The sequence below is a fragment of the Dermacentor silvarum genome, chromosome 6 (assembly GCF_013339745.2).
Source record: "Dermacentor silvarum isolate Dsil-2018 chromosome 6, BIME_Dsil_1.4, whole genome shotgun sequence".
Lineage (NCBI taxonomy): Eukaryota > Metazoa > Arthropoda > Arachnida > Ixodida > Ixodidae > Dermacentor > Dermacentor silvarum.
This window is the reverse complement of record NC_051159.1, coordinates 74,802,005-74,867,647: the sequence shown is the minus strand read 5'-3', so window position 1 is coordinate 74,867,647 and position 65,643 is coordinate 74,802,005. Positions and strand designations below refer to the sequence as shown.

At 45.4% G+C, this 65,643-nt stretch overlaps 3 protein-coding genes across 8 annotated transcripts in view; 1 reads left to right on the top strand and 2 right to left on the bottom strand.

The window, feature by feature from the left end:
- Positions 1–6,035: 6,035 nt before the first annotated feature.
- LOC119455599 (probable cytosolic iron-sulfur protein assembly protein CIAO1 homolog) lies at positions 6,036–27,228 on the bottom strand. Of its 3 annotated transcripts, none has more exons than XM_049668897.1 (5): positions 27,103–27,228; positions 19,309–19,575; positions 13,400–13,488; positions 7,738–8,006; positions 6,036–6,312 (listed from the first exon to the last, which is right to left on the bottom strand). In XM_049668897.1, exons 2-5 carry the CDS (start codon positions 19,550–19,552, stop codon positions 6,069–6,071), a joined length of 846 nt encoding a protein of 281 aa, XP_049524854.1. In that variant the 5' UTR covers positions 19,553–19,575; positions 27,103–27,228; the 3' UTR covers positions 6,036–6,068. The 3 variants fall into 3 exon arrangements, with proteins under 3 accessions (XP_049524854.1, XP_049524855.1, XP_037572941.1); XM_049668898.1 differs by lacking the exon at positions 27,103–27,228 and adding an exon at positions 26,947–27,033; XM_037717013.2 differs by lacking the exon at positions 27,103–27,228 and adding an exon at positions 26,150–26,385.
- On the top strand, positions 26,577–50,998 carry LOC119455598 (uncharacterized). Of its 4 annotated transcripts, none has more exons than XM_037717010.2 (8): positions 34,744–34,946; positions 35,291–35,483; positions 38,214–38,309; positions 42,447–42,564; positions 44,648–44,861; positions 46,831–47,098; positions 48,734–49,086; positions 49,988–50,998. In XM_037717010.2, the coding sequence occupies exons 1-8, from the start codon at positions 34,876–34,878 to the stop codon at positions 50,328–50,330; spliced, it is 1,656 nt and encodes a 551-aa protein (XP_037572938.1). In that variant the 5' UTR covers positions 34,744–34,875; the 3' UTR covers positions 50,331–50,998. The 4 variants fall into 4 exon arrangements, with proteins under 4 accessions (XP_037572939.1, XP_037572938.1, XP_037572937.1 ...); XM_037717009.2 differs by having other exon boundaries at positions 34,745–34,946; positions 38,214–38,327; XM_037717011.2 differs by lacking the exons at positions 34,744–34,946; positions 35,291–35,483; positions 38,214–38,309 and adding exons at positions 26,577–26,740; positions 28,889–29,147.
- An 11,935-nt stretch (positions 50,999–62,933) lies between these two features.
- The window catches only part of LOC119455597 (uncharacterized), a 4,901-nt gene continuing 2,191 nt past the window's right edge, over positions 62,934–65,643 (bottom strand). The window contains exons 3-4 of the mRNA XM_037717008.2: positions 65,009–65,291; positions 62,934–64,459 (exon numbers count right to left, since the gene is read on the bottom strand). Of these exons, the coding sequence (XP_037572936.2) occupies positions 63,109–64,459; positions 65,009–65,291 (1,634 nt within the window). The 3' untranslated portion in view covers positions 62,934–63,108. The remainder of the gene's footprint in view (positions 64,460–65,008; positions 65,292–65,643) is intronic.

Genomic DNA, 65,643 nt, shown 5'->3' with positions numbered 1-65,643 from the left:
GAAAATATTAAACACTAAGATAACCGCGAAGTTGTTTTGATCTGACTTTCCTAATACGCTTGGCCCATTGAAAAATCCAGTTACATATATATATATATATATATATATATATATATATATATATATATATAAGTACGTACGCAGACGTTTTGAATATCCAGCCCCAGTCAGCACGCAGCTACTGGGGTAGAAAATCGAATCCGCGACCTCGTGCTCAGCCAGCAAAACGGCACACATGCATATAGTCCCTGGATCACCACGACAAGTGACGTTCACAAGTACTCGCAGTGCGAATATATAACGTGGCATTAACAAACTGACTACGTGGTTCATTCGCTCAGCATGCCCCGCACAAGCGAGAGCACCTGGTGCCTCTGGAAACACTTCTCCGGACGCCTCACTCACCTCGAAGGCGTCCTCGGCTCCGCAAGGCTGTTTCCTCGGCCCGGCGTCGCTGGACACGCGAACCACCAGCGTGGTACCGCTGGTCTCGGCCGCGGCCTGCACCAGGCCCTGGCTGGTCTCCAGCCGGCACACACGAATCACGCCGTCGTGCGTTGGCACGTCCAACAGACCCAGTAGGCCGGCTGCCGTTCCGCAAGCCGGTGAACACAGCGCGGCGACCAAGGCCGCAAGCAAGCACGGAGTAGCTGCTGCACGCATCGCTGCTCCCTCCCTCCCTGGCGCTTGCGGTTTGCCAACACGCAGGATCACTGTGGACGTCTAGTTGTCGCAGCAGCACTGGGCTTTCTACGCTCGCTTCGTTACGAGATGCACTGGTGGCTTGCGAACTGCGGCTTTGCGCAGAGTGATCGACTAGCGGCGGAAGGTGCCGCCGAACAACGCCCTCCTCTCTACACTGGCGTCCTCTCGACTGTCAGCTTGACGCACTTGTCCGTTCGACAGCGATAACAACGACCGCGCCGCGACCGACAACAAAGCGCGCATCCGCCGCCACGCGCCCGCTTGTGTTCCTATAGGACAGAAATGCCAAACTCGTGCGTATAAACTACGTCACGCTGTTGCGCGACGGTTTTGTGGCATGCGAGTGGCGAATCCGCACTCCTTGGCCTTATTTTTTATTTGTATTCGCTGAACTAAAGCTGCGGCATGCGAGATACGTGAAGGTGCAACTGAATAGGTTACGCCTGAATAGCACTTGACGTGTTGACATAATTGTGTTCGGCGCACAAGCACACATACCATTGTATTCGCACAACGTAGCGTGAGTATGTGTGTGCGTGTGTGCGTTAATTTATTTCTTTTTTGGACGACACAGAATTTTTATAAATCGCCTATGGCAGATAGTACAATTCTGATTCATGAACTGGATGACCCGAAGAAGCGAACATTACTTCCACGAGAAAACATGCAAGTAATCGACTAGTTTACAAAATTTCACTAATTAAGCGGTTTATTAATTAAATTAAGGAACATGTTGCAATTTACGGATTTGAGTTCTCGTGCAAGCAATGTCCGCCTCTTCGAGTAATCCAGTTCAAAGATTAGAACTGTGCTATCTGCCACAGGCGATACTTCAAAATTCTGTGTATTTTACAAAAAAAAAAAAAAAGAAAGAAAGAAAGAAAGTATACACCAGGTATGAACTCAAGCTATCGACACACTTGAGTTAGATTTGTCATTGAGAATAAATCACTGGTATGATGTATGATTTAAAACCCCATCATGACGGTTACTCTGCATTAAAGTGAGGCGTTGGACTAAACACAGGAATAGAACAATAATGATGATTATGCCGATGACACAGCGCAGGTACGCACAGTGAATACTCTTTATTTACAGCTTCTCGCCTAGACTGCTGCTCATTCAGCGGATTTCAGCGCTTCTCGTGCATGTCGTCTTGTCTTGCCTGAGAGCTCAGGATAATAGTTTCGAAAAGTGGGCGATTTCTCGAATCTTCAGAGCACGCGGACAGTGAAATGTCAGTGCCGCGATCGAATAGCCAATATCGAGTACGCGCACACACATGTGCCATGTGCTGGGTGCATTCAGGCTAGGTGCATTTGCGGCAAAGTTTTGCTTTTCCTTTGTGACACTGCAATTTAACATACTCATATTTATACTGCCTAGTAGAAAAGTGAGTACCGTTGCATACGCTGATTAACGAACCGTAGCATTCCTTGATAGGTTACTGCTGTCACACGATGAGCTATACCTGACCGCGAAGGAGGCGAGCGCTTTAACGATTAACCAACGGTCGCGATTAACCAGCGGTCGAGTAAAGTAATTGAGATTCCACGTGCGACAACCCTCATCTTCACATATTACAAAGCCTCTCAAGCCATCTATTTTTCTCCAGCTAGTTCATGCTAAAATCCCGTGCACAGGAGTGTCTGTCAGGCCTTCCGGTACGATCAGGGATCGTGCATTTGTGGACAACCAAGAAACACATGCACTTAATTTAGAGACAAAGAAGACAGAGACCTCCTTCACGCAGAAAGTGGGACACAAAACATACCATTGTATTCGCGGATCTCTCCTCTCATCGTGCTAGGCGAATTATTCGTAAAGCATTGGCGTTGCGACCTGTGCCCCGCGCAATTTAGGAATAAAACATATCATCTTCTTTCTAGATCGGAGTCGAATTTTTCTAAATCTATACGTAAATTGCTTACTTGAGGAGGCAGACGTTAGGCGCTCTATAAATCACTATGTAGCAATACAGTTAGTTAAAAAAGACACCTACTAATTTAGCCCTTTCAGACACTATACGCATACAGTTGCAGTACATTGCGAACTCGCACCGTTCCCTCCGAGCGCGTTAAAAGAGGTGCAAAGGGAATCTGAACGATGCGTTCAAGGGCACGCCCATTTGATTGGAATAATACCTAACGTTAAACAACTGCCCCCAAATTCGCGCTGAGATAGATTGGAATTCCACTTATCGTTCTCTATACGTTGGTAAAGATCGTCCTTCATCGGTAGATGCAAACCTTTATAGTTTCAGCGCGTCGCCTTACCACTGGAGTGCGCTTCTTTAAGCACGTTCTCGTTCGCTTTCGTTCCTAAGACATGCCGGTGTTACCGTGGGAATTGCGCACTAGCCACTAGCTTGCACAAACACGGGCGCCCCTGTGTCTCTCCTTGCTGGAGTGTTTCTGGAGGCTTTCAAAGCTAACCGCCCAAAAAATCTTGGCGTGTTCCGCTAACGCCATAAAGGCTACAGTTGCGATGGGACCGTTATGCAATCCTCCAGGTTATTGCGAATCGATTTCCCTAGCTTTGCGACTAAAACCTGAAAGGCGTACCACAGCCCGAACTGCATGTGGAAAACTCAGAACGTGTCGGTGAACTATTCCAGGACGAAACAATAGGTGTTCTCCGTTGACGCACTCGACGTTAGATAAGAGCTGTCGGTTATCGCAGACGCAAGAGCCGACCAACACTCACACGTCGGAGTTCTAAATGGAAAACAATGACGGCGATTGTGCAGCATTTCTGTTATCCGGATGATAGACGCGATTTGAGTCAAGAGGTGGTTGTAACGGCGAGACGAATGCACAAGGTGTTTCGCCGAGCAGAACCAAAGTTCGAAAGAGAAAGAAATCGTGCGTTCTGCAAGTGTAATTTACGGTTATGCCGTTAATTTATGGTTTAAGTATACTCTAGAAAGCGTCCTTTGGTAGACGAATTTACTACAGCAGTCACCAGCCATGCTTGTGACTCTTCGTTGTCGTTCCTTCTTCCGGAACCCACACAAAGCTGTCCTAGAATCCTTTTCGGTTACGGAACCCATCTCGCGTCTGCATACTGCTCATACTCTGTATGTGATACTCTTCATACTCTGTACCTTTCTCTTCTGTTTCCCTTGCTTCTGCACCCTTTAAGTGAGTGGCCATGGTGATCCCCTTCAGCATATAACAATGGCTATGAAGTTCTCTCTTGTGTGGGTGATATATCAATAATAATAATAATAATAATAATAATAATAATAATAATAATAATAATAATAATAATAATAATAATAATAATCCTTTGGGCGTGCTTAGCTTACTGAACGATGTGAAAAATTCCCGTGCGCAGGCTTCCTCACACATCTCACTCCCCCTAAACCAAGAAGGCCGCGTTCCCGCTAGTAGCAGCACTGTTTAGGCTGAAATAAGTGTTCTGAAAGCTTGATCAACGCAGACAACGAAGGGCGTCACGAATGATGTCACCAGCCTGCATGTTGAATCCTTAATTACAAGTCTAGCCCGAGGTCCACCGTCTCGGTTAGCTCAATCTAGCTAGGTATGCGGAGAACGTTAAGTTACGGATGTCGCATATCGTCCGGTTTCGGGAGTGTTGCCGAAACGAAGCTACACCGCCGTTTTTCTGCACTGGGCTCAATGGGAGCCTTTAACAGTAAGATAGATCGCATGACACGCAGCACCTTTCTTGGTGTCCCTCGAAACAATTCCACCGGACGAGGACCACTTATGCAAGGCTTCTGCTATTGCCGTTTCACTTTGACCAGGGCACGTCTTGCAATTGGTAAAAGGTTCCCTTTTCCAGCTTACTTAGCGTTTGGACATAGCTTAATCAGCTCGGAAAGCGCTTTTGCATGTTCTTTGAAGCTGTGGCCAAAGCTTCGTGTGGTCCACTCAGTCACCGTCTACGATATCTCCCGAAACAGAGGTTTTCTAAGCCGCACCGGCGTCATACACATCAATTGTAAACACGGAGGCAGCTGAGGCAAGCAATGGACGCATCACCACGTGATCAAACATGGCAGCGCCTACGGGATCACCGCGAAAAGGGTCAATATGATCCGCTTGGCGCATGCGCCTGGCAGGCGCGGCGCGGATTAGCATGCACGCATTGACGCTACAGTCCGGGCCCCGTGCCTGTCAGCTACTACATGATGACGGCCAGGACAACAGCGGTAATAGTACGTAACGGTAGCTCTACAGGGTGTTCATTTTTAAGTTTTTCAGAATATTTAAATATCGCCCGTGGCAGGTAGCATAATTCTTATCGTTGAGCTGGATTATTCGACGAGGCGGACATTATTAGCATGAGAAATCGAAACAGATATTCAATTAATTAACAAAAATTGACTAATGAACTTCTTAGTTAATTACTTTACGACACATTGCAATTTACGAATTTGTACCAGGTGAGTTTGCAATACGCATCCGCTTGAAATGAATATCCAGGATGACAACAGTTTCAACATATTTCCGTAAGTGCGGGACGAAATATGTAGGCGTTCTAGTTACTTTTCTGCTTCAATGTATAAAACAGCATTTTGGTAAAAAAGTAAGCGGAACAACAGTGCATTTTTACGGCGAGTTTGATGGCGCATATCTCCAAACTGGTGTCATTCTGGAAATTCATTCTAAGTGGATACGCCTGACAAGCTCACCAGCTACAATTCGTAAATTGCAATATCTGTCGTAAATTGATTAACTACGAAGTTAATTAGTCGATTTTTTGTTAATTAGTTGAATATGTTTCGATTTCTCGTGCTACTATATTGTCCGCCTCATCGAATAACCCCAGCTCAATATTAATAATCTTGCTACCTGCCACAGGCGATTTCTTAAAGTTCCATAAAACTTAAAAATGAACACCCTGTATATTGTCACATGCCATCTGTGAGCACGCGCTTGGCATGAAATAAGAAAAGGACACTTTTGCGCTGGTGTTAGTAAAGACGTTCGTTCCGGGCGGTCTTCGTGTATACTTCACACGCGACAATATGTCAAATCACTCTCGCGTCACCAACAGCGGCGGCACACATACAATGTTCTATAATGCGAAATTCCGTAGGCAGCCTTTCCCACACATTTAATTTGCGAATAGCCAAGCTGGCCGCGTTCTCGCTAGTAGCACTCAAACGCGACGGGCGTTTTGGAGACATGAACGCGGAACGGAATTGGACGGAAATTGTGTCATCAGTCCGCTTGTAGACGAAGTGACCTTGCGTGTTTAACATATCGCGCACATGCGCATTGTGGTGTGTATGTGTGCGGCAAATTCTTGCGGAGGTCACCAACGGAAGCTGGTACAAAATACACAACAGCCGCGCAGAAAACACAACAGATATTTATTAATGGAACATTCTACTGCACGACCGTCGTAGTCGGCGGCGGCTCGATTTGCCAAATGCGCACACGGCCCTCATCCCCTGCCGACGCGAGGAGACCCGGCGTGGACGGGTTCCAGGCGACACAGTTGACGTCCTGGTCATGCGTTTCGTGGCACGCTAGCCGCCAGGAAGGCTCTCCCGAGCCGGACTGCTCTTCAACGAACACGCGAACTCCGTTGTCGCCACAACCTGTGGCTAGTAAGCCGGTAAGAGGGCACCTGCGAAAGACAGAGCGGGGAGATAAGGCAAACGGCTCTGAAAGAGCGACGGTTGACTTGATTGACTGTTTTGTAGATTGATTAATCAGTAGCAATGTCCAGCGCCAATCCATCGCCCTTATTCATTGGACTGACAGCACAATATGCCGGCAGAGCTACACATTGCTGCTATCCGTGTAGCAGACGCCATGATACGTATTACTTATTATTTAATTTTAGCTAACGCGAAGTGGTTAACATCAACCTCAGTCCACTTGTGTGCAGCAGCACGTTTCTCTCATCGCGAGGTAAACAACCACGGCTGCCTTTTTTTTTTTAAATATAGCCAAGCATATCTCAATGTCATGTACGGTGAAGATTGAAGAGGAGATCTTGGTGCGAAATAAATTTGTTCTATAACAAATAACGCACAAAGAGCGATAGAACGAAAAATGTTAGGCCTAACGTTAAGAGACAGGAAGAGAGCGGTGTGGATCAGAAGAAACGGGAATAGAATATATTCTAGTTGACATTAAGCGGAAAAAATGGAGCTGGGCAGGCCATGTAATGCGTAGGATGGATAACCGGTGGACCATTAGTTACAGAATGGATACCAAGAGAAGGGAAGCGCAGTCGAGGACGACAGAAAACTAGGTGGGGTGATGAAGTTAGGACATTTGCAGGCGCAAGTTGCATGGAATCAGCTAGCGCAAGACAGGGGTAATTGGAGTGGACATAAATATAGGCTACTGCTGCTGCTGATGATGATAACAAATAACAATACGCAAACAATCATTTACAAAGCCGTTTCGCTAAGTGCGCAGGTTACTGTTAAGAACCATTTTATGACAATGTTGTCACTCATACATTGTTTTAACTTTTGCCGGTGGTCATTTTTTACCGTGTTTTTACTCAGAGCTATCAAGTTGTCCACGGCGTAAGACGCGCCTACTGTGTCGTAAATTTCTTGAATGTTGTCGCCGAGACTTGTTTAATCAGATTGCGCGCGCGAATACTGTTATAGAACATTCTAGAATGTACGCAAGCACCAGCGATAACCCTGAAATGTACGGTGATACATGTATACACGATGACGGACGTGACCCGCGAGAATACATACGACGACGGACTACTGTGCTCGGCGCTATCTTCGTGGTTTCAGTGTTGCTTGTTTTTCGGGTCACAAGTTCGCCCAATAACAAATTTGATTCTTAAATAACACTTTTGACAATGCTTAAGTTGCTTCTTCACCATCCCTTCAACGTGACAACATGCGTTGCTCACCGCCATGATTGGCTGCAGAGGCAGCGAAGCCGTATGTATGCTTATAAGGTGACCAGAGGTTATAGTGTAATTTGCTATAGGCGCACACTCGACCACTGAGACGTTGCAGCAGGGCACGTCACAAGGACCACTTAAATCCCCCCTCAAGCTTCGTCCGCTCACCAAGAGACGCTGTAGACAGGTCGTGGGTGCAGCGTGCCGATCGTGCCCTCGCACTTCCAGCGGGCCTCTCCCGACGGCGCCCCCTGGAGCCGGCTCCAGACACGGACGCTGCCGTCGGCGCTGGACGAGGCGAGGCGTCGGCCCCGGCCGTCGAAGCACACCGACCACACGGTGTTCTGGTGCTCGGTCAGTGTGTACGCGCACTCCCAGTCATCCAGCTGCTCGGCGTACACGCGCACGCTGTTGTCGTAGCTGGCGGACACCAGCTCCTGCGATCACGGTACAATAAAAAAAAAATTGGCTGTGGTTTAACTCTGGTTAAACCTAGTCGAGTAGCGATAGCTACAGACCACCGGCTGCGCTTAGGCTTCGCTTTTAATTAGACACCATCCATACTGCGGCCACAACTATGGCTGCGGCGACGCGAGCACAGCTGCGGAGCGCGGGGTGTGACGTCATACAGAGGGCGCAGCGAGCACCCAACGGCTAAAGTCCCTATATAAGAAAAGTACCGCCATCTACTCTTTCCTTCGCCGTCTCCTCTCCTAAAGCGCTTGTTTTTTTCTTTACTTTTTGCTTGCGAAAGCAAGTCGACGGTGGCGCACCTAGAAAGTCCACGTTGAAGCTTTCAGGCCGTGCGCGTGTAAAGCCCCTATATTTATAAAAGTAGCGCCATTCTTAGATCTTGCCGCCACCGCGCTCACCCGTGCGCTTCCTCCTCGCCCTCTCTTAGCCGCCTCCTGTCGCCCCAGCCTCCTCCGCTCCCCCATTGGCCAATCCGTGTCACGTGGAAGTTCGCGTCGCGCTTTTGTATATTTTTTTCTTTCCAGCGCGCTCCGACTGCCATTCTCGGGCCTGTGCGACGAAAGTGCTGTACGCACAAACGGATCAAACGTGTTAGGGACAAGAACTTCGTTGTGATGGCATGCTGCTGCGCCTTAAGTTGCCGCAACCGACGAGGCGAGGGCAAAAGGCTTTTTCTTGTTTACCATCCGGCGTGCGCAAACGCTTGCTGCACACTTGATATTTGCGCCGTCTCGCATCGTCGCGTTGCTACTTCCAAAACGGCATTATTAAGATCAGTTACTGACTGACGAAGCAAAATCGCGCCTCAAAAACGTCTCCGCAGGGCGCGATCGAAGTTTTCCTCGGATTTCCTCTGGTAGCAGCGCGTTAGCTGTCGTCTGCCACGGCAGGCCCGACGCAGGCGGCGCCACTGTCGATATCGCGCCTCGATCGCGCTGGTCGCGCCGAGCGCGATAGTGGAACGGAGGAGGAGGGAAGTGGATGGCGCTACTTTTATTGCGATAGCAATTATATGGACACTCAAAAGCAGATTTCTGCCGTCGGCGTCGCCGTGAGGTTCCGTATGACGTCAATGGAGATGAAATCGTCGCCGCGCGCCGAACGCTGTATGTGCGAGTGAAAGGGCACGAGGGGGCGCGCGCTTTGACGGGGAGTGAACGCACGGCGGAGAACAAACGCGCGTTCTGCGCCGTGCTCGCTTTTTTAAGGGCTGCAGAAGTAGGCGTCTCTTTCCTCCTTTACAATCACCATATATGTAGAGCAAACGCGCCTTCTTCCGACGCGCGAGAGGCCGTGGGGGAGGGGGGAGGGAAGGGAGGCGACTTTAGCCATAGAGAAAGAAAAAAGAACTTTTTTTTCTTTCTCTATGGTTTAGCTGCAGCACTAAGTGCCTATTTATATCAGAGGCTCCGGCAACAGTCACCAACGCCGCACGCATTTTGAGCGAACGCGGGCAAAACGCCGACGGCGTCGACAACAGTTCTGCGTGTTGCCGGTGCTGCTGCATGTCTAAGTTTATACAGCTGATTCTTCGCCCGCTGCAGCGGTCGCGCCAGCGTTTTGACAGTCGTTGTCTGCGGTCATTCAGTGTGATCTATTCATGTTTGCTTGTGCGCGATGACACCACGCTTGTCAATTCAGTTAGAAAGCGAATGTGTCCAAGTTTATGCGGCCAATAAAACTACTCTACTATCCCTACTCCGTATAGCTCTCTACAATTTTGCTATCGCAATTGTTCATATATAGGGGCTTCAGGCGCGTGCCGCCGCCGCCGCCGGCGACTGCGGCTGCGCAGAGGACTTTCAACATGGCTCTGAGGCGAAAAAACAAAACAAAATATAAAGAAGTGAAAGCGCGCGCTATCATCGTCCAATCAGAGATACAGGCGAGAGAGAAGCGGCGTTGATTAAAGGATGGTGGTACTTTTCTTATATAGGGACTTTACCAACGGCAGGAGCGGTGGCCGCGCGGCGACCGCAACGAGGCGAGTTGCCGGAGAATCGAGGCCCGTGGTGTGACGTCACACATAGGGCGCGGCGAGCGCCCAACGGCTAAAGCCCCTATATATAAAAAGTAGCGCCATCCACTTCCTTCCTCCTCCGTTCCCCTATCGCGCTCGGCGCGAGCAGCGCGATCGAGGCGCGATATCGACAGAGGCACCGCCTGCGTCGGGCCTGCCGTGGCAGACAGCTAACGCGCTACCAGAGGAAATCCGAGGAAAACTTCGATCGCGCCCTGCGGAGAGTTTTTGAGGCGCGATTTTGCTTCGTCAGTCAGTAATTGGTCTTAATAATGCCGTTTTGGAAGCAGCAACGCGACGATGCGAGACGGCGCAAATATCAAGTGTGCAGCAAGCGTTTGCGCACGCCGGATGGTAAACAAGAAAAAGCCTTTTGCCCTCGCCTTGTCGGTTGCGGCAACTTAAGGCGCAGCAGCATGCCATCACAACGAAGTTCTTGTCCCTAACATGTTTGATCCGTTTGTGCGTACAGCACTTTCGTCGCACATGCCCGAGAATGGCAGTCGCAGCGCGCTGGAAATAAAAAAATATACAAAAGCGCAACGCGTGCTTCCACGTGACATGGATTGGCCAATGGGGGATGATGATGATAAGTGGTTCTTGAGGGAAAGGGAAAGGTTGACGCTATCTTCTGCAGCCCTTGAGGGAGCACGGCTCAGCGCCAACGGGGAGGGGTAAGTGGGAGCGAAAGAAGGGATAGAGTGGAGTCGCCATGGCTGGGCGAAGCAAAACCGGCAGGCATAGGCGGCACGTATCAGGCCGAGATGGAAGGCCTTGGTGTGCTGCAGAGTCTGCAGGGGTGTTGTGCCAGGCCGGTCAGGCCCGGGGTGGGATGGGAGGCCGTGAGGCCTTCCCGCTTGTAGAAATGTCCTTAGAGGCGTGCGGAGAGCCCTGACGAGTCAAGGAACTCCACGACGCCTCGAAGTGCAGAAAGGTGGTGTCGGCCGGGGAAGAGGAGATCTTCCTCCTTGCCAGAGGGGAGGCCCAGGCGGCGGAACTCCTGCAGGAGTGGGCCCCGCTGCTGGAGGGGGAGCGGAGGAGGCTGGGGCGACAGGAGGCGGCGAGGAGGAAACGCCGGGGTGAGCGCGGTGGCGGCAAGATCTAAGAATGACGCTACTTTTTATATATAGGGGCTTTACCAACGGCTACCAACGGCAGGAGCGGTGGCCGCGCGGCGACTGCGACGAGCCGAGTTGCTGGAGAATCGAGGGCCGTGATGTGACGTCACAGTGCGGCCACGACTCAAAGTGCGGCGACGGCGAAGAGGCGAAAACCTGGCGTAATATAGCTATCGCTTTTTGTACACAGGCGCCGCCATCTCGGGCCGCGATAAGAACGTTTCCTCATTTTTGAGCGTGACCACACAAATGAAATCACAATAACCATTCTCTATCAAACCAAGCATGCTTTACATTAAGAAGGTGTCAATTGGGAGCTGAGTCTGCGCGTCAAGTAGGCACGCTTGTGGAACGCCGAAAGCGTGTGCATCAGTGCACATAAGTTAACTGTAATATCGTAGCTTCGTTGACGACTTAACTGCGCGTTTTGAGCCGTACTCGAAACAATTAGTGCAATCGCTCGTGAGTAACACCAGAGAGAGGAAATGTCCTAGCTCGCGCCGCGTCAGTCAAGCGCCTGTATTTATTTATTCCCTGCCAGCTGTCCGCATTGATACTCCTCGTAATCTGACTTTCTCTCATTCCCACCAGCGCAGACTGCCAGGCTAGAGGTGAATCTTCACACCAACCTAACAGCGGGTGCACTTCTAAATAAATTTGGTCTAACTCCTTTGGTCACTGCAGTAAGGAAACAACCGTACTAAGTCTGTGTTGGCAGCACTGAATCACTCTCGTTATCGCCTGCAAGGGGCGACAAAGTGTGCTTCCTAGTGTGCACCTATAGTATCACGTGTACCGGTCGTACTTGGACAGCAAAGAAATACTGGCACTGCAGCCAAGCGACGACATATTTGACAGCAAAGTTTTACGCTCCAGAGAAACACTATGATACGTCGCAGTGGAGGAGTCCGGAATGATACTGACATACCTGCGGCTGTCACACGGCATACGCGCCGATCAGCTTCCTCAGAGACTGCACAGAAATGCCTGATAAGAATCCTTGAAGAGCTCACATTTTCCATGATACGGACAATGACGTTCACTGTTTATCGCTCCTTTAATGGCAAGTGCTGCAGCTGCGCTGTTCATTTCTACAACGACAATAGACACTTTCGTAGGCGCGACGCCTAGTCGCAAGTGTGAATGGGCCCTTAAGGCTCATTCACACCGGCGATTGACAGTGGTCGCCCGCGCGACCGTGGTCGCAAAGCTGCTCAACCAATCAGCGTCGCGCCGAAAGTGATGTGTTTTTATCCGGCGTCGTCCACGCCAAATGCAATAATGTCCGCGCCACCATATGCAGACTACAGAGCAGTAATTGGCGTTTTGTCTTGTGATGCTGGGACGCAGCAGTTGCAGCAACGTGTCGAATGTACGCGGTCGCATTCGCTGGAAGCTAAACAGCAGGAAAAGAAAGCACAACACCAACCCTTTTTCCAGCTGCCGTTCGTTGGATGAACACGCCACCCAAAGGTGAACAGCGGGTGAACAGCTTCGCTTTAATATTATGCACCGAATCCCACCGCAATGTGAACTAGAAGTTGCAACTTGCTCTCGATAATACTCGTTATCATGCGCACAAAGTTCGGGCAGGAGGCGGCTTGCGTGGCCGGCCACTTCACGCGAGCGGCGGCACGGGCGCACCCACCAACATCGCGTTTCTTCGGAGGCTTCCGCGCTGCCACAGCTGACACCACGGCAGAGCACGTCAGCACAGGGACGACGTCTTCCTGTTCGCTCGAATCAAAATCCAGCCATCGCTCGAATCAAAATCCATGGCTGTTGCCGGAACGCGAAAGCAATTTACACAGTACCAGCGAAGTGCGCGCGAACCGCGTAGATTCCTAGAGTTCTCGCTGAGAACGATAATCTCCGGGATTGCGACTTGCGGGTCGCGCTCTGTCGGGCTTGCCGGTGTAAACATCGGTCGCCTTTGATCGCTTTTTGGTCGCGAGTCGCAAACGGTCGCGCGACCTCCTCAAGTCAACGGTGTGAATTAATGAGCCATTACTACTCAGAGACTGCACAGAAACGCCTGATAAGAATCCTTGAAGAGCTCACATTTTCCATGATACGGAACAATGACGTTCACTGTTTATCGCTCCTTTAATGGCAAGTGCTGCAGCTGCGCTGTTCATTTCTACAACGACAATAGACACTTTCGTAGGCGCGACGCCTTTAAGCGGCCTAATACAGCTGTGAAACAATTCTCGCTTACCTCTTCCGTTGGATGCCATATGACTGTTTTCACGTCTTGAGTGTGACACGTCTGAACAGATGCGCACTCGAACTCGTCGGAATCTTCCACTGCAGAAACGCAGAGCATAGAAGTGATGACATACGTACGATTGATCTCTGCAAGTAGCAAACAAAACAATTCCCCCATAAATCCTAATAGCGTGCTGTAAACCAAACCATCCGGCACGAACAGGGTCCGTATCGATCGACCACTTTCGCAGATATATTTACTTCTTCACTGACGCGACGTCCAGCACGACGCATCGGCGGAATGACATAGACGTTCTGTCACTGCAGTTGACAACAATCCGACATCAAAATGGCTAGTCCTAGGAAGGTCAATCGTGGACATCTCTCCTGGCTTCTGCGTCGTACAGAAAACAGAAGCTTTCGAAGCTTTCGATTACTAAACTGCGTCGGAATTAAATTTGTCTGAAAAGGTGTCTGAATTAAATTTACATAAATTTAATTCATACAGAGTACATGCTCTCTCTGTCACAAAGTGAGTGCACCTCTCGACATTGCTGCCGCATGGAGTGAGAACGTCACCCGCAACTCTCCTGACCTGTTCGTGACGTGATCGCTGGCGCGCAGCGAGGGAGGGACTCGGTGGCGCAGACGTACAACGCCGGGAATCGGCCCAATTACCGATTTAGTGGTTTATATATCTAAATATATATATTGTCCATATAGTGTTTGTCGAGTTTATTGCCGCTTGTATTTTTATTATTATTTTTTTTTCGTTTCCTGGCGTGTTTATTATTTTTTATTTTTTTCGTACCAACCCCAAATCCACACGTGGCGGCCTTTGTTGCATACGCTTCGTGGGAGGGACTCTGGTTGCTCGTTAATATTTCCCCTTTAGCGAAGCTTTATGCGGTTGTGCGTACTTTGTGCGTAATGTACGTCGCGTAGGCACCTTTGAATTAAACTTAAGTGATTTCGCGTCGCATGCCTCTGGTCCGCGGTTGAGTGGACCTATCGCAGTCGAACCTTCCTTTAAAAGAACGTGGGGTGGGTCTGTTTGTCACCGCATCCCCTCCGTTCCGGAGAGTGCAGAAACATAACCACCATCTTTTGACAACCTCTGAGTTCTGCTCTGTCTCAAAGAATCCGCGCTGTACTGCGCAGATTTGGTGAGACAGGGCATAGAAATGGCTATATATATATGGGAATAGTCGCCACAATGAAATACGGCGATTGAGAACTCGCCCTTCCCGCTAGCTGCGTTCAAGCGGGCAGTACCTGCTGCATGACAAGCTGACAAGTTACGGTACCCGGCTATCACACACCAAGGAGATAGGTGTATTGCATCTACAAGTAAACACTGGCCATCGCTAATCTCTGAACACACTGGGCATTCCGTAACTGCTCGCTTCTATAGTGTGCCGTTCACAGTGGGCTGTTCAGCCTCGCTAGTCCACTTAGGTTTCGGTGCACGTCAAAAAACTCCATCCAGGTGGTCAACGTTATTCCGAAGCCCTCCACTATACGCCAGCTCTCATAGTCCCCCCCCCCCCTCTGTGTTGCTTTAAAACGTTAAATCCAATCAATCGGTCAGTCAACCCTAGAAATTTTCTCATTCAGAACTTTAGTATTTATTCATGTGCTAGTTGGTTCATTGCCCTAATGGCTACGTAACCCTACGCAGTAAACGGCGCAAACAAAGACGAGGACAAGAGTAAAGGCCCGCACAAAATATGCGCAGGGGCCAATTAACTGCCAAACAGTTAGCAATTGGCGCCCGTGTGTGTTTGGTGTGCATGTGCGCTCTTCCGCTCGTCCTTGTTCGCGCCCATTTACGCACCAATGGCAAGTTTCCCTCCCACATGCGTCAGCGAGGCAGACAAACACTACTTCCATTTATTGACGAAAGTCTGCAAAGGAAAGCTGAGCTTATAAGCTCGTCTAGATTGCATCAAGGAAGAAAAGCATCCACGGGTGAGCGGGAGCCAGTTAATTAGGTTCCGGCTCAAACCAGATCGAGCTTGCGCGCCGGGGACCAGCACTTGCACCTGCGCCTGGTGTAGCCATCTGTCGGAAGCGCCTCGCTTGCGTAGTATGAGGGACGCGGCGCAATCCTCATAGGTTTGGCTGTCGGCGCGCTATAATTAAAAAAAAAAAAAAGAAAGAAAGAAAGGAAAATCATGCGGGAGCCCTTTTCGCCATTTCTGAAATACTCTCCAAACGAGGGACGTTTCTTACTGTCAAAATAATAATATTGGGCAAACAGAAAGCGCAGACTAGTTTACAGGCGATATCTCTTTCCCGAATACGTACAGTGAACGCCCATTGCGCGCGGTCGCCGTGATGGAGCCCCCCGAACCAGCTCCTTGCGTGAAAGGTATAGGCAATCGCTGAGAGCAGACTATGTGAAATATGTCCGTATAGTGTGCTGACTGTGTAACCAAAGGGAGCATAAAAGAATGAGCATAAGAGAATGAAGCCTCTTTGCAGCGATCGCACGGGTTCGCAGCGACCGACTGCGCGTCTGCATGCATGTCCGCCCACAATCTTTCGCTTTAGCTACGAGCGCGTTTTCGCAATGTGCCGTGAGCTTTAGGCCGCAGCGTATGCACATTTGACAGTACACAAAAAATCATTATGGCGTGGACGCTATCAGAGCTGTTCAAAAATAATTTCGTTATATCTAGGGACTTCGAAGCTATACGGCGACTCGTGATGTGCCATCGCGACGATTCAATCTGTTTTTTTTTTTTTCTAAATTCTTGGACGATTTCTCAAGTTGCGTCGCACTGTATGTTTGTCGTTCTTCTCAGCAAGGAATTTACCACTGCTTCTTTTTTTGTTAATCCAGTACATTCATTGTTTGGTGCCAACACAAACATGTGCATATGCAATGCCTTTTTTCAATGTGATCCTTACCGTTCCCTTTCCATTCTGGTGAACTTGCCAGTATCTAGCATCAGCAAGTTCATAGACCAAATCTTCATGACATTAACCGGGCAGCGCGCACGGTCGAGCTTCTCAGTGCGCGCTTTCTGCTACTCACCGGATATCGCAGCCTCAATGCCGTAGCAGAAATCTTCCTCGCGGAAGTGCTTGCTACACACCCGAGTTGTAGCCGACGGCTGCTTGCCGGTTATAAGTTTCGAAATCCAAGCTACACGCAGAGTCTTGGCCTGTGGGTACGTGTGAAGGCTGACACCAGGCTCCGTTGCGTACGCCTACGGCACTGCGGTACTGAGCAATTGCCTACCATGCCGGACGCCTTCAAAGGCAGCCACTGTCTATTATATTGCTTTCAAGTGTTGTCAGGCAGACACCCGAAGCGGGAAGACATCCCCACTTAATAAGAACCGTAGCGCAGGTGGGACTAAACTTTCGTTTTCAGCTCGCTTCGGCGCTGTCCAAGCAGACGACGCGGCCGCTGTGTCCACATGATCCCTCATACCACGTCACACCGACAGTGGCGCCAGCTTTTCCAGTGGTGGAGCTCGCCCCCAATACTCGCGGACAACTTCCTGTGGCAATGTCGGGAAGGCTACGGGGACGAAGGTTCTGCACATTGTGTTACTGCGCCAAATATTCGGGCAGCATTTGGCAATCTGCTCCGTTTTTCGCAGCAGAGGCTGAATCGACACAGCTTCCACGTGCGACGGTATCGCGTTTGCCCAGACGCAAAAGAGAAAAGCCGCAGTATAAGTTGACTTTAAGAGTCAGTTGTGTGTTTTGTTCTAATTTGCTGTAAACAAGGTGTATATGTTTCCTCTTTCCCTGCTTACACAAACGCGGGTGAAAATGCGGGACTTTTTCAGAAGCGCTCTCGCTTGTGCGCGCTTTGCCTCCCTGGCTTTCCAGAAAGTTGTCCGCGAGTAGGCTCGAAGCTTCAGTGAAGACCGCAACATATGAATGTGGTATACTAAAAAATAAACTTGATGTCCAAGATCACTACGATGCGCCATAATCACATTTTTAATTATTTTTTTATCAGTGACATTTTTCTTTCTTTCATCGCAACACGTGTGGACGTGAAATACATTCCCTACATTTACGACCGACATTTCCAACAGTTCTCTGCTCATAGTTTCCGACAAAACTGCTCATAGATTTCTCGGAGAGAATGGCTAGACAAACACGTCTAAATTTCCAAATTACCGGTTCCAGATGGCGTCCGGAGGGGGACCAGGCGACGGCCTTCACCTCACCTGATAAGAGACGGCCGTCTCAGCAATATGGAACCACTTTGGTCTCAACAATCGGGCGACCACGTCGGGCACGTGGTCGGTCGGTGTGAGCCGTTACTTGGCGACAACTTGACAAGGCCCGTGGGATTGTCCGTTGCTCGCCAGGTGGAGCTTAGCACGCGAGACTTTCGAGAGGCTTCATTGTGGCAATGTGAAACCTGTCATGAGTCGGATACATAGGACCAGCCTTAAATATCTCCATCCTTGATGACCTGAGCATCTTTGCCCTTTCACCCAAGTCTGCTGGCCCATTTTGGCAACTTACCGTATTTTCTCGCATATAACCCGCACTAAAAATTGAAAAAAGAATTGCTTAAAAAGTAGGGGTGCGGGTTATCTGCGAATATTCACGAAGGTGGGGGACAGCTTCACGGCAATGCGCGGCCTGCCGTGCAGAGTCGGTTTGTCTATCGACGTCGACGTGTGTTAAGCCAATAAGAGCCCAACACAGGTTATAGCCACATCCCCATCCATATATAGTCTGGTTAGACGCTTTTCGCACGAGTCAGGTGCCGTGCCGTTTCTTGTACGCCCAGTTTGCACAGTTGGCCAGCCTGGCATCATGAGTGTGTCTCGGCGGCAGTCTTTCACAGTGAAAGAGAAACTGAAGATCGTAGCCGCTGCTAAAGAAATCGGCAACAGAGCTGCTGCGAGATGGTTCCGAAGACTGATTAAGTCTTTGAGAGCGGTGATGAAACCTCGGATGGCAGCAGTGAATCGGACGACAGCACTGACAACGTTGGGGCGGTTGTTTTGAAATAAATTTGTTTTGAAAACGAAATGATGACTGCCCGTAGTTGTAACTTCCTAGTCCTCATTTTTTCGGATGAGCATGCGGGTTTATACGCGAGGTTATTTTTTTTCATTTTCGTGGAGTTCAAAGTAAGGGGTGCGAGTTATATGCAAGGGTGGGTTATACGCGCGAAAATACGGTAACTAGACAAATTATGCGTAGCACCACCACTTACCGTTACAGCTACCAATCGGGCCACCTGCCAGCTTTGCGCCTGCTATAGCTGATCCGAGATACGCACGAAGCTGATAGGTTGTTAGTGGCAGGTGGCCGATTCAGTGATGGTAGTGCTCTGCTAGAACACTATACAATCGCTTGACAAAAGGATTCACCATGCGGAAAAAATGATCGCCTGGAAACAAGAGGATTGCATGAGCATTTCCATAATGTGCACATCAGCAGAAGCCGGTTGGCTTTAGGCGTCTCTGCCTAAAGAACTCGCTACGCAACGGCTTCAGATCAAAAAGATCCTACGATACGATGGCGAACCTCGTTGATAACCATGCATTAACCGCTGAGGGCCACATGTTGGGCCACATGTTGGTGACACCGCTTCGATTTCCCAAAATACATATAAACGCAAGCTGCATGCCGGAGCATTCGTGGTCACTGCGTTGGTGTGAGGTTCATGGTCAAATACCACGCGCAAAGCAAACAAGCTAACCGGGACCGCCAGCAACGGTAACGAGAGACAGATGTGAGTGAGGCTAAGGGGTGAGCCTCACTCCTCCACTAATGTATCGCAGGAGAGCGGTAACGAGAAGTGACATCGATCCCTATTCAAAAACAGTCATAAGTGACAAAGCGCGAGACACACATCGTTTTGATTATACCCTCTACACCCTTTACGCCCTTTACGGCAACAGTCACATATCTATAATCCCTCACCGTCCCATATCCAGACCGTCTTGTCCCGGCCGCAGGTGGCCAGATGGCGTCCGGAGGGGGACCAGGCGACGGCCTTCACCTCGCTCTCGTGTCCCTCCAGAGTGGCCACGCTCTCCCAAGTGCGCGACTCCCCGTCGATCCGCCATATGCACACGGTGCCGTCGAAGCTGGCCGAGGCGAGGCGGTTGCCGCACGGAGACCACGAGACACTGCGCACGGTCCGCCGGTGGCCATCCAGCAGCATAGCCTTGCACGTCCACGCACCACCTGCATGGAGGCAGTGAGCCACTATAATTGATCCAGAGGGCGCTGCAAGCTGCTTCGGTGTAGAGTTACTGTATATGCTCCCTACGGGGGACCTTTGGTAGCATATACAGTAACTCTACTTCGGTGCAGGGAGCCTCCATGTAGCGCTTTGCATGGAGGCTCCCTATTTCGGTGCCCAACTCAGATTTGCCGACTCCCGCCGTGCGAATGTGAGAGATGGAAGGTGTAGCTTTCATGCAAAGACAGGCGGCGTCATTGGGTTTCTTCCATAACTCCCGTGCGCCTCCTAGTATCGGAGGCCGTCGATGAGGCTAAGCTTAAAGGGAAACCGAGGACGGTTCGGCAAAGAGGTTATTAACCTTTTGAGAAGCTCGGTGGGCACAAAGATGTTCAAAACTATTCGACCGTGTGGCTCAATGGCGTGCATTGACCATGTGGTTCAATGGCGAACGCCATGGCGTTCTGCTGATGACACGTTCTACTACTGGCGAGCGTGGTATACAAAGGCGCTAGTGCACCGAAATTTCGGTGCACGTTTAAGAACCTCAAGTTGTCCTAAATGATCCGGAATTAATCCGGAGCCCTCCACTATACGTCGATCATAGCCCCTTGTTGCCTTGGGAGTTGAACAGGTGAAGCATAACACGTCTTTATATGTCAATCCGTCCACACAAGATCTTTCGTCCACCTATCTGTCAACGCATTATGGGTATGCAACACGAGCAACTGCTATCGCCGAGAGGTTCTGGCGTCTATATTAGTATATCCGCTTTAATTTACTGTGAAGAGAACTTCGCCAAATTTCGAGCCGTGTTTGACAGGTTTCGTCATCATATCGATTACGTTCCATTGGCAGAAGTATTCGCAAGTAGAGAGGACTGTATTCGTCTACACCCATAGTCCGATCCAGAGTCCCGGATGTGTGCCGGCATTCGTTGGGTCGTCCTCGTGCTCGCCAAGCCCGTTGCCACTGATTTTGGAGGCACTGAAATCTTTACTCTAAATGACCCTCTACACTTTTTTTCTTGACTAGCTACAAATGAGAGAAATATCATTGCCGATTGCAGTGCCGTAGACATGGGGTGGCATAATGCGCACCCCCCCGGAAGTTGTCACTGGCTGAATGTGAAGTCCCAGTGCGGGACTTCCGAACACGCGCCGTAGTTCCTTCTTTCAAAGCATTGCCACATTGTGTGCTGAGCAGCTTTTTTAGTGTAATGGCGGCATGCCACCCATCCCTGCGCCACAAGCACATGTATTATGCGCAAGAGTGGTGGGAAGCAGGGCTGGCTGGCATCGTCAGTTATATAACCGAAGGCCGAGCTGCAATCGATCACCCCGAGTGGTTGGTACCAATTATCGCCAAAGACAAGTGATACTCGTCCCGGTCACAGTTGGTCGTGCCTCTTTGCTTGCCTAAAAAGAACCACACTCATCAATTCATTTCAGAGCTCTTGCAGTTAGATTACATAACTCTTCTTCTTTCTGAGGTTTTACGTGCCAAAACCAGTTCTGGTTATGAGGCACGCCGTAGTGAAGGGCCCCGGATTAATTTTGACCACCTGGGGTTCTTTAACGTGCACTACAACGCAAGCACACGGGCGTTTTTGCATTTCGCCTCCATAGAAATGCGGCCGCCGCGGCCGCATTTCGATCCCGCGATCTCGTGCTCAGCAGCGTAACGCCTTAGCTGACTGAGCCACCGCGGCGGGAATTTTCATAACTCATGCATTGTTATTCAGTGGAGTATACATCACTACCACAACCACGTACGTGTTAGGACAATTAAAGTTAAAACTTTCATAAGTCTTGCAATTTCGTAAGTCACAGCAATCTTATTTTTTGATAAGTTCGGATAATAAACCCACACACGTACTATATTCACCAAGTAGGTATATTATGTAGAAATCTTCGGTACAGCCAAACAATTGGGAGATGGTATACAGGACAAATTGCGAAATTGAAGACCTAATGAGTGGAGCCTATTCGTGCCAACCGTAGCATTTATATATCCATCACGAAACGGCATGCTGCATGTAGCTGCACCGTTCTCGACAGTCTGGGAAATCGAGAATGCCGTAAATAAAGAAAAGAACACAAAACCTTGCATGTTGCACACACATTGACGAAGTCTGTGTATTAGTTTAGAAGCAGTGGTTGAACATGCCGTATTCTATGAAAACGCGGCCGTTTCGACGCAGTCGCAGTGATTGCGTGTGTTTGTGTGTGTTAGTAAATTACACTTCAACAATACAAAAAGACAGCGGACTTGTGCGACCTCGCAGAATCCCGGCACAATTTCCACCGAAGTTATTTCTTTTCGAGCGGTATAGTATTAAGAATTTCAATTTTTAGAAAACGTTTTACGTCACCCACGAACACTTAACTTCACATGCACATCAGTCATAATCCCCCCCTCATTTTCACCAAATTTGATCTCGGAGGAATTACTATAGTTCTTTCAGTACAGGTAAGTAAATTATACGCCGTTCTTAAAACACAATTATAAAGCTCTGGAGCGCGTGCGTGAGTAATTTACTGCAAAGTTGTAATTAATAACCCGCACACTCTGAATTATAACCTGCCCTCTATTTGCACGAAATATATAAACAAGGCAATTTGTTTATTTCGCCAAGGGCACCGCGGACGCCTCGTATATAGGCCATGACTATTGGAAAATCGAGGGTTCAGTAATTATTTGCAACGATCACAATTAAGACAGCAACGTTAAACATTTTCCGTACATCAGCCTTAACATTGCTCCCATTTCCACCAAATGTCAACTCGGTGTTACGTATACAGTTCTGTAAGGCCACTGGGAAACAGTAAGAATAAAGGCCGTATATAACGCTTTCGAAGAATCCTTAAAGAAGTTTTTTTGTTCTTTTTTACAATGGCTGTAATTTATCCACACGCATTAGGATTCGCATACGCAGTGGTTCGATCCATTTTGTTCAATAATGTTCGATCCATTTTCAATAAATTTGATATCGGTGCAAGTTCTAGTTCTCGCAAGAAGGCGGCCTAAATTCTACGCCGTTCGTAAAACGTAATTAGATACAACGCTCCCGAGTGCTTGTACACGTAATTTACAGCAAATGCCGCAATTTGCCCATACTCTGGACTTTGTCTAGAAATTCCCCATAGCCTGCCCCTCATTTTCACCAAATATACAAACCAAGTCCCTCGTTTAGTTCACCGATGACGTGGAGAAAATATATACTATAGGTGCCTCGAGGAACGCATAAAGATAAGCTGAAAATGAGTATTGAGTAAATAATATACACGATCATAATTAAACCACAAACGTTAAACATTCCGCACACCGTTATCGTTATCCGATATGTTATGTTATGATATGTCTTATAGTATAAGTGTATGTACCACGGGTATATCTATAGGACACTGTGAAACATATCGGATAGCAGTCGACTCACGCTTTCAAACACTTGCTGAGGGCTGTAATTTATCTACACACATCTAACTTCGCATGCTCATTGGCCATAATGTTCGCCCTCTTTACTCTAAATTTGATTTCGGCGGCAGTTACAGTTCTCTCAGGACATCAAGCTTAACTTTTCACCGTTCGCAAAACACTTGTAATGCTCCAGAACGCTTGCATACATATTCTACCGCAAGGTCTTCAATTGACCCACACACTTTTAAATTCGTCTACCCACTGCTCATATAGCATGCGTCTCATTTTCACCAAGGACAAACAAAATGCCTCGTTTAGTTCACCGAGGAAGCCGGGGAAACCTACGTGCCTCGTGGAACGCATAAACGCAAGCAGAAAACTAGTATTCGGTAAGTATTTCCAACGATCTAATCCAAGCCAGAAACGTTAGTTTCGCCAGGCAATACATTTAACATGCCACCCATTTCCACCAAATGTAAACTAGGTTACATATACAGAGTTCTCACGGGACACGTAGCTGATAACGGCCGTACAACACTTTAGACTGTAATTAACTGAATCTCTTGAAACCTTGCCCGCGCATAAGTTGCCCCTCAAAGTGTCAATTTTGTGGCGCGTTGAGTTCTCTAGAGACATTGGGCAAATTTCATACGCGGTTTGAAAATACGCTCGTAAAGCTCTAAATGCTCAATTAGTATACGTCACTCGTATCATATGGGTCCCATTTTCTGCAAATATTGAATTTCTAGCACCTTTGCATGGCCCTCCTAGGGAAGCTGGGAAACATGATAAGCATCTAATATAACGCCTCTAAACGGGCTAAAAACGAGGGTCTAGCATTTTCATTTAGCTTTTAATTAACCAACACACTTCAAAATGTTTCTGCACGTATCAACCCTATAACATGGCCTATACATTCCCTTTATAGGTATATAAACCCCGTTAATTATCTGTAGCTCTCCCAAAACACCGCAAAAGCACGCATATAACGTTTCCGAAAGCTTCTGGACGCACTGAAGGCTTCACTTTAAAAGCCGACCTTAGCATGGCAGGAGACTTGGTAAGGCCACAAAAGACGAGAAAAAAAAAAAAAACTATAATGACGAGTGGCGACGCTTACTTGAAGTTCGCGCACCAGCTCGACGTGACGTCATGGATTTGGACGGCGTCTGCTGGACCTGTTAATTTTTCATTGATATAGATTAACTATAGTACATCTAAAAAAAAGCTCAACTAAATTTATTATCGAGCTTCGAGAATATTTAAAGCACGTAAACGGTCCAACATACCATGAAATATGTGCCGTCCTACTACGGTTTCAGCGCTAAATTAAAAAAAAAAAATGAAGATTGGCCTTCATTTTACCTTCTGGTGCGAACTCTTACCGCGAAATTGACGAGGCTATAGTTCTTAAAAGAAATACTTTATCGGTCCAAACTGATTTAGCGATGAAGATGTTGCGGCTACTGACCAAGTCAAGGTGAAAAACAAAGACGTTTCGGAGTCCATCCGAGTTCCTTGGTCACACTAAGCCAGACAAGAACCCTTGGCTAAAACTGATTTAGCACTCCTCCAATAAGTGCCCCTTTAGACTGAATATATAAACATGTATATGCAAGTAATTGTCATGCATGCTACTGCGACACGGCACACTGCACTTAACGAATTTGTTCTCGCGCGAGAAACTTGCACTGCTGCCTTTTTTTCCGAAACGAGTGCGTGACGAGCAGATTGCGCGATATTGCCGTGATGGAACGAGCAGCAAGGCGCAGCCTCTTCCACGATAGTTCCGGAACTGCGGGTCGATCGATTGCACCTTTGGTCTGTGCAAATTGTATGAAAGTTACACATGCCAGTCGAATATAGCAGGTAGACGGGATACGCGGTTCCCCGAGTTCCAAAGCATTGCTTCACCACAGCTTTCTATTCCCAAACGTGCAGTGGGGAGCAGTCGGGAACTCTGAACAGCCACTTGAGGACATCATCTCATTCGCACTTGCAAGTTCAACGGACATATTTTCAAAGTATTTCATTTAACAGCAAAGCTGTCAAGGTAAGTTATAACGGTTTGCTTGCAGAGGTGTAGGCACGCGTCGAAGGCTTGCGGCAATGTAGTCGGTTCAAAAGTCAAAGCCAGCAATGCAACCAGAGTCGGTGCTCCGAAGTGGCCTTATGCAGAGCCACTAGAAAAACGATGAGAACGCGAAGTCGGGTGCCGGCTTCCGAACTTATTTTTTATAACCAATCAGCAATGTCGATGACGTCAAGGTGACGTCGCAGATTCGACTCTATTTGAGCGTAGTTGGGCCGCTTTTGTGCAAGAAATTTTCCCAAGAGCAGATAGGTTGTTCGTAGTATCGAACGCAATGTAATCTGTATTGATGGACAATTCACACCAAGCTCAGGTGCTGTCAAAACTAGTTCACGGGGAGCATTTGCCAGAATTTCAGAGTGGCGTCACGACCTATCTTTTGAGTATTTTTAGGCATCCAAGCTCCCCCCCCCCCTTTCCTGTTTGTCTATCAATTTAAACCACGGAGACCGACCTTCGCGCACTAACAATGCTAGGCATCGATTAAAACCTTTAACCACATTAAAACAGCCACCTTCTGATAGATTAGCGGTGACGTCGATTCCCAGGCAGATAACCTAACAAATAGCAAAACGGTAGAAACATAGTCGCAACGTGAGATATTGCTTTCTAGGTTTCTTTTGACATCCTTATGCAGTACGTTCTTTAGGGCCTACAGCGCCTGGTTCGTTTGTCACGGTTGAACTACAGTGGCTAGTAGAACTCACGCACTATCGCTTAGCAACAAGCAAACATTCAGGGCATATCTACACAATGACAACTACCCGATACAAACGGCTCCGGCGTCTCTTACTTTCGCTGAGAAGATAGGGCGCTCCCCCCTACCTGACATTATACTTTTTTCAGATTTAAATGTGTGCGCGTACCTTGGCTGCGAAAAGCCGCGGTTCACGATGCACGTTTTTTTGCCTGCAACGGACGACGTTAATGTAAGTGCTCGCTCCCGAAAGTGTTCTTTTCTTTGCGATAATCTCATCATGAACACGATTATAAAAGGATGGTCACCCGTCATCTCCCCAAAACTGGATGAAGCTTAAGATGAACCGCGGAGCTAGGTGTCCCACCTTCGAGCGCCCAGAGACGAGTGCTTTTGTCGCCGCCGCAGCTTGCCAACACGGTTCCGGCAGGATTCCAAGCGACACACCATACACGATCTTTATGGCCATCAAGTTCTGACACACGTGTCATTTTCATCTGGTCCACCATATCGATATAATGAAGAGAATCTTCACGAGTACCGCATCACTTCACCACACGCTCGTACTCGTCAACAGACTTTAGCAGACGGCACGGAAGGTGACTAGACTTGGCTTTAAATGGCTACTTACAGTTGATTTTAACCTCTTCGTTTGCTTGTTGTTCGTAAACGCAAACAAAAATGTCCCAACGTGCCATTCTTAGATTGTGACTACACCGTAATAAACCAAACATAAATATTTCAGTAATTTAATTTACCTTTGTTGTGCAACAAGAAAAGGTGACGCTAGCATCGCGCAATACGACGGCGCCATTTTTTCTGGCGCATGCAGTCCCACTGTAGATTTCTTATGTGCACGACGAAAGTATCGCATGTAACATAAAAAAATGCCCGCGTTTTGCGCAGTAAAAGGTTGCGGAGCAAGGCACCGAAAAGGAGACAACATATCCTTCCACTCGTGAGCATTGACGTTTGCTACGATCAGCGCTTGTGTTCTGAACGGTCTGCTGGAGTTCCGATTTTCGTGTAACGAAACTGGCGCGTTGCATGTCTCATTGTCTTAACGCGTGATAAAAGTAGCATGAACTATCAGCTTTGAACAGGGCCGGCGAGAAAAAGTGTGCAAATTCCATACGATGTCAAGTGCTTCCAAGCATTCTTTACCGCGCGCGTTGGCCTCCTACTTGCGCTCGTCCCTTTGCGCCCTGATCTCGATGCATTTTCTTCCTCGTTGCGCATTCTGGGACGCTCGATTTAACGACTACATCGCCGCTAAAGTAGTGAAATACTGTGGATCTGGTGAAATGGTGGAAGCAACACCGTCGAGCGGCTCTCCCGCACACTGCAGGCCGTGATCGATCTTCGGTTATCGCTGTCCGTAAAGTAGTACGTGGCGCTTCTTTCAGACTGGGTTTGACCTCGTATACAAACACGACCAACCGAGGCAGGCGCCTGTGGTCAGAGAAGGAACGATGGAAAGATTGTATATAAAAAAAAAAAAAAAAAAAAAGAGAGAGGCGTCGAGCAGGAGAGGAGGAAGAAGTCGCTCAGCTGATCGAACGGCGAGACACACTGGCGGTCCCTTCAAACCTACATTTTCGCAATAGCTCCACTGTTCCGCCTATCTTGGAGTGCGGGCTCAGCCAAATACCGAAACTTGCAAATACGAAAGAGCATATGCATGATGGCGGAATGCCCATGCCATATGCACTGGAACAATTATTCAAAAGTTACTTATAGTGCAAGTTCGTTAATTCTATAAATTAACATTGCGATTTGTCCTGCAAGTAAAGACCTTTCTTCATGTCATCCAGTTGAAGGGGCAGAATAGCGGTATATGCTACTGCGTAGGTTGCCAACTACGGAAGGCTCCGGGACCCGAGGCCCCTCCGAAGTTTTCCTGAGGGGGGGGGGGGGGGGGGGGGTGCAGCGACCAACTCCCGGCGATGCGCATATTTTAGTTCCTGCAGGATGTTCGTTGCCTAGGCAGTAACCAGGCTTGTACCATCAGACAGACCTACTTTGGCACTCGCAAGGTGGATGAACATTGTGTAACAGGCAGGACTACTCTTGTGGGAGTGCAAGCAATTGCTCTGCCATGACCAATAAATTCACAGATGAGTAGGCCATTTACAATTTCACCTTTCACCATGACATAGACCTGAAGGAAATGAAGCAGTCGATGAAACATCCCTTACCACACACAATCAGGTCCTTGAGGAAATAGTAGGTTGTTATAGTCATTACATATAATATGGCAGCTCTTTAGCTCTTCTAGAAGATTGATATGTGCTTCAGGAGTCACCGAGTAGATCCACAGCATAGGGTATGTCCTACACTTCTTTGCAAGGGAAGAGCACTCAATGCAACAAACACAGTCAGTCTTAAAAAGCCTTGCTGGAGCCTATCCCGTTTGTAATCCATAGAGAATGGCCACCTCTGCACGTCATAGCTTTCTTGTGACTTTTTTTTTTTTAATAGCAATTAGTTGTTGCTTGGGTTGTAACAGATTGTGCAGAGTGCTCGGTTAAGGTGTCAGCTTTTTGCTGCAGGAATGTATTACTAGTTCCCATGTCAACATTCAAACTGTACTGAAACAGACATCACTGATCTATAGAAATCCAGGACCAAATATAAGCTAATACCTAGGGAGCTTTATTGTTTTTTTGCTTTCAGCTCTTCCAACATGCTTGAGTGGGCTAGCTGATTTCTGTCCGTGACAGAGATGTTTGGGGAGGAAACTAATCTACACCTATTATATTTGATCAAGTGATTAGACAGTAAACCACAACCACTGCAAAAAGGAAGTGCATGTATGTTTCCATGGTTCTAGAGGAGCAGGCAAGTGAAGAACAAATTCTCGGGGAACCTGTCTGATGGACCAGATACAGATATTTTGCTACACGTGAGCACCAAGCTTACTCACGCAAGATTTAGCACTAAATAAAAAGCATCCACGGCCATGAATTGTTTATTTTATTGCCATTCATTCTGGTATGTCAAAGCATACAGAGCTTGCCGAGACGGTTAAGAGTCGGTGTTTAAGCTTTGGTCACGGTTTCATCCTGTTCTCTTTGTTTCTTCTTGTTTCATCTTATCATTTCAGTTTTCCTCACCGTGACCCAGAGCTCATGTGGCGCTGGCTTTATGCCCTTGGCCGTGAGGACATGCAGCCGAAGAGTCACCACCGCGTCTGCTCCCAACACTTCAAACCAAGCTGCTTCTACGCAGGTCTTGATCGGCCATGCCTGCGGCCAGATGCAGTGCCAACTGAGTTTTCTGGCTGCCGCAGACAGGGTTGTAACAATGACACTAAGCAGCGCAGCGCTGCTACCTCGGCAGTTGTAAAGCTAGCCGTGAGCCCGGTGAGTCTGCACACTTGGGAAACATTTTCTTTTCCTTGTTCTATGAGTGCTGCCTGATCTCTACACATGTCTCCTTAGCCTATAAGCAAAATTTTGTTCTGATGAAGCTGTTACTGATACTTGGTTGTACTCAAAAGCAATGGCACCACTTTGTACTCTCCATGCAAAAAATTTGCGATGGCAAGTGCGCATATACCAGGGTTGCAGCGTTTCCATTTCACACTTTCATCTCAGATACCCAGAATGCAGTGGTAGTGGAATGGTTGTTGTTGCTGCAGACATAGATTGTCTCAGATTCACCTAGACGGAAAAGTGCCCCTGTGATTACAGTTCCATTGCATGCATGAGAATGCTGGGTAGCGGAGGCTTTGGATCAACATCTTCCTAATTAAATTCAATTCAAATTCACTGATATAGAGCCAGAATGCATTTAAAATGCTTCTGGTGGCTGGTGACACCACGGTTTAGTACATTTGCACTGTAATAACATGTAAATGTTGTTATAGCTGTATTACCATAAATGTTGCAGAAATAGAAGTGTCAGGTGTATGTGACAGTTTCAGCCATATAGCTGGCTTATTGGCACCTGTAAATTGTACGGAGGTGAAATTTCTCAGTGGGTGCATTTTAATACCACACTTGGGTGCGTTACTTGCCTGTTTTGTCCAGAATAAATCGGACATATTTATGGTTAGCTTAAACAAGAGAAAAACCAATGTTGAATTTGCGAGAACAGAATGGTGCCGCTTCGGAGTCATTCACATCATGTGCCTTGTATTTCCGTTACAGTGACTGACAGCATCATCATTCCATTGTCACAAACTATATGTTTTTTGTTGTTGCTGCAGACACACATATTTCTGATTTGAAGCAAGCAAATGATGTACCATCTGCACAACAATGACAAGAAAACCTGATCAGAACACTTGTTATATGTAATTGCATGGGAGTGAGAGGCACAATCGCTCCGTAAACGGTTTCCAATCATGGTATAGGCACGGACATATGCTTTGTAATGTAATTTAGACAATGTTTTTAAATGCAGGTGAACCAGGAAATGCAACAGTACCCTCTAGTTGTTTTCGACTTGTCATGTTTGATTTTATGCAGATGCAGGTGAACCTTTTTATAGAAAAGTCGCAACCAACGCAAGAATGAGTTCGTTACATCCAATATTTTTTATAAGCATATATCCGTTACACACTGATATAGACTAGATGCGATTCCCAGTTTACTTTGTCATATCCGGTAATTCGTTATACATATGTTCGTTACATCAAATTTCGACTTTTGTACCTCAGATATGGTAATACTAAACTGCATGTGCCACATAATCTCACCTCTGTGCAAAATTTGGATTTAAAGGAGCCAGTGGTTTAGTTGGAAGTGTCATGCATACCTCGCAGTCCTAATTGCATAACATTTAGTGCAAGAAATTGTGACTGCACTAGGGTCCACAGTTGTATCAAATGTGAACAGTATTGCCAGCATGTTGCTGTTGTAGGTTTGGAGGAAGGACAAGAAGGTCTGCATTTACTGGGCCCTGTTTCTGTTTTATTATTCACATACATATTGTGGATCACTAATAATCTAACTTAGAAAAAGCATGTTCCAAGTATTGCTGGTAGCCTTTGTAAACTGTTCTTTTAAAGCACTTGTTAAAGCACAGTGATTTTTTCTGTTCGCCTGCTACCTTATTAAACCATTATTCAACCCATGCTGGAATATGCAATGATCATATTGGCAATCATATCCGCGATATGTCATATCGTCATATGTCAATCATATCGGCAATCATATTGGCAATGATCATATAGACGCAATCCTTTCGCATTGTAACATCAGTGTAGTGTAACATCAACGCAGTGTAACATCAACCAAGTAGAAAAGATAACAAAAAAAGCCCTCGAGATTTATTTATAACTTGTATGGCTGCACATTAGTGAGTGAGCTACTAACACTCACTACGATATCAATGCTTCAGACATTCTTGTGTATCTCTTGGATTATGCCACTTGAAAGTGACACAGTAATGCAAAAGCATAATTAACTTCCAGAATAAGTTTTAATTACTCATTTTGTCCTAGAGCAATCATTGATTGGAATAATCTTACTAATGATGTTGTAGTGAAAGACGCTCTCAATGTTTGAAAGCCACGTGACTTTGTCCTGTGTTTTATATTGATGTAAAATTTTTTACCTGCTTTATATTGTTTTCTTCCAAAGCTCTTTCTTGGGCCCACCCTAATCTTGTACAAGATCACAGTATTCATAAATAAAAATGAGACATAATGCATCTGGAAGAACCAACAATTGGTATGAAGGTGTAACTGCCTGAAAGCTTCATTTTCATAGCCATGACCATGTTTGAGCCTGAAAACTGAACATTCTACATCCCGGCATTTCCTCACATTAAAATCACCCTTTAAAAAAGTCACTGATGGTGACACTTGATTTTCCTCTGTGTAGTACTATAAGAAACTGTGACTGTCAGCTTTGGAGACGTCAGGAAACACTACTTCATTCATTATGGCTTGGTGTTGTGTGTGCTCACCGATATCTTCGCAAAATGAGACATGTACAAAACCCTGATTGCTGCGAAATTTTTCATAGATAATCTTTCACATAATTTGAGTGTTCTCTCAGTATGCAGCTGCAGTCGACTGCTCGAACTTTAAACCCTTTTTGGAGGAGAAGGCTTTGGGCCACAGAGGGGACACTAAGCCTGCCCAAGCCAACTAATAAAAACATTTCACACCTTTTTGGACTTATCTCGGCCTCAAACAATAATTGTCATTGAACCATAATTGTCGTCTATCTTGTATGCACATCCTCTCATTAGCTAGTGCTGCACACCCAATATTTTCTTGTCAGGAACGCTATGTCCATTCATGACCCGAAAGTACAGTGTACTAGAATAGGGGCAGTGTGCTCACTGCCCTATCCCTGCGCCGCGGCGCCGCGGCGCACTCAGCGTCGACTGCTCCGGCGCCCGCCAGAGGCGCTGCCGCCAGTTTCTCCTGAAAACTTCCCTCGCTTGGTATGGAGTGCGTTCTGTTGGATCGCGACGTTGACCGTTCTCCCTCAAGGGCTGCAGAAGATAGCGCCAACCTTTCCTTACTGAAAACGAACCACTTAATATCGACGTTGTCGGCTCTCGACTGCAAGTCCCGCCGGCGTTTTCAGCAGTATCCTCTGTGCTTGCTCTGTGCTTTACGCTTTACTCAATGTGCACTCTGAGTGAGTGAGAATGGCTAGCCGCCGTCGAAATTACTGTTTTGCACCCGAGTGCAGAACTGGCTACAGTCGCGTCAAAGATGCACCAAAGGCTTCTTTGCTCAGCGTTCCACGTGATAAAGAATGGCGAAAGGAATGGGAGAGGAACCTCAACCGTGCAGATAAGACACTGGAGGAATCTGCGCGGTCTGTGAGTTACACATCGAACCACGATTCATAATTAGGGACTTCTGCACCTTATAGAATGCAAAGAGGTGTGCATTACTCGTGACAATTGCCACTGCTATCAAAAAACGCTGTTCCCACGATTCTTCCGAATTTACCAGAGTACCTGATGAAAACGACACCTAAGCCCAGGAAAAAAAGGAAAAGGTGTGAAACGGACGAAGCACCCGCGAAGAAAAGCCGAAGCGCACAAGACAGTAGCTATTCAGAGTTTTCACCGGCTGCTCCCGGCGCTTCCGGGATCATTCATTTCGTTGTAAATAAACATTGGTATATTGCGTAAATGTACACCCGCGAGCAAAAGTATACGGACCAGGTATTACGCGATAAAGCCGTTTGTTTCAACTACCTGCGAATGCAACTTGAAATTTAGGACTGCAGTCCAATCTTGGCATTGCGAGCTTTCCAGTGTACTTGTCAATTTCAATATATGCATGTTAATTACGAAGAAATTGAGTTGTTTCAGCGACCTTGTGGTCCGTATACTTTTTCTCACGGGTGTACCTGGTATTTTCATCCTTTCGATTTCATGTCGCATTAACGTTACGAAAGATGTAATACATAAATAACCAGCTAACCAGCTTAACTTGTGCAGCAGTGATACCTAAATATTTCGTGAATAGATGGGGCAGCGTGAAAATGTCTAAGGCGCTGCACGCCTTACCTGCGAAAAAAACAAAACGAAGTGGTGGTTAAAATCGGCGCGGTGGTGCTGGAAACGCTGATGTGCGGTCGTTGTGGCGAAACCACACTGACAATTTATCGATCAACTGCAGAAAAAAAAAAAAAAAAACTCGAGTACCCCTTGCTACCGTGACTGCAGCGGCCATATCAAGCCTTTAACAGAATAGCAAGGCTAGTTCATCCGTGGCTCCGGCTCAAAACAACGCCACACCCTCTGTAGATCAGCCGCAACAATAGTAATTTATTTCACTGCAAACTGCGAAGGTGCACCAAAAGAACTTTCGTGCGCTGCACGTCGTGCATTTCACTTTTATACAGTGAAAACAGCAACACCCGATAGCTGTTCTACCGCGACGCGTAGGAAAGTTTCAGGTGACGCTGCGAACCGCGCCACCTGTCGGCGGCGACACGAAGTGCGTCAAGCTCTGCTACGTTGTGAGCGCACTACAACTCTTCTAGTACACTGTACCGAAAGTACCGAGGGCATTGCATTAAAGAAAGTACACACAAGATTAATGACAATTATTACTTGGGGACAAGATAAGTCTAAAAAAGTGCAGGTTTTTCTTAACAGTATAACAAGGATATCACTGTTTTGGTTATTTGGCTGTAGCACATCTATGACATAAATGTGATGTAGATGTGTGGCATGTGTAAAGCAAGTTTGTGGCTAGTGCATTTTGTGTGAACAGTCGGCCAATACGAAAGGGTACGCCATATTTTGTGTTTAAAGCAAATAAAATTAATTCCATGAGCAGGATGTTTGAACTTGACAATTATGTAACAAATAGTTGTGACTGACGGTTTGGGGTTGGCATGTGTGCAAGAATCTGTGTGAACACAGATTACATTCCCTTTCATGTTCGTGTAGCGCATGTACGGTATATACCGTATATTTGACGGTGCATATATATATATATATATATATTATTGCATTGTCCCTTCCCTTTCCCGTGCCCCGTTAGCCCGTCGAGGACAGGGAAAAGCAATTTACAATACGTCGCAGAAGGGCCCACTCTGCGTACACGCACCAAGACGAGATCTGGCGCTGAACAAGTTCTGCTCAAAACTTGTTGACATCGATGCCTGCTCGACGTTCTACGCAGAGTTTCCTACAAAAATTGGTTCTGTTTACGTCGGCAGGAAATGCTTGCCGCAAACTGCTAGAGTGTACTATATTCTAGTACAATCTAAAACTGCTTTAAACTAAGTGCAGCCTCGAAACAAATAAGCAAATAATGAAGGGCGAAAGAAGTCAACGGCTGACTGTTGTGGTGTCCGAGATCGGCGACCATGCTGTCTGGTGCGACACAGCATATCTCAGGGGCCACGTTATTTATAGTAATTGACGCAATTAAAAACTTGAATATTTGTACTGATAATTTACATTTGGCACGTTTTCAAATATTTGTTAACAAGCTCGGACACTCGGAGCAGGCTTGACCGCATTATATTGATTGGCCGGCGGTCGGGACGAATGGCGCCATACGAAACTGTGTGGACGCCACACCGCCATATTGGCAGGGGCTGAAAGTAGACGTCTGCAATTCGGCTGCTGCTGCTGATCGAATTCTCACCGACAATGGTTGGCACATGTGCAGCGCCTGGTTGCAAGAACCGTGTGAAACAGAAATCTGGAATTACATTCCACATGTAAGTATGTTCTGATACTTCAAGCACTTTGCATGTTTATCGCGCTTAGAAACTCTTGTCTTCGTAAGCGCGTTTATATGTTATTAAACGTCTTTAACTTGGTTGTTCTATGCCTCACATGCCTGCGGTACAAAGCGTTATTATTACCGAAACAGTGTTCAAGTATAAACAGTGCTATAATGTAAATGTCGATGTCTTCGAGTTCGTCGTACTGCGCAGTATGTGCGTCGGTTGTATTCACAACGCCGTGCTACGCGAGGCCGTGTGTGTTAAGTGCTGCATATTAAGCATTTTCTTATTTCTTTTTCCTTTGAGTGTTTGAAAACATTCTAATCTATTGACAGGTTTCCGAAGGGTGGTGGTTTGCGTGAAGCGTGGGCGCGCGCTATTCGGCGGGACGATTGGGCTCCTAAGGACAGTGACCGTCTGTGTTCCGTACACTTCAAGGCCGAATGCTTCGACAGAACTGGTCAGACGGTTAGATTACGAGCTGGGAGCATGCCAACGTTGTTCCCAGCAGCGCAGCTGTTGACCACTGTGAGTTTCTAGTGCTGTATGTAGTGTATGGTACAGTCACGTTCAATATGAACTACAACACAGTGCCCGTGGTCGATAGGAGCTTCAAGACTGCACAGCGACATACGAGCAATCGATCGGTTTACTAAGTGCCAGTAATTGGTCACGGTGTTTAGTTCTCAATGTTTTTTTTGTTTTTTTTTTTTTTGTTTGTGTGTCGGCGCCGCCGCGCAGATTGGGGGCCTCTGCGATCATGGGCATGCACCGTGTTGCAGCTCATTTTGAACGCATACGCATCTGTATACATGTGCAACATCAGCCTGCCTAAATAAACTAAAAAAAAAAAAAATTCGCTGCACTATCGGATTTTCTGGTCTGCGTCATTCAGTAGAACACGTAATTGACTTTCTTGTTTGCTTTGTTCGTCCAGAGAAATGATATTGATTAAAAAAAAAAAAAAAACTTTCATACAAGCACTAATGAGCTGCATGTGCGTCTACTATATATGCATAAACTGGTTCTGTCACCTGTTGACAACTGAAGAAAACAGTCACACACAGCAGGGCGCTTTGTGGCAAGTTTCAATAATGGAAATATTTCTTTGTGACCTAAATTTTGGGCGAGAAGATGAAACACTATTTTTGCATTGACTGTGATTCCATGAAGCAGCTTTCTGCATCTGTTTTTCACGCTGCTTTCTATAGTTGTCGATAGGCAGTACAAGCAGTCCAAAGTTTATGGGGATACGACTGCGGTTCGTGATTTTTTTACAGGCGAACCAGGCAGACGAGGATGCCAAGTGTTATATAGAACAATGCGGACCAATGTCTGTGGTCTTGCAGCAAAATTAGAGCATAAAGCAGCCGTAAGCACAAACTCTATTTTTGATGTTGTTCAAATAATAATGCAGTTCACTATAATATAGCGAAGCAGTGTTCTAATGGTGTAATTTTCAAATCGAATTTAATGTCCAACATTTGTAATACACTGGCATCAAAATACTTAAACCGCATTTTTTTTTTTTTGCCTATACAGTTTTGGTTTTGTGAGCCGTATATTGTAGAAGTCCCTTCTGCAACTGCTGTTGTTCAATTCACATATCTTTCATGAATGTTAATTGGACATTCTCTCACACCCATGACCTGTAGAATGTGCCTTTGTGTATTTTTCTCACGGTACACTATCAATTGTAACAATTATTCACAAGGCACCAAAAGAGTGCATTGTAAGGATAGTTGCACACTTATAAAAGGCAGCACTTTTCTTTCACAATGCGGGCAAGGTGTGGTATCCAAAAAGTGCACCATTTAAGACCACCCAGTGCCTCTCTGCGCAAACGTATAGCCCAATGTCAAAGAAGCCTACTTTATAGAAAACAGATTACAAAACAGCAAACCTCAGTTCTTGTTCAATGACTAAATGAAGTTGCGTGATCATGCTTTGTAGCATCCAGGTGCTTCCTTTGTGTTCATGACAGTCCTTAGGACTGCATAAAATTGAATACCAAATTACAGAACATGCTAATGCAACGATTGGCATCAGCATAAACACAATTCCACTTTTTTGTTTCTTTTAATGTGCACTTTTTCTGAAAAATAGCATTTATAAAGAAGCCTAATTGTTTCATCAAATACTACTATTATTCACAACTTGATGGAGTCTATTTCTGCATGCAGTCAACACAAAAGTAGACAATGCTCAAGTGGTAGGGATCAGTAGAAATGGTTAATCGGTGTGTGATCACAAAATAAGCGTTGCATTGGAACTTCCAAGGAATTTCCTACGCAAGGATATTTGTGACGTAAATAAAGATTTGATTTGAAAGGCTCGCAAAATATGCAAGTACTTCTAGAAACTACTTGCCACAAATAATGGCACAGGGTTTGGCCATCACCGCGCCAATCAACATCACGAGTTGATGATGCTGGAGCACTAGCCAATGAGAAAGCACTTTAGGTAAGAACATTTTCGTCAATACAGGCTAAAGAGAGAGAGATAAATGAGATGGGAAAGGCAGGGAGGTTAACCGGAAGGTAGATATCCAGTTTGCTACCCTGCACTGGGGAAGGGGTAAGGGGAGACGGAAAGATAAAGAAAATTGCACACACATAGAAAGAGAGGGAGATCAGAAAAAAACACATGCACACACACAAATACAGGCTAAGATGATTGCAAAAGCTCATTCCTTGCAACACCCCCAAAACACAGAAAACCATGCGTGAAAATTCCTACGTCGACAGTTAACCTCTGGCCACGTGCAATATAGTAAGCGCAGCAGACTACCTTCTTCGGAGATAAGCCACCGGATGTTGCCATGTGTTCATGATTTCACTCGCGCCTGGCTCGGTGAGCAGTGAAGTGGCATCTAGCAAATTATAGTGGAGATCAGATGACTATGCCTTTTGTCTACACCTAAACTGGTTGCATCTAGCATCACCATGCCTTCCTGGCATTGTTTCACATTTTATCTGTGAAAAGTGTATTGATTGGAAATGTTCAACATTGGGCGAGTTGGTATAGCATACTTGCCAACAGATAGCGCAATAACTACATAACACAAAAGAAGAAGCACATGTGTTCATGTGCCGTTTCTTTTGTGTTGTTTGGTGATTTTGCTATCTCTTGGCAAGTATATTAATTGCATCTCAAAGATTATTTTCATTATGCTGTAAACCAGAGACAAACAATTCAGTTGTGCACACACTCAAAAAGTGCAAAAGATGCATTCTTCTCCCTGTTCTTTCTCTGCAGAATAAATCGAAGAAAATCACTCCAAGTAAAAGACAGCATCGATGCCAGGTACAAGCAAAGGCCAAGCTGACTTCAAGCAGCAGTCACAAACAGAAGGTAGTGAGGACACTAAAGGTATTAGTGGCTCTGCTCAGCTGTACCAGCTGACACTGTACAGTATGTGGCATAGGTTGTGGTCTTAAGATTTCGAAGGACTCTGTCATTTTGCAGCCTGGTTATCACTATGTTCGTCACATAGATATTCAGTTAAGCCTGTCGGTGGCTGTTGGCTCTATCATGCAATGTGTCACAGAAAATTACTGCAAGTCAATCATACGAAGAGTCTCAGAGTGCATGTGTGAATTTTCTTTCCCCCTTTTTCCTTTTTTGTTCACCCCTTAAGTGCTGATGACAATTCAACTCATCATGACAACAGTTGTTCTACTTTATTATTAATTGTAATTTTGACACAAATACATTATTTGCTATATTTTTTCTACAAAAGCACTAAAAGCGCTATAGGCATTCCTGGCATATTAAAGAAAAATGACAATATTGCAGGTTTAAAAGAAGTCTGCACTTTTCATCAATCTTTTTTTTCAATTTCTCATGGCAATTAGGGGGTTCAAAATCCACACCTACAGCATCTCCTTAACACATCTGAAGCCATTAGAAAGGCCTCGAAATGCTACACATTGTTGGAGTTACGCATACCATTAAGCCTCGATTTAGCAACCCAATTTTACAAAATTTTCTGTTTAATTAAGTGTTTCCAATTCCTTGACACATTTTTGTAGAACCTAATCAGTTGGATACCTCAAAGCAACGAAGCAAACTTAATACCTTGCCCAATTAAAGAAAGTTTGGGAAGAATATTGACAAATGTTTTAAAATTAAAATACAGGTATCTCAGGTTTCAGTTCAAGTGCTATTGACCTCAGGTCCTAACACTATCGCAGCACAGTGAAACATCCATCCAACAAAGTAGATGGGACCCAATAATTATTTTTTGAAATCAGAAACATTTCATGCAAATAACATTAACTAAGGGCAGAAAAGTTGTGCAACTTTTTTCCTACGTGCACTCTTCTCGTAGACAGTGAGCCAAGAAATGCTCAAAAGGCTCGCCCCGTTTTGACGCATGCAAAAATTACATAATTTCTTGCTCGTGAATGCGTACAATGCGATTCACGTGATTTCTTTTAAGTGTTCCCAATTCAATGAAATCACTATCAGGTCCATTGACCTCGTTGAATTCAGGTTTAACTACACTGTGTAGGGGCGTGCGAATACTACTAGTAATTTTTGAGACCAAATCGAATATGAATCGAATGGTGCCACAAGCAAATTGAATCAAATATTGAATACTTTTTTTAATAATGAAAAGCCGTTTTTACAATTATTATAAAACGATGTTCACATTCTAGTATTCATCAAGATAGCAAGTATCTGTCATTACATTGCACGTTATTATTAAGTACTGTTTAATAAAAGCACAAAATGGAGCATTAGAAACAAATTAGCAGTGGGGTCGCATACTCAGGGCTACGATGCTGTAGCAGTGCCTTTTACCGATGCTAATGCCTTTCGGCGCTTTTTGCATTCATGAGTGGTCAAGTGTCGAACGCAGCCACTCATAAATGCGAAAAGCACCGAAAGGCATTAGCATTGCAAAAGGCATCACTACAAAATAGCAGCCAAGGACCCTTCGGGGAGTGCAAATGGTCACTGCGTAGCCAGTAAAGTCTGTTTCCCTGAGCAACATAGCCTTCTCTACTTTGCAAGTTTCCAGGTTGTTTTGCCTACGATGCCCACAGGGACATGTTGTACTCTTGTTACAATTTTAGGCTCGATTGCGCACATTTGACTCATTGAAATATCACAAAACTAATAGAAAAATATTTGTATTTACGAATAGCGACAATTCATTTCAAAGACCAAATCTTATAGGACATTATTCTATTCGTTATTCGAAAGTTTCATATGTTCACAGACCCCTAGTTCGGCCAAGGTGTTAGGACCTAATGTCCATGCTTTGATTTTCAAGAGGGTGTGGTTTGCCTTGTTGGTGCTGTAGCTCGTGGGTTGTGATCAAGCAGACAACCACGTGTACAAGGCCACGAAGAAGATTTTTGAGCTCCTATCTGAAAATAATGCCTCGCCTGGGAAGAATTAAATTTCTGCACACAAGAGGAGAGGCCATGAACAGACCTTGTTTTGAAAAATTACCATTCTATAAAGTCAGTGTGAGAGGAAGCCGTGTAAATTACTGTTCTTGTACACTTGCGATGGCATGCAATAAAAAGAAAACACTCAATTCTGTTGTCAGTCTCAGTTCTTTGGTTATGATTGTGCAAAAACTTGCACCATATGCATTGCTAGATGTGCACCACATACACTGGTGTGTCATTTGGATATATACATCAGTGTAAAGAAATTTTTTATTATCCTAGCAATTACTCGCCCACTTTGTAGTCATTCCAGTCCGGAACTATTTCAAGCGTTCTGTACATCATACAAGAAGAGCACCCACGTAAATAAATGCGTATTAAGTGATTAATTTCATGAAGCTTTCCTATTCCTGAGGCTCTTGTACCGCATACAGTCTGCAGCCAGCATCACGTTGTGGGTGACAACCACAGGAACCATTTCCTCTAGCATCCTGATCGTTGCTTTCTTCTTTAGCACTCTCATCTGAAGATATTTGCGAGTCCTCTGAAGGTGTGACATATTCCTTCTCAGCGCTAAAATCATGATCAAATACACTATACCCACGTGATTTCTTTCACTAAAATGCATGGAGGGAAAAAGTTGCCATCTTCTCAGTGCTTTGCACCACAAGAAGGACGTACAAATTCCTTCAAGTGCTCCACTAAAAAGTGCTGCCCTCTTACACTGCAAAGTGCAATTATCGAGACCTGAAAAAGTTCCTGAAAGGTGCTGCAGCAAACACACACACACAAAAAAAAGGAATCCAGCACCCGCAAGCAACACACTTCAAATGCTTCCCGCCATCTGACTAACCAATATTTGTAAGCGTAGGAGCCTGACGCATTATACCACAAATGGTTACAACATCCCCTGTCAGTTTTGAGAGAAATCATAATGGCAGTGTTGGCAGAAAGTTATTGAAGCAGATTTATTTGCATTGAATAAATGTCTCAGTGAGAAGGGCTAAAACACCACTTTCACGTGCACCACTTCTGCCACCAGCCATCATGCTACACTCTAAAAACAGTTGCACCCTTTGGGGTGCATTTTTGCCACACAACAATAATCGTCGTCTGTCTTGCTTGCGTTTCCTATCTTGAAAACTCTGCGCTTGCTACTTTCCTGTCGAGAACTGCTGTGTCACGCTGATAACGCTCTTGTCGTTCGTGACCGAGAAGTGGCGGGCGCACAGCGTTAAAGAAAGGAAAGCCACGCAAGTCAAATGACGATTATTGTTCTGTGGCAAAAATACGCCCCAAAGGGTGCAACTGTTTTTAGAGTGTAGGCGCAGCGAACATTCTTTAGGCTGGCATACAGAATATTGTGCAAAAAGAAAGTGAGGGCCACATATAGTACATGACTATTTTAACTAACTGCTGGCTCATGTGTGTTTGAGTAGGTAATACTAAAAACAACAAATTATGGTCCCGAAAATTTTGGCATTTGTTATAGCTGCTAAACATTGCAGTTTTAAGACAGCTGATTACCCGGAAGTACAGGTAGAAGTATGTCATAGACGTCATTGCAGCACAGAAATCCTGCAATGCATTGGCAGTATCAGGTATTGCTTTCAGTGGGTCAAAAGGCCACCACATTCCCACAAATGTTGCCAATGGAGGTGCATATAAGGCTTCATTGAAGTAAAAAATAATTATTGTACAGGCTGCATTATTTTTCACACTCAATTGCAATGTGGGTAATTATAGTTTTATTATAGCTGGCTTAACACTATTTACCAATCGTGCATGTAATGAGTGGCCATCGGCACATGGCTCCAAATCTTTGCTGTCACGGCAGCTGCCCCATGTTCGCATTGTTTTTCTCGCTTACCAAGTCTGTTATCGACAAAAATTAAGCTTTTGCATTTCAGAGCACTAATTTATCATGTTAGCCTGACTTAGCGTTTGCCTTTCCTGTCTCTTTGATGGATAGGTCACATAGATAAGAAATTAGGCAACACTGTGATCTTTGTTTCTTTACTGGCACAACCCCTTTTGGAGCACTGCAAAAGAGTGTGACATTCTCTGGCTCTTGGCGCTGCAGGCACATGGCAGGGCAACTCGGGCAGCCACCAAAGTCCAGGAGAAGAAAGCTGTTGACCAAGCAGCTAAGCAATCGAAAACAAAGGATGCCGGCACCAACACAACATCTCTTGGGGAGGGTCAGTCAATTACTGGATAACAACGTTCGATTGCGCGAGCTCAAAGGAGCAGCCAAAAGGCCAGTCATAGCTCGCTTCTAGACTGTGCTTGGTGATAATTAGTCTTTTGACCTTTGCTTACCAGTGGCGTTCCTCAGGTGCATGAGCAGCATGTCAAGCTCTCTCAGTGGCAATAGGTTTCTTGCTTTCTTTTGCCATGACAGTCTTCCTCAGTGCCATCATACACAAAAAAAAAAAAAGCTAGTGCGGAGCTCACATTGTTCTAAGTACGCACAAGACATCATGCATTACACCACTGCTCACTCCACTCTTCACGCGACTACTGCTAATACACCCCTAAGTGAATGACTCACGTTGTCTCTGCATACCATGACGTGTGATGGATACAATGCATTCTTCGCGCCCAATGTGAACAATTAGCACCTGCTAAATCTACTGAAACCATTGTCTAATTTTTCCCATCGGCCCTAGTGGCATTCTGAAAGCACCATGACCACTAGATTCCTCTCTCCAAGGTTTCATGCATTCGGGTTGTATAGTTTCTCTGCAGAAGTCGTTTAGAAATCTCGGGAAGTTTTCCAACACACTTCCAAGGGCTCCAGGATGGCACTTTGTGTGCTACTTCAGTCAGCTAAAACTCTGCCGAATTTCTTCTGTTGGCCACCATGAGTTCCCTTTTTTTCACATGCTTAGTTTTTGTATTGTGGTCATTTAAAAACCTTGAATATCCCTGGATGGCACAATGCAGCAGTTTTGGCATATTTAACAGTTCCTAACAACTTTTAGAATTCAACCAGAAAATATTTGATTTGCATGACATTCTACAATTGCTTTCCTCAAACTTCCAAAAATGTGCATGTTTGCACTGTATGTCTGAATTTTGCCAGTACAAAATACTTTTTGTTTAATATTAAGCAGGTAGGATTCCCATTATGCCCTGCAAGCTATGTACAAGAGGGCATAGCACACTTAATCAGTAATCGCTACCTCTTTGCACTACAAAGGATCGTCCCAACAGCAGCAGTAAATGTACCTCAGGGTTCACACCTTGAGCTACAACATGTACACTTGGACCATAGACTTGTGAACCCACACTATGAAGGCGCTTTTAACTTTTCTGCAATACACTGGCCTGAACGAGATATTTTAACTTTGTATTTTGTGTTATGCGGAGGTTGTGGGTTCAGCTCCCATCGACGGCAAGCTGTTTTTTCGTCCACTTTCATTTCCCTCTAGCTTATCATTTCTACACTTCAATAAAAAACAAATATCTTCCCCTATGCTTTCTTTTGCTTCATATGGTTGCGATTAACAAAAATCTGGCCCCTTGGTTCGCCTTCTTCTCGTGTATGTGTGGGTTATGTAAGTTATGCAAGTGCTAAGTGTCGTAAATCCTGTGTATCATTTCATTTATCATCGCATTCACCTAGAGTAGCACACCAGGCATGCTGCCAGGTAAACCTCTCCAGTTTTCATTGAAATACCTCAATCTTTCTTTCTCTCTCTCACCTCAAACTACTGAGATATCTTGTGATGGCTAATGCTAATGGCTCCTTCAACTCCTTGAAGCTGTTGGAGACTTTGACCATGCCTGACACATGCAACACAGTCCTTCGAGACCTGGAATGAGCCATTAAATGTTGGCACTGTCCTAGCATAGATCTTGACGGCTGCCACCTTTGCAAATAACTGTAGAGGCTAGGCATGTGATGCACTCAGGCTGAGCAATAGTAGGGTACATTTGTAGCCACGTGGCAAAGCTTTGTAGTGTCAAGTACTTATGATAGAATTAATTGTTGGGCTAGTTGGTCTTGCATTGCTGATGAGGAAAATTAGTACAACAAAAAGACCACACACACAGGAAGAAAAGCATTGTCTTTGTCTTTTCTTCCTGTATGCATTGTCTTTTTGGTGCACTAATTTTTCGCACCAGCAAGTACTTGTGTAGCAGCCAACATTTCACTGTATTGGATCAATACTACAAGCGGGCACTCTTTCAATGCTGCTTGCAACAGCTAGTTAAGAGCAAAATTTGATTGGATGGTTTGGCTTATCAAGAAAATCGCCCCTGTTCCCACAACAGACGTGCCAGCCGAGGCTGGAGCTTCAAGCTCGAATGGCCAACCACTGCCTAAAAAACAACTGTTCCAGTTGCGACACGAGGCCAAAGATCAATCTACTGGTCAAGCCAAGGGCAGTGAAGATACTGGCACCAGTCAGCCAGCACCAGTCGATGTTGAGGAGCCAGTCAATGGTTCTAAAAGCAAGGGCCTAGAGCCGGACAACATGTCGAACTGGTAAGTGGGCTTTTGCAGGCTTTGAGATAAGGTTAACAAGGATTCTTAAATATAAAACAATTGTTGGTCAGTTGGCCTTCCACTACTTAAAGGGACACTAAAGGCAAATATTAAGTCAAGCTAAACCGATAAATTAGTGCTTGAGAACATCTAAGGCGTCAATATTATCACAAACAGAGCTTTAGTAATCATGAAATATAGAGGTAAATGCGGGACACGATTAGAGACTCCCCAGGGACATTCACTCAACCACTCATAATATGAATTGCATTGCATCATTAGACGAAATAAAATGCTACTTGTCCAGTTCAATTTGATTTTTTAGAAGAAATAAATGAATGAAGTTACCCTTGGCAACGACGTGGCTGGTCGAAAGGTTTCGTTTTCCCCACTCCGCGCCATTCGCGCTTCAGTAGTTTCTTTATTGCTTAGTGCTGCGCTGGTTTTGCTGCCTCGCGATACTCGCATAAACTGCAAGTAGCAGAGAATCCATATCCATGCGATGTCGTGGGATTCCAGAACGATCCACGCCACTCGACCAAGAGCAGCTGCAGCAGCAAATCGACTGCTCTGTCTTGGCTCGGTTTCTCGATGGCCGCGCATATGCGTTTTGTGCACAAAACTGTAGCGCCGCCTGTTGGGTACCATTTTACTCACCGACGGCAGTAAAGGGCGGTGATGGCGTATGCAACATCACCACTCCCCGTTCAGGGGCGGGCGATTTGAATTTCGCTGAAGGTATGCAAACTTATGATCCAAGTCTTTCTTGGCACTGAAACAAGCGCTGCGAGGTTTCTGGGATGGTGTTTTGACAGTACACATCGACTTAGCATTTGCCTTTAGTGTCCCTTTCAAGGGGCTCTGCAACACATTTCCGAAACTTGACAGTTTCTCAGTACACGCATTTTTGCATGCTGTACCCATTGAAACACAGCCAGCACAGCCAGACAACAGAGTGTGACATTGTGAAGCTTTGGCTTGAAGTCTAGAAATTGGTCACAACAACTGTGATGTCAATAAATTGACATCACAGTACGTCGCCTGTGGTTGCAGCCTCAGGTAAGTGAGAACCATTAGCTCTGCATTACAGCTTGCATATAGGGATGTCTGGTGATTTTATACTATCAATTCTACTATTAATAGTTCTTGCACCATCAATAGCTCAAAAGTGACTCAACTATCAAAAGTGACTCAACCAGGAGTTTTGCATCACTAATACATATGCCACAATCTACCAAGTAACCACTGGAATGTTATACGGGGTGCCGCATGCACCGTCTCTACACAAGGTCTTTCAACAGTTATTGTAGTTGCTTTATAAATTGTACAATAATTCAACCGTGTTTCCTCTTCTTTTTTCTGTATAAAATGTTTTTATCGGCTCACTTATGACCACCACCTCACTTGACCCAAACTACTCAGGTTACCCAGAACGTAATCTCAGAAAACAGTCACATACTGTGTCCTTGAGTGACCACTGTAGGCAAAATGGCTGAACTGGCGAAATATGATGTGATACGTGTTGTTTCTTGCGAATGATAAGCGATTAGTGACACTTACAAACGGTGCTATTTCTGTGTCGCCTGCTCCCTGAAAGCTTTCATAAAATTGCCAGCAGGAAAGTTGCAAAGCATTCTCTTCTCGCACTGAGTCATTGAGCTAAGTGTCACTTTGCATGAAAAATGAAGGTATTGCTGAAAGTAGAGGAATCGTTGGTGCCTCCTAACTACACAGACGTGTAGATGTTGTGCCTGTTATTATATTTAGCTATAAGAAAACATCATTTATAGATTTTTGCTTGCAATGAATTGTTGCTATGCTAAAGCAGGGCAGTGGGGGAGTCATAATGGGAAGCTGTGGTAGAGTTTGTCAACCTGTGATTCTTTAATGGGCATGGACATTTGAATGCATGGGCATTATGAAAACCCCCCTTTGGTACACAGTGTTAACCATTATTCTGAAATAACAGCTCCGGTGAGCCAGAGGAATGTCATGCCATTGACCGAACGGTGAACCGGGACCTCGAGTCTGGAGAGCCAGGACCTGAAACGACAGCCGTGGGAGCATTATTTCTGCACACATACTGCGGCGAGAGGACCGAGCCAAACGAGGTGGTGCGGCTCAAGAAATTGCTCCAGATTGCTAAGCGACACCTCGCACTGGCCGATCGGAAAATGAAGCGCAAGTCGGAGGCATTCAATGAACTGCTGACTGCCAACAAGGAGCTCAAATTTCAGGTTTGCTTGCCTGCCATCGCATCCCATTCGCTTGCAGCTCATAGCTGATTGCTAGAGGCATTAAAGTTATAGGCCAATTACAACAGAATTTTGAACCGCATAAAACACCTAATTTCAGATAGTACCATATAAAAAGTGACAGATAGAAAGCAAAAAGAAAAATCTGCCATTACTGCTTGCTGGTAACGATGCAGAGCTCGTAACGTTAAGAACCAACACAGCATCTGGGCATGACCCGAGTTTAGCCGATGACCAGAGCACGCTGCAACTCTTATCTTGGAGGCCATGTTCTGGATACTGTGTCATATGTGATGTACACCATGTGATGAAGAGTGATAAATGCTCATAATAAAAGACAATTACCAGTCCTACAGCTTTTCCCTGACTGGTCCAACAGTATATATGCACTACTCATTTGTAACGAGTTTAGCCAAAGTGACATTTCATTGCAGTTAGCCTTTAAAGGGCACTAAGGCCCTACTTCAGTGTCTTCTCAACATAGTTAAGTAAAGCTCTAGAAAGAGAGAAGGAAACCTCTTGGCACTCGTTCTTTGCCAAGAGCTGGCTTAGCCGCCAAGAAAACAGCATTTGGCATGTTGCCCAAGATAACAGATGGAGATGTGTCGACCACAGAGAGGCATGCCAGAGGTCTCTGAGCTAGTTGGTAATCCATCTCAGTAGCAGGTCAAGAAGAGGGCATGAAAAAAACTTTTTTTTAAGCCATCCAATGCTAATCTGGTGCTTCCAGCTTTGGCATGTACAATTATAATAGCATTGTGTAAACATACCTGGCTAATGGTATTTTTACTTACTTAGTATACATACCTTATATGCAGAACATTTGCAAGCCTTGTAAGAGTAATATTTTGAGGATGACAAAGTTGCTCTAACAGGAAAAGATTTGCAAACAGACCACTTAAAGGGACACTAATGAGATAAATGATTTCTTCTGTATCAGTAAATTATCATTCTAAGATAAAAAAAAAAAACACCACTCTTACCACAATAAGACGCTTGGTAAGCCAGAAAAGTTGCAATAACAAAAGATGGGTGGCAATGCCTCCTTGAAGTTCCCGCACCAGCTTGCTGCGACATCATGGATTTTGACAGCGTCTTCTAGGGCCTAGTTAATTATAGTGGTAAAGATCGACTACATTGTGTTCTAAAGGAGCCAAAGATTGAACATGGTGAGTTTCGGCACCTTTTGCAGAGCTAACGCGGCCTAAATATGAAAAAATACTTCGAAATCCGTGACGTCAGTGACATACCTGCCAGTTGGGTTTCGGCGCGAAATTCAAAAATGATACTTTGACCTTCATTTTCTCTTCTAATAATCAAGCTGTTAGTTCAAAATTAGTGAAAACAGAGTTTTCAGAGAACGCTTTATCTGTCTAAACTGACTTAGTGCTTTGCTTTGGTGTCCCTTTAACTTGGTTCAACATTATTATACCAAGCAACTCCCAACTGTTCAGCCAGACATTGTGTTGTCTTGAAACCGCACATGCTACACTATGCTGAAATAACGACTACTGTAATGATGACTATAATTAGATTGTATAGTGAGATACACAAATAAAACGTAATACGTGCTGTGCAATCTTGTACCAAGACCGAATCGTGTCATTCTGCATGCAGCTGTCACTGGCCCAGCGGCCAACGCAGCAGCAGTTTTCAGTGAGTGAGCGGCTGCCCCAGGAGCTACTACGTGATTGGCACGAAAATGCTGGACGCGTGCCACACGCACGACGCTACAGCCCCACGACGCTGCGCTTCGCTGCCGACCTGCATGCCTGCTCACGCACTGCTTACGAACATGTGGCCCGCTGGCTGCCCATGCCCACGCTGTACCTGGTGCGACGCCACAATGCCATGTCTTCTTCTGGTGACAGCAGCCAGGAAAGTGGTGTTCACACTGCAGTCACAGCACCCCGCAGTAAAGGCGAGACCGCTCCAGCAGGACCCCAAATCACCACTGTGCCAGCAAGCAGGTAACTAAAGCAGTGTTCGCAAGGGATATGCCTCAGCAGAGAAATGTGACATCACCAGTAACAAACACTTCAAAACCTCCCTTCGCGGCATCTTCATTCACACAGGCGATGAGAAGATGGGGGTCGCAAGGGTGTTTTAAATACATTGCACAAGAGCAATGCCGGACTGACTTGCATTGTGTGCTCTTGACACCACCGTGTGCTAGAGCAGCACATATGCATAAAATGTGTGCATTATCAAACCGAAGCCTTCAATCTCTGGCTTGGACTTTTACTTTGCCAAGCCACATCATAAAAGAAAGACATTCCGACATGCTGTGCCCACTGAAGCAGCATGTTTGCACTTTGCCTTATAGAGCAGCTGAGATAACCAATATTAAATATAGACTCAAGAAACGCATCAACTGAGCCACATTGGTACATTACAGTAAAACCTTGGCTCCATTCAATAGAAGCAGGTGGTAGCATAGATCAAAGCATGACCCCCAAGATGATTGGCACAGTGCAAGATTCGTGTGCAGTGGGAGCATCAACAAGGTCTTAAAGATGATTGTTCTGTGGACATGCATGCACTTTTAGTGGCTTAGCTGTATTTTTTCATATAGCCATTACTGTTTTCTGCTATATTTCCTGGCACTATTGATTCACAAACAATGCTGAATGATAGATCTTGTGCAATGTATGTATCACTCTGTTTATCGTGGGCGATCTCAACTTAAAAAGAATGCAGTCCAGTCAGTCAATTATTTTCTCTGCAACATAGTCATCTCGCCACATAAAACATGTGTTACAAGGTCTTTGAAAGGTTAACTTGGTAGTCTATATTTATTTAGTGTCTGCCTTCGATGTCCCCATTTATGCTTGTGCATTTCAATCACAATTTCCTCTTTACTGGCCGCAGGTTTGCAAGCTCTGTGCCTCGCATCCGAAAGCTGGCAGCTGGGTTTCCATCAGCAGCCTCAAAGCCAAATGCTTCAACATTCCCTCCAGTGCAATCTACAGCGAAATTAGAAAAGCCTCCAGTGATGCAGGCCAGTCATAATGCACCCGCTGTCTTTGTCATAAACAATGCAACACCACCAGCAATGGCAACGCCCCCTGAAGCAGCTGTACTACCCGAAATGGCAACATCCACAAAGGTAGCCACATCATCAGAAACGACTACACTGCCAGAAACAGAGACACAGCTAAGTATGGACACAGAGCCAGATACGGAGACGCAACCAGAAGTGGAGGCACAATAAATGGAGACCCAGCTAGAAATAGAAACACAATCAGAAACAGAGACATGCACCAGCATGACAGAAAGAACCACAGATCTTCCTGCAACATGCACACTCACTGCCTTATTTCTTCCCACAATGCTTGCATTGTAAAATTTGAGCTTTCATATGTACATACCTGAATTAAAGAGACTGCAGATAGCGGCATGTGTGGCTTTGAATGGCTTACATCTACGACACACAAAGGGGGCAAATCAGTTTTTCGGAAGCCCACAAGGGTAGAGGAAGGTTCATGGAAGGGAAAATTGTCATCCACCCGACTGAAGCACAAAGCTACTGAGGAAACACAAAACGAGTTTCTCAGAAAAGAAAGCTTTGCAGCTGAAGATATCTTTGTCTTGGTCTGAAGATTAAACCCAGGACCAACGGCTTTCCGAGGCGGTCGCTCTACCATCCGAGCTAACCAGAAGGCTAGCAGATCGCAGAGCGAGGCCAACAAGTCTTCCATTGCAATGGGATATCGATTATTCATTCAGTAACATCATGCTTAAAAAAAAGTTTGTCAACACTGCAAATCCCAAGCGCTGTTGAAGACAAGAAGGTGGTTATTTAGTAAAACTGCTTTTCCTGTGGGTTGGATGACCTCATGGTAACAACTGTCTGCAATAAAATGTGCAGTATTTTTTTTTTATGTGTGCAAATTATTACATCCAGATGTGTTCCACAACTTTGACTTAACAGGTTAAAAATTTGGTCAATTCCTGCACCAATCACTATCATTCCGGTGCCTTCACTTTGAACAATGACATAGAAAAGCTTGCTTTTCTTGAGCTTGCTGTCAGCATTCATCAAGGAAGGTGCCTTCAAAGGCAGTGTGGTGGGTGTCTCTTTAGGCACGTTGGCTGCAGTGACGAAGACAACGGGTGGTGTGTATTGTTCTCTCGATCGCCCTGTTTGGCAGTGACAGTCCACAATTTACGAGTGACTGGAGTTTTTGTGAACTAATGTACATATTGTGAATATATGGTGAAGGGCATCATATGGTATATGTTGATGCCCTTGAGCGTATTCAGTGTCTTGCGGCAAAATTTGTTCGGGGAACACAACTGATTTGCAAGTACCCGAGAGATGAAGCGAGACCTTAAATGGCGCTCACCGAGTAAAAGAAGGCCAGATCTTCAAGTTGAACTGTTTTATTCAATTTACAACAAATAAACCGGAATTAATACTTCCAATTATCTCCAGCCTTTGCACTACCTGTCTTCATGTATGGACCATGTGTCTTGTAGGCGTGAGGCTCTAAGACATCTTTATAGGTATTCTTTTTTTTCCCCCCCGAGAACCATAGACTAGTGGAATAAGCTGCCAGTAGGCGTGGTTGGCAGCAAAACTGTTGATTCATATTGTTACGTGTGGAAGGACACAGACGAAAGAGGCTACTTACAGGCTATTTACACTGAAGCCAGACAGCCAGGCCCACAATCGCTCGCACCAAGAGCACAGACACACTTGATCGTCTTTCGCGCGGCGGCTCGTCTCTTCAACATCTTTCGATGCTATCGTAATACTACCCCCCCGGCGGCAAAAGCGCCGTCACGGTGCTGTTAAATATCCAAGGTGCTTGGAGAGGTGTAGGGTTTGAGCCGGGCGACGTGGACAATATCACTGGTTGTCACAGCGGAGGACGTAGTGGGTGTGGCTAGAACGATTTCGTAGGTGACATCGGTCACTTGGCGGAGCACGCGATATGGGCCTGTGTAACAGGAGAGCAGTTTTTCACAAAGGCCAACTTTACGCGATGGTGACCAAAGCAACACGAGTGTGCCGGGCGCAAAATGCAAATCACGGTGACGGAGGTCGTAGCGTTGTTTCTGTTTTTCTTGAAACACTTGCAGACGAGCACGCGCAAGTTGGTGAGCATGGTCAGCACGGGCGATTGCATCACGGGCATAATCGCTAGTTGAAGCTGTGGGGAACGGAAGCACAGTGTCTAGTGGTAGCGTCGGTTCTCGGCCATACAAGAGGTAAAACGGGGAAAAGCCAGCAGTTTCGAGATGGGAAGAGTTGTATGCAAAGATAATGTAAGGTAGAGCCAGGTCCCAGTCACGGTGGTCGGCGGAAACGTACTTCGATGGCATGTCTGTAAGCGTGCGGTTCAAACGCTCAGTGAGGCCGTTCGTTTGTGGGTGGTAGGAGGTGGTAATTTTGTGCTGTATTGAGCAGGCACGCATGATGTCGTCAATGACTTTGGACAAGAACGTACGGCCACGGTCGGTGAGCATTCCACCACCAGAATGTTACGTGTGGAAGGACACAGACGGAAGAGGCTATTTACAGGCTATTTACACTGAAGCCAGACAGCCAGGCCCACAATCGCTCGCACCAAGAGCACAGACACACTTCATCGTCTTTCGCGCGGCGGCTCGTCTCTTCAACATCTTTCGATGCTATCGTAATAATATTATGATGCCTTGTACCACACCCTCCCCCGCAGTAATGTCAAGATTGGTGCTGCGGGTAGTAATAAATAAATAAGCTGTATCGTGACCTAGCATACCACTCCATTTCTTACAAGTGGTGACCACGGATGCTTCATGAACTGCAACCCTTCACACCTCAGTTACACCCACCTCAATTTAACTGCCATGCGCGCCTATTACTACAGGCAAGTCACGTCACAACCATATGATGCCACCAACTTCTCCGCTGTACAACCACCTTGAGAAGTCGCCACTGTAAAGCTCCCAGATTTCTGGCCGGCAGACCCTGCTCTCTTGGTTCACCATTATCATCGAGTTCCTTTTTCAGCGAAATTGTGTCACCTCCCAGAAGTTCGACTGCATTATTGGTGTCCTAACCCCTCTGATCAACTTAATCATTTGCGACATACTTTTTTGTTTCTGCCAGACGATCCTGAAGACAGCACTTCTTTGCCACACAATGGAATCTCACCAGTGATGGATGCAACTCCTGCTAACCACAGAAGAACATTGTGATCAAAAACCAACTCAGTGTCAACTGTGACATAGAACATTTCCCAAGAGCTCTTTCTTCAGCAGCTGCCTCGCCAGGTATGCACGATTTTGAGCGTGTCGTCCACCGACTCACTCGAATCCTTAGCTGAGAAGTTGGACAAAATGATGGAAGTTAGTGTTCCCAGCATCTGGAGCAATGCGCTCTGTCACGATGCATAGTTCACATGTTCAGAATATGTACACTGGTTTACGAAAACTCCAGTCATTCTATATTGTGGTCTTACACTGCCAAACATGGCGATCCATAGGACGGCACACACTGAGCGTGCCTGCTTTCTTAGCCACTGATGCCGACGCACTTAAGATAGACGCCCGCTACAGCTGTATCTGAACATATGAACAGGTTACAATTTTTAGTATGCAAGAATTGTCCTCTGACAGCTCCTTGAAAAAAAATTAAATAAAAACTAGGTAAAAGTAAGGATATGAGTAACCTTTACAGTGGAATCTCAATACAATCTTCATGGGAACTGGAAAATAAAGCGAATCATACGAAAATCGTATCATCTAACATATTATCCAACTAAATCATATTATCGGGAAAAGAAAAGAAAAAAAAAACATCCCGAAAAACATATTACACAGAATCGTACCAATGAGGTTCCACTGTAGTTGCCAAGGCCAGCATGCTAAAACTGTAGAGCTGTTTGTTCTCTTCGTCAATTTTGGTTCACATTGTATTGCCGTCAAGGAAAATATCTACACATCACTCTTTGTGTGGCTTACATGACACCATGTGAGAGATAGAGATACAGAAGAGAAAGGAAACAATTTAACTTTATTCTGTCTAATATGGAATAAATTTTACATGATATTTACAAGGATGAAAGGTAAAAGAGCACTCTCCAATGAAATAAGCAAGACACCATTAAAGGGGCCCTGCAACACTTTTCTTAAGGCCACCATTTTTTGCTCCAAGTCTATCCTCAGTATGTCAAAGAACTAAGAACAAAAAAAAAATTGTAATTAACACACATGCACATGCATGCATACACACGTACACACGAGCAGCTTATGAATACTGGCCTTTTCAATGTCCGTATTGGTTGACAACTAGGCATATAATGGCAACTACATAAAGCAACCTAACAACCACACAGCTGGACAGAATATTCCGGACAGCATAGCTTTGCCATCATGCCTGTGAGTGCTAGAAACACAAGGTGCTTCACTTGTGCATAGTGATAATGACTGCAGAAAGGTTGTGCTGCAATAGCAACCACAGAAATCATGCTTGAAAGTCAAGTTCAGTGAGTTAGAATTGTGCTGGCAAAAAATGCCCAGCAAAAGCAAATGCACTGAAATTGGATTCAGATGAACTTCGAAATGAAAAGAAAAAAGAATATATATATATATATATATATATATATTTTTTTTTTTCAAAGAGTGACTGTGGAATGAATAAACTGCTCGAAACATTGGTGCTGGTCAATGCTAACTGGTGGGTTCTGATGTGCTCCCATGACTGCTCTGGGCTCATTTTTTAAGAGGAAGCTTTAGCTCGGAGCCAACTTCGATTTGCGACATGTGAAATGCAGAAATGCTCTCTTTATATAACTGTTCAATCTATTTTTAATTAAAGTTCTCGTATTTACACGAGAAAGCTAAATTCTTCCAACTGTATGAAAAAGAACATTTTTAGAGGCTCACCAGTTTATACAAAAATTGCATACATTGGTAAGCTTAAAAAAAAAAAAAAACTAAAGCACAAAGTTTACGAATCCGTAACTTTGCACCAGAAGCAGATATCACAACTATGAAAGTGCATCTGTTAGAGCATTTAATGTTGACAAATTTGCTATAGGAGTTTACAGCTTACATGAAATTGCTACCTTTACAAAGGTTTTGTAAAATCCTCATAAATTAGTTGCACATTTTAGGTTAGTGCGACACTTAACACATTATTTTTGTCCACTTTAGATGTCTCTGTAGGTGTACTTTACAGATTTGCGATATCATTTTTTTTTTTTGTTGCCGAGTTACAGAGTTGTAAACTTGATGCTTCAATTTTTTTTCATTTTGTACTTTTCAACAATTTTAGTTAAAAAACAATGTATGGCCTCAATCCAAAACCTACTGCCACAGTCCGGAGATATTACCTTTTTTCTTTTGTTTGCAACAGACCTCATCAAATTTAAAACAATGGATGCGAAGCAAAACAGCTTTCTAAGCAAGGGGATCAATGAAGCAGTCAAAGATTCCACTTCCACTCTGTTTTGGGAAGTTTGCTTGGTGTTGACACTTGGGTACAATAAACAAATCCTGTATCATTATCAGGTTCGCTGTACTTTGGCTTCACTGCATGTTTGCACCCATGTTAAAGGATTGCTGACACATATTTTCAAAATTGTACAGACCCTACTACAGTTAAACCTGGATATAACGAAATTGACAAATTCCTGAAAAACTTTGTTATAAAGAGGATTTTGTTATATGCAAGTTCGGCACGAAAATTCAGAAAAGAAACACTTACCGTATTTACTCGATTCTAACGCGCCCTCGATTGTAACGTGCACCCGTTTTCCGTGACCAAAAGAGAAGAAAAAAAATCCTTTACATATCTTGCGCTTCTTCGTCGAAGCACTCGTCCTTGGAATGTCACACAAGGTACTGGATCCGTGGACGCGTGTTGTTTCACACAAGCGCGAGGCGTCGGAAATGAAGAGCAAGCAACACGACGGCGGCGTAGCGTCGTATAGTATCACCTAGTGTCAGGTTAGTGAAATGAAGCGCAGAGACTTACGCAGTAACCAAAAAGTGGTGCTGCCAGCAGCGCTGAAAAAAAATAAAGACTTTTTTTTTTCCTTCGGCAACATCAACTGGAAAAGGAGAGGGCCGGCTTGGCGGGCTAGGCCAGCTGCAGCAAGCGGCGGGATCAGGTTTGAATGAAGGGAGGGGGAAAGGTCACGCCCGCGGCGGCAAGATCGCCGAGTCAAGGGATGCAGGAACCGCCTCGCGCACGCTCGCACGCACACACGTGCGCTCGCTCTCGCCTCGCAGTCGCCGTGAATTCGAGCGCGCCAAGCGCGCCGCCGCTGCTTTGCATTCCGTCGCGGTGGAGAAGGTGCTTCCGGTTGCTGCTCGCGCAAAAATGACAAAATTTAGGGCGAAATCTCGAGGTTGTCGGCGGGGAAAATTCGTTAATTCGAGGGGGTCTCCCGCTGCCACTTATACGTAGAGGTCTCAAATACATGTGCTTCTATGGAGTAACGACGGGGAATAGAATAACTTCGTTATATCCAGGAATTTGTTATATGGAGGTTCGTTATAAGCAGGTTTAACTGTACATGTTTCTCGCACTTATACAACAATGAAGGTTGTGCAACAATAAGACATTCTTATTTGATACCAAAGTTGCTCTCAAAATGCTGGACCTGGCGTCATTTACATTACCGTGACGCCTCGATGCAGAGAAAAATTGCAGACATTTTGTACAATTTTCTCGTTGCGCGAGGTTGCTAGCAAAAGAAAATAAACAAAAGTGCTCCACACATTTTATCTAGCAGTATTGATGTGCAGCAGCAACAAATGCAGGAATGGAACAAGCCAGTGTATCATGACGTCGTCAGCAAGACCAAGCATCCACCACCTGGGCACCGATACCAAACCTGGTTCTTAGAAATGAATATTACAGCAAATTCTTTAGGCTGCTCTAATGCTTGCGAGTATGCTTTCTACAGTTCAGAGGGTTCCGACCTTCACTGAATGCAACAATATGACAAGTCAAAACGTCACATCAGCGCTTGTTTAATGCCAATAGAAAACAACTGAATGCTGCTGTTCCAGAAAGGCTAAGACAACCTTGAAAGTTTGAACACCTTCATGCAACAGTTGCAGGTGTGAGAAGTCCATAAAACACCTTGTCTGCAACTGACCCCGATATGACGACTAGCGCCTTCATCTCTTTACCGCGTTATATCACTTGGACTTAAGATCATTCTTGGTGACAGAGGTGCGCAGACCGTGGCCACATGCATAGCAAGCTCGGAAAGAGACGTGTGCATTGCTGCAGTTCCTGAAGTCAACAGGCCTCAGTGACTGACTGACTAGCCTATATGTGCACCTCCGGAAGGATGCACCCTCAGTGTTTCCTCTCCTTTCTTTCTTCACATTCCTAACACCCTCCGCCCTCCATAGGGTAGCAAACTGGACGCGCATCTCGTTCACTTCCTTTCCTTCCCCATTTTCCTCTCTCTCTTAAAATGGTGCGTCTACAGCTGGTATTCTAACATGGCTAAGGACAAAGCTAGGATGGAAAACTTAAGCGCTAAGAGTTATGTACTATTGACCATAAAAAGTTTACGGACCATGGGATCTCAGAAAACGCTAAATATCCGAGCAGCCTTTAAAAGTAGCCAGTAAAAGCGTACATTACAATGTTGTTCACATATATCAGTAGAGGCTGGAAATGCGAATACCAGGCTGCCGTTTTGAAGCTGCAGAGATACTCAGCTTTTTGTCAGATCCTTTGGTCTGTAAACTTTTTTGGTCGATAGTACATTGTGCTTCTGCACAACAACAGCTGCAACATCTGCAATGTTGCTGAACAAGCATCACTGACCTGCTTCTGCATTTGCTGGACTGCAAACATACAGTATCTGAAAAACCTGACTTCCCTCACCCGAAGACTCTGCCGTGGCCTTTGGCACCACATCATGAAGAGCTTCGCACAGACCACCCCCGGGAGCAGACGGCTCTACGTAGATCATTTTTAGAACTTGCGCCCCATCACCAGGAACCACGCCAGGAACCATGCTGACAATGGGCGAGCTCTGTACCGTGGGAAGCACAGGCAGCTCCACTACTTCATCTCGAGAGTTTGTCTCCAGTGATGTGAGTTCCTGTGTTTCACTGTTCGTAACAATGCCTTGTGCAGAACTCAATGCATTAATTGCAGATGTCACCCTTTCGGAAGTAGTGTCAGCACCCACGATGTTCAAGAGCTCAGCTAGATCTTTGGGAGGGGAAACCAGCTCTTCCAGCAGATTGTCCTCTGAAAGAAAGCCTGCTGTTTCCTCAGCTACACTAGCAGACTCTGTACAAGAAAAGTTTGATGACTGGTGTAAGTCAGCAAAACATCTAGCTACTGAAACATTTTTCCTAACCTTGGAGGAAACTAGCTTCATCCTGGAAGGCCTGTGGCACAGTACATTTGACTTTACCACTGGTTGCCGACGGCTGTCTTTTGTGCTAGTTGATAACGCGGCTTCCTTTTTCTTTGTTTGCATGGTCACAATTTGTACACAATCGGAAGGCTTGTCTGCTGCAATAGTCAGCCATTTTGATGGTACAGTAAACCCCATGGTGGGTTCAAAGCAATCTGTTTTTTCAGCATTATTAGAGCTCCCGCAACTGTTTTTTTCCGCAAGTTCATCTGCAGAATCTGAAACGGTGAGCCTGTCTGCCAAGGAAAGCAGGTGCGATTCGGTGGGAACTGTGGTATCTCTAACACCTGGTGTCACGCTGTCAGCTCCCTGAACATCATCCAAGATGTCTGATGGTTTCGTGTAAATCACTTGCAGCACCTGCTCACCCTCCTGTGCTGAAGGGTTTTCTGCAAGCAGCTTGGATCTGCCCATGATGCGATGGTGAGCCAAGGAGTCTTTCCCACTTGGAGAAGCCTGGGCACTTTCTGAGCACACAGCCACGGCAGCGTCTTCCGTGGAAGATACTGTTTCTTCTGCTTGCAGGTCATGACTCGCACTCCTGACACTACCATCCTGTGCTGCAGTCTCAGTAGACATGTTCTCTTCAACATTGTTATCAGCATCAATATGCCTACCTACCTCACCTGCAGCATCTGATACTTCATCCGTTTCTGGCTCCATTAAATGGACGTCTACAATGTCTGGGAGCTGGTGAATGTCGTCTATGTCCTCCATGCTAGGCAATGTGTCTCCGGTGGGAGAAGGTGGTTCCCCTAATGAGGAAACACCGTCACCTATGGCATCAACGTGGCGCTTCAAAGTGGAGCAACTCGGCAGCATGAGCAGCCCAGATTGGGATATGAGGCGGTAGCCACGTGGGGACAGCGTGTGCCACAGGAGGCAGCACTGCAGTGTCTCCTCCCGCCACCGGTGCTTGGTCTGGCCCAGACAGCGGAGCTGTTCCTCTAGAAAAAGGCAGCGGGCATCACCACTGGCCACTTGTTCCTACATTAAGAGAAGAAACTTGAGAGACAGTTCTGGTTTCAGAAGGAGAAAAAAAAATGACGTTCCTCAAACAAACACATGTAAACATGTACACAAGCAACCACAACAGATCATGAGTATCATTAACAACACATCTTTCTGAAAAGACATTCCTGCTTGCAAAGCGCTAATGAGTGCTGGCTGGCTGGCTGATGTGCATGGTTTTTGTTCTCCATATAAAACACCTTAGTTATACTGACACAAAGATATGGCTTCCACACCATGTAACAATATCATATGCCTGCTTCTCCGGGAGTGTTGGCAACTTTTTTTCAAGCATGTCGCTAAACCGAGATGGAAGAGCTCCCAAATTTTCGCTAAATTCTACTGCAATGTCGCTAAAACTGTCTAGTGACTTTTAAATAATACAGCCTGTCTGGAACACTAAAATATGCTAACATGATGTAGCACATCTGCTGAAACGATTTACATTCATCCAGTGTTTGCGCAGATGATGCACAAACAGTCAATTTACGAGCAAGCTGCACAGTGCTGCAGCTTTACTGATATGATTACAAAACAAGGGATGATGATAGCTGAAATTTTGTATTTACCTTCAGGCTCCAAGGGGTACCATTCAAAAGAATGTGGGTAATCCAATTTTCTGAGCACGAAAACACACTTGGTACAGGTTATGCCTGAAAATCTTCTTGTGGCGCTCGTGAGAGAACTAAATTCTGGGGCACGTGGTTGTTCATGTTGTTATCACAGCGAATGACAATTATGTGACTTTTATACAGGTGAAATACTGCATTGCCGTTTTTGTTTCACTTGAAAGCTCTATGCAGAATTATTGGACAGCTGTGAGAAACGGAAGCGGTGTGTGAAGATTTGTGTGCACATCGCATGAACTGAGCACAGTCACTACGACCTGTACTATTTTCTAAAGCTTACACGTCACATTATTCACCTGCTGTGTTCTAGTTGTCACCATAAAGTTTATTGCAAATGGTAATATAATTTACTGCTAGGCCTGCTAATATTTACCAATCGAACGCATTTAGTGAAACTGCAGCATCAACACCCATCGTAATAGGTCTCGTAAAGGATAGAAAAACAAACATTCTGTAAGCACAATGTGAAGCAGGTGCAGCAAACTACAATGTATAGCCTTCATGATTGCAGAGCGCAGTTGCTTTATCATGATCACAGAGTACAAGTGCCAGCTTTCTGGGACACACTTCACTATGAGGCAGTTGAATAATAAAGTACGTTCTAGAAAGCCATTTTCGAAGCAACTTCCTGAACTTTGAAGTTGCTAATATGGCACCAAATTGTTCAGTCTGTCACTAAAAAATTCGCTGGTTGCTAAATGGAAAACTTTATCACTAACAGACCAACTCGCCAAATCCGGCTACAATGCCCCTTAAATGGCAGCGCTGTTCTCCAGATGCCTCTAACCCAGTAGAGAACTGATGCTGATGATTGGGAATAAGCATAAAGCAACTACAGCAGACGCTACTTAAATGAAACTCAAAAGGACAGAAGAAAGTGTTTCATTCCTCCGAAGTATGGTTTAAGGGAATGACACAAAAATCTAGAACTATCATTTTGTGAAAAGCATAGAGTGTTCTAATTTTGTTGTGGTTAACAAAGCGACATTATTGTATTCTGCTTCGAATATCATCACTCACTCTTCAGTAATTAATGTCCATTTTACATGCAACCTCTGCTGCCTTCTCTTCCAAAATGGGGCAGACTGTTAAGAAAATTGCTGTGCAAGAACGTCTGAAACACTAGAACGGTACTTTTTCCATTTGTTCCTGTTGAGATGTACGCATCTGCATCCGATCCTTCAGAAAGCTGGCCACTTGCTTTCCATGCCTGCCTGCCATGTTCTTCACATGCACACCATGCAAGAATGGCTCCAGACAGAATGATGCAAATCTTAGCAATAGTTTAAGTGCTGGCCTTACTCAAGATAATGAATTTCATCTCAGTAGTTTGAGCAGAAGAGGAGATACAGTCGAACCCAGATATACCGAACCCACATATAACAAATTAATGTGTATAACGAACCACAGTAAAATCCCCTTGAAAATGTTTGTATAAAATTTTTATTTTATATACCGAAATACCTATATATCAAACTTTCTTGTGATCCCCTTCAGATTCCATATATCCGGGTTCGGCTGTATCTGTAAGGGACTCTGGATGTGAGGCCAGGGTTGGAGCTCTATCTTGCCCAGACTGTGAAAGAAAAAGCTAACTAAAATTTTATTGCCTGAAATTACTACTAGTCGTGTCTATGTGTAAATACTAATGAGAACTACATCCTGCTTGAAATTCGTCGATATGAAATAAACCAAGAAAATCCACATAAGTTCTTTCAATAATGGGTACATTGAGTAGCTCAATGGTATATTGTCACGCGTACATTTTTCCGGGAATCGTTATTCACCAGATTACCACAGCCATCAACTAATCGCTTGGTGCAAGACGTAAAAGGAATAAAGAAATTTCAAATACAGTAGGTGCAAGATGCCCATATTGTATTTGAAATTTCTAGAATGGTGTTCAGATTGTATTGTCAATGTGAAGAGTGCAGCACCAGCGATTACTCTACAAGCACCAGCGATTACTCTAGAATATATGTACACATGTATAAATTACATGTATAAATTGAGACATGTGATACAAGTATAAATTGCAGACAGACTTTACCAGCAACTTCAGGTGCAACGATCAATGAGTGTGCTCAATGCTGCCAGTGTGCTTTCAGTATTGCTTGTCTTCTTTGACACAGTTTGCCCAAATGATGAGTTCAATTCTTAGCTCACACTTTAGGCCGTGTTTAAAGGGGCCCTGAATACTTCACCAACTAATCATACGATGGACTCACTATTAAAGAACGTCATCTCATGAATCTCATGCTGCAAACATTTTTTTAAATCCTTCAACTACTAGTGGAGTTATTGCACCTGATGCCCAGCTTTCTCTTTCCTTTGGTCTCCACTAGCGTGCCGAAAGCTACACAGTGGAGAAGCCAAGAGGGCAAAGCCCCGGTCAAAAGTTTATTGTCGTGGCAGTGAAAGGGGATGTTGCAGCACCCCATGGCGACCACGGCAGACTACGCCACGCAGCGCGCCACAGCCACCTTGAAGGCCACGTGCAACAGACGTAGCTACGCGCAATGCAAGGATGAAATTATTTTCCTGTCTTGTTGAGATCGCCCTCCCAGACATATATATATATTTTTCATTTATTTAACTCAAAGGTTTTCTTACTATGTTCAAAAAGTGATTCAAGGCTTCTAGGGTTTGGGTCTTTAGAGCTAAATATTTTCTAACATCTTTATTCTTCAAGTTATGGTGCTGAGAACTTGTAGATAGATGTATATTTATATGCTTATTTCAAACGTTAATTTTTTGAAAACCTCTTTTGGTTCTTATATCTTATGCAAGCTTCCTTTACTTAATTTTCCAGAAAGGTCTGCAAAACGTTATTTCCTGAGATTTTGCTAAATGGGTATCAATGGTATCTGTACTACCTTACAACAAAAGTTGGGACACTTTTAAGTTGACACTCAAAAGAGTGTTTCTCAGGAAACATTACTGGAAAGATCCGTTTTTGTTATCTTGCCTGGAACTGGGTGAGGCGCAGCTCCTTGATGAAGGTCTGGGCACGCTTGGCTTCCTGTCGTGCAGAAGACAGTTCATGCTGTAGGTGCCGCTTGTTGGTCTGCAGCTTGAGACACTTTCGCTGTAGCGTCTTGAGGCGCTGGCACAAGTGTCGCAGCCGTGGCCGGTTGAGACGCGTCTGTGATGCCACCGTCCGCACATGGAGCTTGCCACCTGTTTCCGGGTGGCTTGCAGTCACCAGCCTGTCAGGAGTCAAGAGCTGGCTCAGTGCCTTCGAAGAGCCAGCAGGCGTTGGGTATGAGCTCACCGAGTGCCTCAACCTGCCTAAACAGTTTGGAGTCATAAAAGAGCTTGAGTGGGCTGCCTCGCTTGCAGTAACTCGCTCTACCACAGGTGTAACGCCACTTGAAGACCTTTTCACATTTGCCACTCTGCTTGCCATCACTGCATGCTTCAACGTCTTCAACTGGACTGGTCTCACTGTGTCAGCAGTATCTCCTGACGAACACATTGCCACTATCTTGCTTTCACTCGTGTTCGCCAACCTGCTTGTTAGTGGGGTTGCACTACTTGATACAGTACTTGATAGGAGCTTGGAACTCAGCAACATTTGCTTCAGTGCTTCCGGTTTAACCCCTGGAGGCACAACTGCTACCAGCTTTCGTTTACAGGAAGGCATTTTGGCCATGGAACTGTCTGCTAATCGCACCAAACATGTCCCAGGCTCCACTGTCAGCCTTGGTGTTGTACATGCTGGTGGTGTGCTCGTGGAGGTCGCAATTACTTGTGATGATGGCGCAACACTGGCAGTCACATCCGATTGTGACAACTTACCCTGTGGCACCATTTTGCCCGAAGTTCTCTCTTGATTCACTAGCGGTGCGAAGCTTACTAGAGCTCCTTTCACAGCACACGAATTTGTTGTAGTTACTACAGGGTTTGCAGAAGGCACAGATGACTTAGGTAATCTGTGCAATTTATGGACAACCGCCTTTGATGAGCGTGTGTCTGCAATTGGCTTCTGTGTACAAGACGCTGCATTCGATGATGAAGACACACTTTGCATGTGCTGTCCCATGGTAGCTGAAGCAGTTGGCACGGAAGCAGAAGACACAACCAACCCCTTGTCTGGCTCTGAAATCTGCACACCTTTTGAGTGCAACACTCTGGATCGTGACTTCTGAGCAAAGGCACCAACTCTTTTCGGTTTCCTATTCATCACATTCAATGAAGTTGCAGTCACTGTATTGCCTGATGCTGCTTTGTGTTGATCCACAGCACTTGAGACTTCACCTGTTCCTTGAGCACTGTCTGTCAAAATGCCTGATGTAGCACTCGCCAACCTAAAGAGAGAGTCAAATGGACAGCGTGCCCTCTATTTATTACAAAACATCAGCAGGCCCTGTCTTCATCAACATACCATATAAGTCTCATGCCGTTGCACTTTAACCATGCTTCCTAGATGAGCTGTTGCTATTCAGAATGCTTCACAATGTACAGGCTGATCAGACTAAAACATTAAAAGAAAAAAAAAATCTTGTCCACCCCCATTTCCGTTCCCGCACTAGCCACTGTTTCAAAAACCGGTGTGGTTATCTTCAAGGAGCATGAGTTTTAGGACTAGAGCATGTTTAGCATCTGTTTATACCGCAATTTCACATTGCAATGTCAGGTATAGCTATGCATTAAATGTGTTCAACTCTATTTCTTCCTGTTCACGTTTCATTTTTGGCCTACCTGTGCATCTGCAGCGAAGTGAGGGCATGCAATAGCAAAAAACATCTTTTTCTCTCTATGGTTAGTCCAGAAATAAACATTTATTTCTCTCTCTCTCTCTCTTAATAATGTCTTTATTTATCTTTAACACAAGCTAAGACCTTTACCAAACTCACCGTCTTTTCTTGCGTCCACGTCGTGGCCTAGCGACATGTTCCTCGGTCACCAATCTTTTTCCCAGCAGCTGTAGCACATCCTTGCACACAGGACTCTTGCCCTTTTGCGGTGACGACAGGCGACGTGCCTGCTGCATTTCGGAAGGGTATCCCGGGAATATAGATGGCACGGCATTTGGAAGGAGACGGCGTTTTTTGAGGTCCCGGCGGAAGTCCTCCTCACGGAAATGCAGGCTGCATACTTTGCTTCGATCACTTGGGCGCCAAGGCTCATTACTCGTACCTGCAGTCGTGCCCACCAAGCAAAAGTATCCAAAAATCTTAATTTCAACCAGCCACACGAAAGCCAACAGCGATTTTGAATGCAGTAATTTTGCGTCGCTTATAACAAGTACCCGCGCAGTGTTTCGATAAACCTTTGGCATGCCATTTTTTTTTTCTCTTTTTACAAGTAAGCATTATGCATACCGAATAGTTTTTTGTGATCAAGCTGAACAGAGGAAAAACTAACGAAACAAAGAAAAACAACAAGACACTTTCTTAGCTGACAACCAGGACGCCATTCTTAAATGTGCTGAACGGGCAACAAAGCAGTGTACTTTTATGAAATAAGTAGGACATTTAGGCATGCACTT

Coding starts and splice junctions, on each gene's coding strand:
- LOC119455599 (XM_037717013.2), bottom strand. CDS start 26,291: ATGGTGGACCAGATGAAAATGACACGTGTGTCAGAACTTGATGGCCAT. Junction 13,489..19,308: donor GACGGTCTGGATATGGGACG/GTGAGGGATTAT, acceptor GCGTTTCTGCAG/TGGAAGATTCCGACGAGTTC. Junction 6,313..7,737: donor CCTGTCTACAGCGTCTCTTG/GTGAGCGGACGA, acceptor TGTCTTTCGCAG/GTGCCCTCTTACCGGCTTAC.
- LOC119455598 (XM_037717009.2), top strand. CDS start 34,876: ATGGTTGGCACATGTGCAGCGCCTGGTTGCAAGAACCGTGTGAAACAG. Junction 34,947..35,290: donor TCTGGAATTACATTCCACAT/GTAAGTATGTTC, acceptor ATCTATTGACAG/GTTTCCGAAGGGTGGTGGTT. Junction 35,484..38,213: donor CAGCGCAGCTGTTGACCACT/GTGAGTTTCTAG, acceptor CTTTCTCTGCAG/AATAAATCGAAGAAAATCAC.